This window comes from Ranitomeya variabilis, chromosome 4 (genome assembly GCF_051348905.1).
Source record: "Ranitomeya variabilis isolate aRanVar5 chromosome 4, aRanVar5.hap1, whole genome shotgun sequence".
In the NCBI taxonomy this organism is placed as follows: domain Eukaryota; kingdom Metazoa; phylum Chordata; class Amphibia; order Anura; family Dendrobatidae; genus Ranitomeya; species Ranitomeya variabilis.
The window spans coordinates 547,281,760-547,353,848 of NC_135235.1; the positions used below are offsets into that span (position 1 = coordinate 547,281,760).

Below are 72,089 nucleotides of genomic sequence, written 5' to 3' on the forward strand. Positions count from 1 at the left end.
GGTTTAGTTTCTCTGTAAATCTCCCAAGTGGTGCTGTCTTGGGGGAAACGAAAAGTCTAAATTACTTACCAGTTATGGGATTTTGGTGTACACTAAAAGATTTAGGTGTAGAGTTGAGTTTTGTAGTTAGTCTGGTGACAGTATGTGTATATATAACTGTCTTGGAGATCCTCTCATGCTCTGTAACCCAACTAATGCAAGGGAGAGGTTCTGCCCTTCTATTCAGCTTGTGTCGTCGATGGCCAGGTCTCCTCTCTCATGTGGTGCTGTCATGGTCTCTGGAAAATCCTATTACTGGTAAGTAATTGAGTCACTCACAAGTACCCATCTTCTGGCTCTCTGCACTCTGATGGCTGTATTATAGTAGCAATGCCTACAGTTTCCTGTGATCTATTGAAGCACCACTCCAGCAGGGTTTTTATTTCAGCACTAGAGTGGTGCTACTAATCTAAGTTTGCTGCCCCGAGTCTTATACTTACCAGCCACCGTCTTCATCTTGTCCCGTTCCACCATCTTGTCTGTAACTTCTGCCTGACCAGAAGTCGGAGGTAATGGTCACAAGCTCTCAATGTAAGGGCTCATTTCCACTTGCGAGAGAAAAAAACTGTCCGTAATTTGGACCGAAAAAAAGGGATGATAAGTATGCGTTTGTCATGCGAGTTCAATGCGTTTTTTTTTTTTTTTTTAATCGCACCATCCATTTTACATCCGTATGCAATCCGTTTTTTTTCTCTGCAACTATTTTTATACAGCCATTTACAGGACCATTTACAGTGTTCTATGCCACAGAATGGTAAGGTATCCGTAAAAAACGGACGGAATACGGATGGTCCGTATTCCATGCGGTTTTTTTCTCACACCCATTGACTTGCATTGGCGAGTCTTGTCCGAGAATCGTAGCAATACGCAGCATGCTGCGATTTTTTTCTCAGTTCGATTTCGGCTGAGAAAAAAATTGCAAATGAAAAGACACCTATTGAAAAACATTGGTCTGAGTGCAATCCGATTTTTTTTTTATTTTTTTTATCGGATTGCATTCGTCCATTTTCCTTGCAAGTGGAAATGAGCCCTAAGTTTGAGATCCTTGTTCTGGCTCTCATTTACTTGTGACTTTGGCTCACCCTGCAAACACTGGAGCGATCTAGCAGGTCACAACCTGCAGAAGACTACCGCTGCGGTGCCAAGAACAGACAAAGAAGGATGCGGCTGGTGAGTATAATACTGGGGACAGAGAACTTACATTACTGATACCACTCCAGCGCTACAATTAAAAAAAACAAAAAAAAACACTAGTAGTGGTTTAATACAGGCTGAGCAGACAGGAGACATTTGTATGGAAATGCTTATTAAAATCTAATAAAATTATTTTATTTAGCCACCACCCTGTGTAAAGGCTTATAATCCTCAACCAAAGAATTTTGCCATTTCCTGTCTGCTTTCCTGTTTATTGCCCATAGCAACCAATTGCAGCACAGCTTTCAGTTCATCAGAGGTACTTATAAAATGAAAGATGAGTTCTGATTGGTTTCTATGGCCAAGAAAGACTGTCTTTCATACAGAACCCACTTCTAGCTAAATTGTGTCTATGGGTAGAAGGTGTCATTGCAACAAATATGGGCATGAATATTAATGTATTTAACGGAAACCATTAGTGGTTTATTTCCTGGTACTTCTCTGATGCAGAAGAGGGTGTGCCAAATCTGTTCCTCCTTGACCGCAGCAGGAGCAGTGCCTAGGGTCACACTATACTGTGAGGATGGCACAACCATGCCTGTGTTGTCTCTCACCACAGTAAGACTGCTAAAAGAATAGAAAATAGCATTTAACTTAGGGGTCTGGGTGCCACTTTTGCCCACAGCAGTTCTTTTGCCATATACTGCCTATGGCAATGCTTATGTTGATGACTGCTGTAATGGCGCACCCCAGAATGTCTCATTCTGGTTGCACTTCACTTGTTGAAGGCTTCTCAATGGAACAACACTAAAAGTTGGCGTCTAATACGTTCCCACAATGGTTTGGTAAATCAAGGGTGGTTCAGCCAAGCCAAGGGTTGCCTCAATACACTTACAGCTGGGCATGGGCTTTTGCATGGGTTATATGCCAACTACAGGGTACGGTGACTTTCAGCTGCCTTGTAGCCCAAGTCTGTTACATTGTGCTAAATCTGAAGCCGGGTCTCTTGCCACTCGTTAACGGTCGGAGGACCACAGAATAAATACTGCTGAATTCTTTGTATTGAAATGTATTGGTAAGAGGCTGAGTAAATTTCTGTAGAGGTCTGCAGAAGGAAGAGAATGTTTCCTGAGAACGACAACAGATGCCCCCATCAAAAGTAATAGGATCATTGCACATGATCTGTCTGCAAAATGTCCCTGGTTCTGAGATTACTTACGAGATTATGACACTTGCCAATAAGTTTAACATTATCTGTGGTTGAAATCTGCAGCTTTTTATTCTACTCGAACACCATCTTCATTGGCACTTGGTTTTTATGGATGTTACAATGACAATAAAGCTATTCAGCAGAACAATATTGGAATCCCACCCATGGAACACACAAGGGAGAGACCTGTCAATCACCTGAAGTAATGGAGGGGGAATCCTGCAGGTGGTGGTGATGTCGGACTAGCCTCATATCCGGCTCTGGTCCTGGCCAGGAGAGCTTTAGAGAAAAATATACCTGATTAAACTCATGAAGTCAGCCTCCGATTTATGCAGCCCTCTGGCTTGTGCTGCAATAGGGTGACTGGTTTCCTTTAAACTTTTCACGCCGCAGCCCTTTTTCATTTTTGCGTTTTTGTTTTTCGCTCCCCTTCTTCCCAGAGCCATAGCTATTTTATTTTTAGGTCAAAATAGCCATGTGAAGACTTGTTTTTGGCAAGATGAGTTGTACTTTTGAACGACACCATTGGTTTCACTATGTCATGTACTGGAAAATTGGAAAAAATATTCCAAGTGCGGTGAAATAGCAAAACAGTAATTCCAGAGTGTTTTTTTTTGTTTGTTTAATTACGTTTACTAAATGCTAAAGACTGACCTGCCATTATGATTCTCCAGGTCATTATGAGTTTACAGACGTCAAACATGTCTAGATTCTTTTTTTTTTTTTATCTAAGTGGTGAAAAAAAATCCAAAATTTGTATAAAAAAAAAAAAAAAAGCCATTGTCCACTACCTGTAGCATCTCCATTTTTGTGATCTGGGTTTGGGTGAGGGCTTCTTTTTTTGCATGCCAAGCTGACGTTTTTAATACTCTTTTGGTGCAGATACGCCCGTTGTTCCATTTTAATGCAATGTTGTGGCGACCAAAAAAAAAAAACGTAATTCTGGCGTCTTTAGTTATTTTGTTTTTTGCGTTACGCCGTTTAGCGATCGCCTTAATTTTTTTTTTTTAAATATATATTGCTAGATCGGTTGATTCTGAACTCTGCGATAACAAATGTGTATTTCTGATTTTTTTTTTATTTTTTTTTTTAACTGTTTAGTTTGAAAGGGTGGTGAGAGACTTTGATCGCCTGTGGGTAGCAGAAATGCTCACTTGCAATGAGTGCTGACCACCGGGCGGCGCTCATAGCAATCTGGGGTCCGTTTTGCTCACATGTACAGTATAGTAATTATTTGGATGATACTTTTGCTTATTTGGAGTTTTGCATGCTGTAGAACTTTGTACAGTGGGGAAAATAAGTATTTGATACACTGATGATTTTGCAAGTTTTCCCACCTACAGAGAATGGAGAGGTCTGTAATTTTTGTATCATAGCTACACTTCAACAGTGTAAGTATTTGATCACCTACCAACTAGCAAGAATTCTGTCTCCCATAGACATGTTAATTTTTCTTTAAAAAGCCCTCCTACTCTGCACTCGTTCCCTGTATTAATTGCACCTGCTTGAACTTGTTAACTGTATAAAAGACACCTGTCAACACGCTCAATCAATCACACTTCAACCTCTCCACCATGGCCAAGACCAAAGAGCTGTCCAAGGATAAAGGGACAAAGTTATAGACCTGCGCAAGCCTAGGATAGGCTACAGAACAATAGGCAAGCAACTCGTGTGAGAAGGCAACAACTGTTGGCACAATTATTACAAAATGAAAGGAACACAAGATGACTATCAATTTTCCTCGGTCTCTGGCTCCATGCCGCATCTCCACATGTGGGGTAAGAATGATTCTGATAAAGGTCAGGAATCGGTCCAGAACTACCTGGGAGGACCTGATCAATGACCTGAAAAGGCTTGGGACTACAGTTTCAAACATTACCGTTAGTACACACTACGCTGTCATGGATTAAAGTCCTGCAGGGCACGCAAGGTGCCCCTGTTCATGCCAGCACATGTCCAGGCCCATTTGAAGTTCATCAATGACCATCCTGATGATCCAGAGGAGGCATTGGAGAAGGTCATGTGGTCTGATGAGACCAAAATGAAACTAATTGGCAATGACTCCTCTCGTTGTGTTTGGAGGAAGAAGGGTGAAAACAGCTACAAGAACACTGTCCCGACCGTGAAACATGGTGGGGGAAACAACACTTTGACAGTGCTTTTCTGCAAAGGGGACAGGACGACTGCACTGTATTTGAAAGCAGGATGGAACATGGCTGATGTGCACAAAACTCCCAGACTCATATTTATATCTTCATATCCGTATCCATCATGGACTGGGCTGAGAAATGAATCTGCTCACACAGAAAATAGCCATAAAGGAAATCTGGCAGTAGGACCAACCCTCCTATGCCGTCTGTATGGGCATATAAGTCATAGAAAGCTTAATAAAATGGTATTGTGATATCTGAGAGACGATGTCGAATTCCAGAGATATCCACATTTTTCTTAATATGTAAATGAGCTGCTAAGATCTATGGGCCGGACAGAGATCTCCCTGAGAATCTGCCTCCAGAGATTATTTGAAATTTAATGGGGTGTTACCAGCGTGAGACACGTAATGGCTGCTGGCTGCTCCTGATCTACAAGTCTCACAATGGTAGTGATCCCTTTCATTTAACCCCTTAACGACCGCCGATATGCCTTTTAACGGTGGCAGTTAAGGGCACTTAAACCACAGCGCCGTTAATTAACGGCGCTGTGGAAAAAGTGAATAGCGCCCCCCCAGAGTCGGATTTTCTCTGGGGTCTCGGTTACCGGGGGTAGCCGAGACCCCAGAGAACATGATTTGGGGGATTTTTACCGACCCCCCCGAGTTGCGATCGCCGGTAATTAACCGTTTACCGGCGTTCACAAAAAAAAACGCGATTTCCCATTTCATTTCTCTGTCCTCCGATGTGATCGCACATCAGAGGACTGAGAAATGGGGTCCCCGATCGCCCCCCGATACTCACCTGTCTCCCCCGGTGCTCCTCGTGGCTCCCGATGGGCGCCGCCATCTTGTTCCGGCCAAAAAATGGCGGGCGCATGCGCAGTGCGGAAGATATTTGTGGTCTCGGCTGCCGGGGGTAGCCGAGACCCCAAAGAACATGATCGGGGTCGGTTTTTACCGACCCCTGTTTTGCGATCGCCGGTAATTAACTGTTTACCGGCGACCACAAAAAAAAAAACCGATGTGTAATTCTCTGATGTGATCGCACATCAGAGGACAGAGAAATAGGGGGATTCGGGGACCCTGGGTCCTCCTGTGTCCTCTCCTGGCTGCTGGCTTCTTCCTCCGGTAAGAAAATGGCGGGCGCATGCGCAGTACGCCTGCCATGATCTGCCGGCCGGCAGCTAGAGGAGTTGGGGCTAAAATTAGGGTTAGGATTGGGGCTAAATTTAGGGTTAGGGCTAAATTTAGGGTTGGGGCTAAAGTTAGGGCTAAAGTTAGGGTTGGGGCTAAAGTTAGGGTTGGGGCTAAAGTTAGGGCTAGGGTTGCAGCTAAAGTTAGGGTTAGAGTTGGGATTAGGGTTGGCATTAGGGTTACGTTTGGGATTAGCGTTAGGTTTGGGATTAGGGTTAAGATTAGGGTTAGGGGTGTATTGGGATTAGGGTTAGGTTTGAGATTAGGATTAGGGGTGTGTTGGATTTAGGGTTCTGATTAGGGTTATGGTTGTTTTGGGGTTAAGGTACCTTCACACTAAACGATATCGCTAGCGATCCGTGACGTTGCAGTGTCCTGGCTAGCGATATCGTTTAGTTTGACACGCAGCAGCGATCAGGATCCTGCTGTGATATCGCTGGTCGTTGAACAAAGTTCAGAACTTTATTTGGTCGTCAGACCGGCGTGTATCGTCGTGTTTGACACCAAAAGCAACGATACCAGCGATGTTTTACACTGGTAACCAGGGTAAACATCGGTTTACTAAGCGCAGGGCCGCGCTTAGTAACCCGATGTTTACCCTGGTTACCAGTGTAAAATGTAAAAAAACAAACAGTACATGCTCACCTTCGTGTCCCCCGGCGTCCGCTTCCCACACTGACTGAGCGCCGTGAAAGTGAAAGTGAAAGTACAGCACAGCGGTGACGTCACCGCTCTGCTGTTAGGGCCGGCGCTCAGTCAGTGCAGGAAGCGGACGCCGGGGGACGCGAATGTAAGTATGTACTGTTTGTTTTTTTTACATTTTACGCTGGTAACCAGGGTAAACATCGGGTTACTAAGCGCGGCCCTGCGCTTAGTAACCCAATGTTTACCCTGGTTACCCGGGGACCTCGGCATCGTTGGTCGCTGGAGAGCGGTCTGTGTGACAGCTCTCCAGCGATCAAACAGCGACGCTGCAGCGTTCGGCATCGTTGTCGCTATCGCTGCAGCGTCGCTTAATGTGAAGGTACCTTTAGGGTTGTGATTATCGTTAGGGTTGTGATTAGGATTATAGATTGCGTTGGGATTAGGGTTAGGGGTGTGTTGGCATTAGGGTTGGAGTTAGAATTGGGGGGTTTCCACTGTTTAGGTACATCAGGGGCTCTCTAAACGCCACAGCCAATTTTGCGCTCAAAAAGTCAAATGGTGCTCCCTCCCTTCTGAGCTCTGCCATGTGCCCAAACAGTGGTTTACACCCACATATGGGGCATCAGCGTACTCGGGATAAATTAGACAACAACTTTTGGGGTCCAATTTCTCCTGTTGCCCTTGTGAAAATAAAAACTTGGGGGCTAAAAAAACTTTTTTGTGGAAAAAAAAATATTTTTTATTTTCACGACGCTGCATTATAAACTTCTGTGAAGCACTTGGGCATTCAAAGTTCTCACCACACATCTAGATAAGTTCCTTGGGGGTCTAGTTTCCAAAATGGGGTCACTTGTGGGGGGTTTCTACTGTTTAGGTACATCAGGGGCTCTGCAAACGCAACATAATGCCCGCAGACCATTCTATCAAAGTCTGCATTCCAAAACAGCGCTCCTTCCCTTCCGAGCTCTGCCATGTGCCCAAACAGTGGTTTACCCCCACATATGGGGTATCAGCCTACTCAGCATAAGCCGCACAATAAATTTTGGGGTCCAATTTCTCCTTTTACATTTGTGAAAGTAAAAATTTGGGGGTGAAAAGATCATTTTTGTGGAAAAAATATTTTTTTTTATTTTCATGGCTCTACATTATAAACTTCTGTGAAGCAGTTGGGGGTTCATAGTGCTCACCACACATCTAGATAAGCTCTTTGGGAGGTCTAGTTTCCAAAATGGTGTCACTTGTGGGGGGTTTCTACTGTTTAGGTACATCAGGAGCTCTGCAAATGCAACATGACGCCCGCAGACCATCCCATCAAAGTTTGCATTCCAAACGGCGCTCCTTCCCTTCCGAGCCCCGGTGGTTGCCCAAACAGTGCACCCCCCCACATATGGGATATATCAGCGTACTCAGGACAAACTGGTCAACAGATTTTGGGGTCCAATGTCTCCTGTTACCCTTGAGAAAATAAAAAAATGCAGGCTAAAAAATCATTTTTGAGGAAAAAAAAAGGATTTTTTATTTTCACGGCTCTACGTTATAAATTTCTGTGAAGCACTTGGGGGCTCAAAGTGCTCACCACACAACTAGATAAGTTCCTTAAGGGGTCTAGTTTCCAAAATGGTGTCACTTGTGGGGGGTTTCCACTGTTTAGGCACATCAGAGGCTCTCCAAACGCGACATGGCGTCCGATCTCAATTCCAGCCAATTCTGCATTGAAAAAGTCAAACGGCGCTCCTTCTCTTCCAAGCTCTGCGGTGCGCCCAAACAGTGGTTTACCCCCACATATGGTGTATTGGCGTATTCAGGAGAAATTGCACAACAAAATCTATGGTTAAATTTCTGTTTTTATACTTGTGAAAATAAAAAAAAATGGTTCTGAAGTAAAATGTTTGCAAAAAAGTTAAATGTTCATTTTTTCCTTCCACATTGTTTCAGTTCCTGTGAAGCACTTAAAGGGTTAATAAACTTCTTGAATGTGGTTTTGAGCACCTTGAGGGGTGCAGTTTTTAGAATGGTGTCACACTTGGTTATTTTCTATCATATAGACCCCCTCAAAATGACTTCAAATGTGATGTGGTCCCTAAAAAAAAAATGGTGTTGTAAAAATGAGAAATTGCTGGTCAACTTTTAACCCTTATAACTCCCTAACAAAAAAAAAATGTTGTTTCCAAAATTGTGCTGATTTAAAGTAGACATGTGGGAAATGCTATTTATTAACTATTTTTTTGTGACATATCTCTCTGATTTAAGGGAATAAAAATACAAAGTTTGAAAATTGCAAAATTTTAAATTTTTTTGCCATATTTACATTTTTTTCATAAATAATCGTAAGTAATATCGAAGAAATGTTACCACTAACATGAAGTACAATATGTCACGAAAAAAACAGTCTCAGAATCAGCAGGATCTGTTAAAGCAATCCAGAGTTATAACCTCATAAAGTGACAGTGGTCAGAATTGTAAAAATTGGCTCGGTCATTAAGTACCAAATTGGCTCTGTCACTAAGGGGTTAAAATAAACTCTGGAGGCCGATTCTCAAAGGAGCTTATTTCATACACATTTAGGGTATGTTTCCACGTTCAGGAAACGCTGCGTTGAGCCTAAGCGTCAAAAACGCAGCGTCCAGATGTTACAGTATAGTGGAGGGGATTTCATGAAATCCCGTCTCCACTATGCAGTAAAAGACGCATGCGGCACACCCGAGAAAACGCACATGCGGTGCGCCTTTTAAGAACGCAGCATGTCCTTGCATTGCTGAAACAACACAAGGACAACGCAGGTGACCTGCCAGTGACCTCAGGTGCAGATTTGGTCAGGATTTTACCTGCATAAAATCCTGACCAAATCCTGAGGCAATCCTGAACGTGGACACATACCCTAAAGCACCACAGCAACGTTTTTTATTTTACCCCTGGAGTGGTATCACTAATGTAAGTTTCCTGCCCATAACATTACACTCACCAGCCTCCACCTTCATCAGTTACTGGTTCCGCTTTGGTTGTCTCCTGCAGGTTGTGGCCTGCCGACTGGCTCTAGAGTTTGCTAGGCTTACATTGAGTTTTGACTTATGGCCTATGGGGGGATGCATTATACAATAGTCTGCCTATGGGGGATGCATTATACTATAGAGTATAAGCGGCATGTGTACCAACTCAAGTAAAGTTCAATTTTTGTGTTTTTTCTTTGTATTATTGCATTTTGTGCAAGCGAGGGTGTCGCCTCCCTTTTCTGAGCTAGAGATTGAATATAAGACTTTCCCAGGCTGGTGTTTCACTGGTTGGGCCCTGTTCTTTTGCCTGCCCTTATTCACACTTAGGTCAACATTGACACATGGTAAGATTTTAATATTAAACAGTGTAGGACAGTCCCGATCAGAGTTACCTTGTCGTGGTGGGATGGCTTTTATGCTATTTTTGATCAAAAACAGTGTTACTAAAAACTCTGTTATTTAAATGCACTTTTTGCTTTTTATTTACTTAGTTACAGCGGGGTTTTTGATCATTTTTTTTTTCTCTTGTAGGTTTTATACTATGGAGTCTGCCCATGGGGAGTGCATTATACGAAAGAGAATCTGCCCATGGGGAGTGCATTATACTATAGAGGTCAATGGGGAGTGTATTATACTATATTGAGAACTATTTGGTGCATTATACTATAAGGAGGCTATCTAGGGGGCCATCATACAGTTTGGGGGCTACTAAGCGGTCAGAATACTATGGGTGGTACTATACAGCAAGGGGTCATTATACTGTGAATAGGAGAGCTGTACACGGGGAGACTCGGGACATTATTAAATGTAAAGTGTGCACTTATTGTTAAAGGGGAACTCAGGTTACTGTGACTGTCAAAAGGGGATACAGGGCATTATTACTTTCTAGGTTTCTATGGGGCAAAATGTGGGCACTGTGTTCTAGGGCACTTGCACATGACTATATTCTAGAGGTTTGTTTTACTATCTAGAGGCACACTGTTCCACAGAGTAGGTGCAGTAAAAGGGACACATTTGGCAGCAGCGGCTCCACATTGGGGTATCAGCAGGATGAAGGAGTTAGTGCAAGTTGGGAATAGTCCCATTGGTGACAGTGCTGGAACTATGAGAAGTGAAATGTGTCTTTGTTGTAATCTCTGCAGCCAAATCTTGGCTGGAGAAGTTTTGTTGGTCTGGGCCACACAGAAAAAGTGATCGATTCCATCAGAAAGAACGTCAGCTGTAATTCAATATGTGTAACTTCTGTAGGACTGGTATCTACCCCTGACCATATGGCAGTAATATCAATATTGGTCTTTGTATAGAGATTTTCAGCAACAGCACAGTCGCTGAGGTTCTTCTACATCAATTATGAGGGGGCGCCTCCCAGTTGTAATCAAGGTTACCTGGTTAGGGGCCCACTCAGAAGTTTTGCCTCCCCCCCTGAACCAACCTTAGCTACACCTCTGCCATATATCATAGCAAGACTAAGCGCAGGAACAAGACACAAGGTATTGCATCAACAAGGTCTCTCCCTGGCAAAGATTTCAGAGCAGACTGGGGTTTCAAGATGTGCTGTTAAAGAGCTTTTGAAGTTGGACCAAGAAATGGGCAACGTTGTGGACCATTAACATAGTGGTTGGCCATGGAAATTTAGTGCAGCAGATGAAAGGCACATCATGCTTCCCTTCAAAATCAGGATATATCGAACAGCAACATCTGCTCAGATCGAGTAGCAACAAGTGGGACCCACCTACACCTATTTAGTGTTTGGAGAACACTCGCCGGAAGCCATACCTTTTTACATGGATACAAGGACCAGCGACTCAGCATAGGAACTGCGGCGCAGGAAAATGGCAGCTGGTGCACTGGACTGATGAGATAAAATGTGAAATATTTGGCTGTAACAGAAGGCAGTTTGTTTCCCTAAAGGGGCTAAAGAGCAATACAATGAGTGTCTGCAGACAATGGTGAAGCATGTTGAAGTCTCCTTACAAGTTTGAGCTGCATTTTAGCAAATGGAGTTGGAGATTTGGTCAGAACTAATGGTGTTGTAACATTTTTTAATAATGTTTGTTTGAAAAAGGAAAAAATGTAAAAAAATTTAATAAATGACTAATGGTGTCCTTAATGCTGAGAAATACAGGCAGATACTTATCCACTATACCAGTGATGGTGAACCTTTTAGAGATCGAGTGCCAAAACGGCAACCCAAAACCCACTTATTTATCAGAAAGTGCCAATACGGCAATTTAACATCACATCACAGAAGACCTGCAAAATACTCCCCCTTAAGGCCCGGATCACACTTACCGTATTGAAAATCGGTCCGAATCTCCCTGCCGAGAGTCGCACCAGTGTTCTCCGTATGGTCATCCATGTGTGATGCGTTTGCAATGCAATGATGTGATTTTCTTGCACCTATGTATCTGTATGACATGACATGCGTATGGCTTCATATTTCTCACTGCTTTTCACCATTGAATTTAATAGCTCAAAGGGCTGAAATTGGGAAAATGTGTGCGTATTTCTCGCAAGTCACACTGATGGTCTGTGTGGTGTCCGTTTTTTTTTTTTCTCGCACCCATAGACTTGCATTGGCGAGGCTCAGGCGATATACGCGTAAAATCGCAGCATGCTGAATACGCCCGAGAAAAAAAAAACGGTGATGTGAGCTGCCCCATAGATTAACAGTGTACCGAGTGTTATGCGATGTTTTAGCGCATAAGCACTCTTCCATATTCTACACTAGTGTGACCCCGGCCTTACACACACACTCTGCCCCTCTGCAAAATATATACAAACACACTTCCTCTGAATAAAGCAACCCCCCATTCCCATCTCTCTTAAAACTAAACTTAATAAATTTAAAGTCCAGCTCCTGCTGGAGCTCTAACCAGTGCACACCCACACTGTCTTTACGCCTCTTCGGCCCCGGCAGCAATGTTGGACCTGGGGCTGACAGCATCGCCGGGGAGGCACATAGATCACCGGGGGGTGGCACGAAGATCAGAGGTCACATGGGAGCACAAATATCATGGGGGTGTACATAGCAGCGGGACAAAGGGGGCACAAAGCTGTTAGCCACAGAGATCAAAGGGGTTCACATGTGGGTATATAGCTGGAGGGCACAGAAATCACACGGGCGCATATAGCTGGGAACAGAGAGATCACGGGGAACAGAGATCACAGGGCGGCACATAGATGGGGCCACAGAGATCACACCGGGGCACATAGCTGGGGGGCACAGTGATCCCAGGAGTGCATATAGCTGGGGGGCCGAGAAATCACAGGGGAGGCACATAGCTGGGGGGCACAGAGATCACGGGGCATATAGTTGGGGCGGCACAGAGATCATATTGGGGCACATAGCTGGGGAGCACAGAGATCGCAGGGGCACATAACTCAAGGGCACAGATCACCAGCAGAAAGGCACAGAGTTGCAGGAACAGAAACCACCAGCACTCAGGCACAGAGATCGCTCTGGACTCTCTGGCAGCAGCTCCTCTTCTGGGAAAGGAGGATGGGAGCGCATTGGGTGCTAACCCCAATGACGTAATCATTCATGTGCAGGCAGCGTTCTGTAATGAACGCTGCCTACCGTGCACATTGCAGACTCTGGGGACCTGCCCGCAGTTCTCTGCCCCCGGTTTAAATGTATTAGCGTCTAAAAGATGCAAATACATTTGAACATCGGAAGGGAGTGGAGTATTTGCGGCGGCAGGACTGGCATGCGTGCCCACAGAGAAGGCTCTGTGTGGCACGCGTGCCATAGGTTCGCCATCACTGCACTATACCATCAGTGAGGCATCTGGCTCCACTTTTTCAGTAAGTGTCAGTGACACTGTCAAGTGTCAATGACAAGTGACACTGTCATCTTCAGTGTTAGGCTACTTTCACACTAGCGTCGTTTGGCCTCCGTTGCAATGCGTCGTTTTGGAGAAAAAAGGCATCCTGCAAAAGTGCTTGCAGGATGCGTTTTTTCTCCATTGACTTGCATTAGCGAAGCATTGCGATGGATTGCCACACGTCGCACCCGTCGTGCGACGGATGCATCGTGTTTTGGCGGACCGTCGGCACAAAAAAACGCTACATGTAACTTTTTTTGTGCGTCGTGTCCGCCATTTCCGACCGCGCATGCGCGGCCGGAACTCCGCCCCCTCGTCCCCGGACCTTACAATGGGGCAGCGGATGCGTTGAAAAACTGCATCCGCTGCCCCCGTTGTGCGGCGCTTTCAACGCTAGCGTCGTTGCGTCGGCGTCGCATTGCGACATGCAGTGCACGACGCTAGTGTGAAAGTATGACATAACCACCATAGGTCTCAATATGCTTTTACCATGGCACTTCAACAATGAATTTAACCAAAAAGCGGACTTACATTCCTTTAGCCGCAAAAAGAGAACCATGCAACCATCAATTATTATATAATGATATCTTTATTAAAAAAAATTTTTAAAAATCACAGAAAGCAACCATATCAAAAGAACAGAGTGTTCCAGTGTGCGCACGAGGGAGGACACGCTGATACATACTCTGCACCACTCGGTCTGCGGTGACACTGTCTTTTCAGGTATATATCGGACTTAGTGCATGATGGATACTTATGTTGGCTACTAGTATGCTATTGTCAATGGCGTTTGTATGAGGCAGGCAAGCCCTTTGGGAGCTGCATAATTAGATATTTGCTATCAATTCGTGCTTTACACCATTGGTGAACGCTAGTCAGTGACTTTGTATTATTTGATTGTATACACTACCTAAGTAAATTACAGACAATCAGTGGTTTTTACTGTGGAGTTATTATCACTTGTCCCCCCTGGAACACTCTGTTCTTTTGATATGGTTGCTTTCTGTGATTTAAAATTTTTTTTTTTAATAAAGATATCATTATATAATAATTGATGGTTGCATGGTTCTCTTTTTGCAGCTAAAGGAATGTAAGTCCGCTTTTTGGTTAAACTAGTGTGAAAGTAGCCTAATGGAGAACAAGAAGCCCGGAAGTTATAATATGGCCCCAACAGAGCCCTGATCTCAAACATAGTCAAGACTATCTGGGATTACAAGAAGATACAGAATGATTTACGCAGACCTACATCCACAGAAGATTTGTGGTTCAGTTTTCAAAATGTTTTTGGCAACCTCCCTGCTGAGTTCCTTAAAAAAAAGTGAAAGTGGTTACATCAAACATTGATTTGATAACATTTCTCTTTTGTTCATTCTCTTAGCTTATTTTGTATTAATTAACAAAATGCAAATAACACTTCTATTTATGAAAACATTCTTTCTTTGCACCATTTTTTCCATCTACCTTGTTGCAGTATGATGCACGTATGACATTGTGGCAAGCCAATAAATCAGAAGAGACCTCGGAAATACTAACATGTAGGAGGAAGTTCACAGGGCTCTGGTCCAGAACTCAAACTATTATTGTGGCCAATGGGCCAGGATCCTGCATGTTTTTTTCTGACTAATCAATACCTGCATTCTTGAAAAGATGTACTTTGAAAACCGCACTTGATGTATTCAAATGAGTTTCTTGAAATGGTGAAGGTGCAGCAGCTTGAGTCAACAGATGACTGTTCCCTTATAACACCCATATTGACTTAAAGTGCCATGAGCTGGGACACAACATCATAAGCTGTTCTAAACTCCAAAAATGCAAAGTTGTCTTCTGGCTGGATGCTGTCATCCCAGCCTCATTGATTCACTGCACCGAATAGGACTCAGAATGGCTTGATGTCCAAAGTACAGATTTTTGAGGCCATGGGTAATTATCACACACTTGGGGGACAGATGTTCAGCAACTGTTACTAGATGCAGCTAAATGCAAACTGTATTATTCAATGTAAAACCATATTCTCTGTTACTTCTCGTGCCAGCTGCCTGCAGTCATCATACTATCTTTTAAAGCAGCATTACTACAAATTATTTTAGCACATGTAAGTCTCTAACTTCCTATGTATTACTGGATTACATCACCCATCAAATTCCTCCTAGTTAGTCTGAGACAGCTCCACCCTCCAGATTCCTCTGCTCTCTTACATAAAATAATATCAACAGCTGTCCAAGATTCAGACAGTAATATAGCGTAGAGGAGTCAATACAATAATTAGGTGTAGAGTACCCTGGTTCACACTGCCTGTCTATACTATGTGTAACTGGTGTGTGTAGAATCTCCAGTGTATCTAAGGAGATGTAGTTTCAGCCTGTCTCCTGCTTGTAATAGGTTACTCAATGTGAGTTCTTATCACAAGCAAATCATGCTGAAATTGTATCACATAAAATCCACTGAGACTGCGGATTTACCGCGTGTTTTTGTGCGGATTTCACCTGCGGTTTTACACATGCGAATTCCTATTATGGAGCAGGTGTAAACCGCTGCGGAATCTGCACAAAGAATTGACATGCTGCCAAATAAACAACGCTATGTTTCCGTGCGTTTTTTTCCACAGCATGTGCACTTTGGATTTTGTTTTCCATAGGTTTACATGGTACTGTAAACGCATGGAAAACTGCTGCGAATCTGCAGCGGCCAATCCGCTGCGAATTCGCAGCGTGTGCACATAACCTTACTGCTGCCTTTAAACAGGATTCCAGGCAAAGCAAGGGCATTGTGATGACACTATGCAAAGTCAGAGGTATCATGGGAAATGTAGTATGCTTTAGGGTAACCACATGGCAGGGAAGAAGGAATTTAAAATTGCAGACACCAGGGAAATTGTGCATCAACTAAAACAGGCACAAACGAGCCTCTACATTATTCTTTAAAGGGACTCTGTCAGCACAGAATAATTGTGCATCATGGCGGGGCCAATCATTTATATACTCCTTTCCACCTGCTTGTTTTCCCTCTATCTCCACCCCTCCTCTTCGTTAACTGAAAACTCTGCCTTGAGAGAGCCAGAGAAGGGCTGAGAGGGTGGGATGGTGTCGTTAAATGTTTAGCCACCCCACGATGTACCAAGTGCCTGTATTTGGTTTGAACAGAATTTTTGTGCTGACAAGAGTCCCTTTAATAATATTTTGTGCTGTACAATATGGATAAAAATTGCTGGAGTGCAACTTCAAAGTGTACCCCAACTTAGGAAAAAATCATAGCTTAGTACCTGCACAATAATAATTACTCTAAATCCCTTTCAATACAGATTTTGACCTGTACTGTCGCTTAGGCTCCATAGTACTGTAGATTTAAACTGCATTCTACAGCACTGGAGATGAAGACCTACGAGATGTCATGGACGACAAGTCGTTGTTGCTGCTCAGCTGAGAGCATGATCTGTAATATAAAGTGGTTTGGAGAAATCATTTCTGTGAGGTCTCCTAAACTATGTATGTTTTTCTGTATAATCAGAGATAGACCTTCCTACTACCACTACTATTCTGTCTCTAGGCCCGGGGTCACACTTACGAGAAACTTGCACGAGTCTCGCGACTCAATACTCGGCACTGCCGCCGGCACTCGGGACCGGAGCGTGTGGCTGCATGTATTTCTATGCAGCTGAGCGCTCCGGTTAGAGTGCCGGCGGCAGTGCCGAGTATTGAGTCGCGAGACTCGTGCTAATTTCTCGTAAGTGTGTCCCCGGTCTAGGTAAGGGATCTGGAGTTCTGTATCAGAAGTACTGAGTTCACACTGGTATCAGATGTGAGAGCTGCAGGCGTTGGGTCCTAGTCCCGAGATTCTGCACTAATCCCCATAGTCAGGACTTGAATGTTATAATTTCACTAATTTGCACTGAATTTTTTTTTACTTTCATGTTTTATTAGTAATGTTTGTAGGAAACGGCAGTAATAGTTCAACATGACAAATACACTTTTCTTGTGCTGTTCTCCTTGGGAAATTTCAAGGGATTGGCTTCTTGCAATACAAATCGCTTTCCTGTGAAGGAACGTAACCGCACGTGCCGGAATGGTTGATGAAATAAGTCTGAATACCCTTAGAAACATCTGGTTCCAAAGACCATAATGCATTGCAAAAAGGGAGGAACATGGTATTCCTATAATATATTAATACTATGTTGACCAGAATGCATTACACATTATCGGCTAATATTGAGATGTAGTGGGGTGGGGCAGGGTTACAATGAGTACAATGCATTGCCAGGCATGTTATAGGACTGAGATCTACAAGGATCTTAGTGCATCATGGTCGGTAGCCGTGGTACCCATGGTACGTGGGAAAATGGAACCACAATGCAATGAAGAGTGGAGCCACTGAAGTAGAAAAGAAAAATCTGTAGGATTTACATGGCTCCCTATATGAGAACTTGAAGGACCAGAATGCATTGCAAGCTATGATGTTTCACACACCTTACACAAACAAAACACTAGGACCACAATGTTCAAGCTACTGGGAGATGTCATGTTTCTACCGGATTATGCATACCCTGCTGCACAGGTGCTGAGACCATCTCCGCAGCAATGATGATAATGACTGAGCCAACGTCAATTCCGAACCGACCGAACCTGCACCTGCTGTCCTTGTATCACTATGTTAACAGGAATGGAGAGAAGAATCAAGAGTACATATCCAATCCAAAAATCTTGTCCCACCCAACATGAGGGGACTGGTCCCGCTGAGAGTCTCACTGTGCAGTGTCATAGACTCCCAGTTCACAGAGGGACTACTACGTTCGTATGCTGTATCTGAGTGTGTACTGCTTTCTTGTGTGTGTGTGTTTGTGTGTGTGCGTGTATGTGCGTATGCGTGCGTATATAATGTGTAAATGTGTATGTACATGGTGTCTGTAGGTATCATATCATGGTGCCTCTGGCCTTACACACAGGAGTCTCTCCAATGCTGGGGCTGTGCCTCGAAGATAGGGGAGAGTTGGGGGCAGGGTGTTGTCACTCTCCAAGCCCCAGGCTTCGGATTCAAGGGATATCCCTGCGTTTTCTCCCCGAAGTGCTTTGAGGGGTATATCCTATACACAGAATGAGAATTGAGAAATCCCTCATTATTTCACATTAAACACCATCAGTGGTCTCTCCTCTCTCTTTTGCCAGGGGCTCTTCTTATCTTGGTCATCCCCACCTTCAGATTGGTCATTAAGGTCCTCATCTGGGCTGGTCATAGAATCCCTTCTTAGCTCACTGGTGCTGCTGCGGGAACTGTCGCCTCTGCTGCGCCCTCTCCTGTTCATTACTGGGCAAGACTCAGAGGCCTCATCGAGAAGTGGTGTGAGTGAGCTGTCTTCTGGGGAGCAGCCACCAGCAGTCCGACTCTCACTTAGGCTCTGTTCTCCTTCTTCAGCAAAGACCAATTTGGAGTAGGTCAAGCTAGAAGGCTGATGCTGTGACCTCCCACCTCTCCCTTCCTCTGACCCAGGTTTTATTTTAATCTCATTGACATCCACACCCGAGTCCAGACTGGCATCATTGCTACGTGTCTTGTCTCCAGCCTGCAGGTCAATATAAGAATGACGCACCTGTGCATTAGAGCGTCCATCTAGTGACACAAACCATGCTCGTGGATGAGGCTTCACTCCAAGTTCTAAAAGCTTCTTCTCGGTCAATGCTTGAAGCTCTCCATTCAGTTGTGCCATCGTGGATTCATTGAAAACTACAGGAATGGTGACAGAACCGCTCATTTGTGAAGAGTGGTTGCCCCAGCTTTTGCCATCTTGGTCCTGTGAGGGTCCAGTAGATGCCCCTTGTTGGTAGTTATGAACTTGCTGAAGTAATTGCTGCCGTTGGGCATAATCTTGAGGTGCAAAATGATGAGCATGTGAAATCTGTGTGGATCCCAATTCACTTTCTGTCACCTCTTCACCTTGTCCACTGGGATTTTCTTCTGATAATCTCACATAATGAGCTGGAATGACCAGTGTAGGCATAGCATGTCTGTAGGCTCCTTCCTTCATGTGATCAATGGATCCGCAAAATATAAGTTGACCAGGCTGCGTCAAAGATGTAGGACGCGACAATGGATCTGCAGACTGCGTCATCAAATAATCAGGTGGCTTTGAGTCCCCAATAACATGCTTGAAAGGTGGCGGAAGCGGAGGAGGAGATGGAGGAGGATCCCTAGCTCCACCCCTTCCTCTTCTCCTCTGCCCCTTTCCACCAGTTCCATAGCTTCTTTTCATATCATCTGAATCCAGCAAGTCACCAGAGCGAGCCGATTTTAATGGATATTCATCTCGAGAACCTGGTCTTAATGGGAGCGTATCTGTAGAATGCTGAATAGAACGTCCACCAGACTTACAAAAGTCCTCTCGAGAAGAAAAGGCAGAGCGCAACACTGGAGTCCGAAGGTCACTGTCAGCTGTGGAGGTGGAGTCTAAGTGGCTGGTACTAATAAGGTTAAGGTGGGAGGTCGAGGTTGCCTGGTCTCGTTTGGGCTCGTTAAGGCCGGAGAGCTGCAGCTTGTGATGCTGTTGTCTTGGTTTTAGGCATCGCCTTCTGCCAAAAAAATAGATTGTAAGAAAACTGCAACAAGACTGAAGTCTATGTGATAGAAATAGTCAAAACTGTGGTTAGATTACAAAAGGAAACTCACAACCCTGCAATCATGCAAATCCAAGGCAAAGAGAAGGTTCAAGCAATGTTACACTGAAAAACCGTAATTGGCATAAAGAAGCTATTACCTGCAGTAATATATTAATAGGCACAGTAGGATGAGGACCAGGAGTGCAAGAGCGCCCAGAATAGAGAGCAGGAAGATAGTATGGTACCCAGCAATGTCGCTCATAAGTGACAGCATACCTGAGAACAGACCACAGTGTAAGTAATCTATTAGATCCAGTCCTACAAGTATGAAGCTTGTGAGAAAATACCAATAATTAAAGAAGTTAAATTATATATAAAAAATAAGTAAAATAAAAAAAACTAACCACGACCAGTAGATGGGATAGCTGCTGCCCAGTAACCCAGTTTGGGGTAGGAAAATGACCAATATAACTGTTGTCCATCTTTCCGCACTACCCCCATGCCAGCACGCAGCCACCGACCTTAAAGCACAAAAAGAGAAGAAGCCAGGCTAGTAAAGACAACAAGCGCCAGAGGATATGAAAAATATGCAAGTTTTCACCTAGCTGTTCACCTACCGGTCTTTGGCTCAAATTTCCAGGCAGGTATACTGCTAGAAGGTAGCAGACCACTGTCTGAGGGGAGGGGAAGATACAGCTGAGCAGGGCCCGTCAGATGGACTTCAGAGCCATTCCCTGTAAATAGATGGACGCTCACTGCGGCAATGGGCAGCAGCTCCAACCAGCTGGAGTTACCTGGTTATAAGCACAATAAAGAGAAGAAAACAAAGGCCAATTGAAGGAAGAATGTAGACCATAAGTAGCCAATAATAACAAAATTAGCATGTGTAACAATGTTGATCTCTGAAAATCTGAAGTTTAATCGAGTTTAGGAAGGGATATATGGCTGCCTGGCATCCAGATGAAAAGGACACTTGGGAGGAGGACAAGCAGCTGCTCTCAACCAACCAGAATTGCAGGGAGAAATCCTGTTTGGCTGAGTGCCATTGACAGGTAGTACACCAATATGTCATTTTAAGTTGGATACCAGACAACAGTATATGGTACTTCAATCTCCAATCCTGGGATCTGTATATGTATTATATATATATATATATATATATATATATATATATATATATATATATATATATATATATATATATATATATATATATATATATATATATATATCTGATACATCTATGTGGTTAATTTACTTCCTAAATGTATACGAACTCACTTTGACAAGGTGTAAAAGCCAAGTTCTAGACAATAGTCAAAGTTTTCTCTGAATGTATGGAGCTTACTTCAGATGTCAATTCTAATGACTTTCTATACTACTAGAAATGTATTTCCCGAATCCCTCTTGATATTTTCTTATAGTCTGTTTTTTCGATTCATTATTTCACTTATGTCAAAATTTTAATAAATACATAAAAAAACAAAAACAAATAATCTTTTATGTCAATGTAATGTCTATGTGAACCTGAATATATGGGCACAATAACTGGGGAGATAACCATTTCTGCTGCTTCCGAGACTCCCTGTAGACAGGAAGGTTTCGGCATGTGATTGGGATTATGCTGCAATTATTACTTTTTGACTGCAGAGTGCTGCACATTAGAAGACACCATAAATAATTGATAATGTGAACATTAAAGCATCTCCCTTGACTCAAAGTAGGTTTTTCATAAGCAGCATTGTAAATGTCTTTCCCAGGACAAGCTTCATAGGGGGAGAGGCTATACATAGCCATGTGCATGTGTAACACAACACAAGAAGGGACACAATCCTGGCAGAGTATGGGATTTCTATGAGGAGTGTAGAGAGGGATTCTACTAACCATAGTCTACTTTCATATACAGTGGGTACGGAAAGTATTCAGACCCCTTTACATTTTTCACTCTTTGTTTCATTGCAGCCATTTGGTACATTCAAAAAAGTTCATTTTTTTCACATTAATGTACACGTTGCACCCAATCTTGACTGAAAAAAACAAGAAATGTAGTCATTTTTGCAAATTTAATAAAAAGAAAAACTGAAATCTCACATGGTCATAAGTATTCAGACCCTTTGCTCAGACACTCATACTTAAGTCACATGCTGTCCATTTCCTTGTGATCCTCCTTGAGATGGAACTACTCCTTCATTGGAGTCCAGCTGTGTTTAATTAAATTGATAGGACTTTATTTGGAAAGGCACATACATGTCTATATAAGACCTCACAGCTCACAGTGCATGTCAGAACAAATGAGAATCATGAGGTCAAAGGAACTGGCCAAGGAGCTCACAGACAGAATTGTGGCAAGGCACAGATCTGGCCAAGGTTACAACAGAATTTCTGCAGTACTCAAGATTCCTAAGAACACAGTGGCCTCCATAATCCTTAAATGGAAGACGTTTGGGACCACCAGAAGTCTTCCTAGACCTGGCTGTCCAGCCAAACTGATCATTCGTGGGAGAAGAGCCTTGGTGAGAGAGGTAAAGAAGAACCCCAAGATCACTCTGGCTGAGCTCCAGAGATGCAGTAGGGAGATGGGAGAAAGTTCCATAAAGTCAACTATCACTGCAGCCCTCCACAAGAAGGCCTTTATGGCAGAGTGGCCTGATGGAAGTCTCTCCCTAGTGCAAGACATATGAAAGCCCGCATAGAATTTGCTAAAAAAAATAAGATTCTCTGGTCTGATGAGATGAAGATAGACCTTTTTGGTGATAATTCTAAGAGGTGTGTGTGGAGAAAACCAGGCACTGCTCATCACCTGCCCAATACAATCCCAACAGTGAAACATGGTGGTGACAGCATCATGCTATTGGGGTGTTTTTCAGCTGCAGGGAAAGACGACTGGTTGTCATTGAAGGAAACATGAATGCGGCCAAGTACAGAGATATCCTGCATGAAAACCTCTTCCAGAGTGCTCTGGACCTCAGACTTGGCCGAAGGTTCACCTTCCAACAAGACAATGACCCTAAGCACACAGCTAAAATAACAAAGGAGTGGCTTCAGAACAACTCTGTGACCATTCTTGACTGGCCCAGCCAGAGCCCTGACCTAAACACAATTGAGCATCTCTGGAGAGACGAGACCTGAAAATGGCTGTCCACCAACGTTCACCATCCAACCTAACGGAACTTTAGAGGATCTGCAAGGAAGAATGGCAGAGGATCCCCAAATCCAGGTGTGAAAAACTTGTTGCATCATTCCCAAGAAGACTCATGGCTGTACTAGCTCAAAAGGGTGCTTCTACTCAATACTGAGCAAAGGGTCTGAATACTTATGACCATGTGATATTTCAGTTTTTCTGTTTTAATAAATTTGCAAAAAATTACTACATTTCTGCTTTTTTTCAGTCAAGATGAGGTGCAGAGTGTATTAATGAGAAAAAAATGAACTTTTTTGAATTTACCAAATGGCTGCAATGAAAGAGTGAAAAATTTAAATGGGTCTGAATATTTTCCGTACCCACTGTATGTGTATATAAAGTATGTATTTGTGCAGAGCAGTGCACAGAAAACCCATACTCTACTAGTATTGCGTCCCTTCTTTTGTTGCGTTACATCTTGACATGTCTATGTATAGCTCCCCACCCTCCCCTACGAATAGATGAGCAAAATGATTCACCCTACCCTAGTCCAGCGTCCACTTTGGTACTCCATGGCAGCCGGACCAGGGTAGGTGGAACTTACTTGGCTGGTATTCGAATGCTGACATGTTGGGCACCACTTGTGATTGCTCAGCCTTTGCAACCTATTGAGGGTCTAAAGTGGATGGCAGTCCAGCAAATGTGTTTCGCTCATCTCTAATATAAATTTTTATTCAGCACAAAATGAATTAAAAATTTACCATTCTCAGTAATGGGTGACCTAGCAGATTTATAAGGATACTAGCTGAAGAGCCCGGCGTTGCCTGGGCATAGTAAATATCTGTGGTTATTTATAGCACCTCACTTCTCTTATTTTCCCATCACGCCTCTCATTTTCCCCCTCACATCTCTCATTTTCTCCCTTACACCTCTCATTTTCCCCCTCACTCCTCTCATTCCCCCCTCACTCCTCTCATTCCCCCCTCACTCCTCTCATTCCCCCCTAACACTTGTCATTTCGACCTCACATCTGTCATTTTCCCTCACTCCTCTCATTTTGCACTCACACCTTTTCATTTTCACCTCACACCCCTCATTTTCACCTCACACCTCTCATTTTCCCCTCAGTATATACATGTTTGTCATCTCCCTTATATATAGTATACACCTGTATGTCATCTCCTGTATATAGTATATACCTGTATGTCATCTCCCCTGTAAATAGTATACCTGCTGTATGTCATCTCCTCCTGTATATTGTATATACCTATGTGTCATCTACTCCTGTATATAGTATATACCTGTATGTCATCTCTTCTGTATATACTATATACCTGTATGTCATCTCCACCTATATATAGTATATACCTGTATGCCATCTCCTGTATATAGTATATACCTGTATGTCATCTCCCCTGTATATAGTATATACCTGCTGTATGTCATTTCCTCCTCTATATACCTATGTGTCATCTCCTCTTTTATATAGTATATACCTGTGTGTCATCTCCTCCTGTATATAGTATATACCTGTAAGTCATCTCCTCCTGTATATAGTATATACCTGTGTGTCATCTCCCCTATATATAGTATATACCAGTGTGTCATCTCCTCCTGTATATAGTATATACCTGTGTGTCATCTCCCCTGTATATAGTATATATGTGTGTGTCATCTCCTCCTGTATATAGTATATACCTGTATGTCATCTCCTCCTGTATATAGTATATACCTGTGTGTCATCTCCCCTGTATATAGTATATACCTGTGTGTCATCTCCTCCTGTATATAGTATATACCTGTGTGTCATCTCCTGTATATAGTATATACCTGTGTGTCATCTCTCCTGTATATAGTATATATCTGTGTGTCATCTCCCCTGTATATAGTATATATCTGTATGTCATCGCCTCCTGTATTAGACCGCATTCACACGTTATTTGGTCAGTATTTTTACCTCAGTATTTGTAAGCTAAATTGGCAGCCTGATAAATCCCCAGCCAACAGGAAGCCCTCCCCCCTGGCAGTATATATTAGCTCGCACATACACATAATAGACAGGTCATGTGACTGACAGCTGCCGTATTTCCTATATGGTACATTTGTTGCTCTTGTAGTTTGTCTGCTTATTAATCAGATTTTTATTTTTGAAGGATAATACCAGACTTGTGTGTGTTTTAAGGCTGTGTGTTGTGCTGAGGGTGGTATATGTGTTCGAGCACGTGGTAGTGTGTGGTGCATTTTGTGTGTGTGTTCATATTCCCGTGTGTGGTGAGTATCCCATGTCGGGGCCCCACCTTAGCAACTGTACAGTATATACTCTTTGGCGCCATCGCTCTCTTTCTTTAAGTCCCCCTTGTTCACATCTGGCAGCTGTCAATTTGCCTCCAACACTTTTCCTATCACTTTTTCCCCATTATGTAGATGGGGCAAAATTGTTTGGCGAATTGGAAAGCGCGGGGTTAAAATTTCGTCTCACAACATAGCCTATGACGCTCTCGGGGTCCAGACGTGTGACTGTGCAAAATTTTGTGGCTGTAGCTGCGACGGTGCAGATGTCAATCACGGACATACACACATACATACATACACACATTCAGCTTTATATATTAGATTCCCATCTCCCAGATCCTATCCCAATATGTAATAGGTGTAATATTAATAATATTAGCAAATACCTCCAATTAGAAATGTAGTATAGTTCTCCTGATTTGCTATATAGTTTACCCCATGTGCAGGACATTGCAGTAGCTTAGGTATCCATGGTTCTGAAAACTCATATAGTGACAGTTAGTTAGTTAGACAGCTCTTAGTGGTTGTAACCATGGTTACCTAAGCTAATGCAATGCCCTGCACATGGGGTAAGCGACATAAAAAATATGAAGATCTACACTGCATTTCTAATTTGAGGTATTTGCTAATATTATCATTATTACACTCAATGTCAGACTGGGGTGCCAAGGGCCCACCAGCAACATCAACTCCAGGACGCCATTTTTCAGCAAATATGACTTTATCCTCATTCACAAATTTATATAGCAATAAATGAGTGTTGAATAAAAAAGATGCTGCCTTTGTCTGTACATAGTGAAACAATTGTACTGTGCAGCGCACAGCTCATATAGGAGGGTGGTGGCCCACCGGAGGATTCTCCTGTTCTCCTGTGGACCAGTCCGAGCCTGATTACACCTACTACATATTGGCATAGGATCTTGGAGATGGGAACACCCTTTTAACTTAAATCTTCAAGAATATTATACAGCAGATTGATGTATAGCTTTGCAGGGAAATTTTTAGTATTACATTCATTTATAACTCTACCGATTCACAGGGTCGGAGTCCAGGGGGCTATTTAGTGATTGACAGCTATTTCTGTATAACACGTTTACACAGGGAAGGCTGTCAATCACCTACAACTGCACAGCAATATGGCAGCTGCCCCCAAAATATCAGCTGTTCTCAACAATAGGAAGCCCCCACTATTTATAGCATGGTGACAAGAGAACTCATGTCCAGACATCAAGTTTCCCAAAGTAGAAAACATTGTTGAAAATGACCCTTTATATCATGGTTTAGGCAACCTGAAAGCTAATATTTTAGCATCATAGCAGCACCCATACACCCCCTGTCCCTACCCCCATTGCTGGAATCCGGGTCGGCTCCAATAAATGCTGGGAATCCTCTCATTTGATGGAGATTGTTAGCAGTGGTGAGTGAAGAGGACATTTGGTTATAAGTGGAAGACCGGGGTAAGCGGGCAGACTTTCTCAGGAACTGAACCAAGGGCTGACTGCGGACGCCTGTAAAACCAGATAGGGAAAAAGATGAGTACACAATATATTCACATGATATATCACACTATATACTCACATTATATTAAACATCACATACATACGAGGTTCTTTGTCGGAGTGTCGGAGGCAGAGCTTTTTATGTGATTACCCTATCTCCATGTTCTCGCATTGGTTTAGGTTGGGTTTGCACCAACAATAGTATCGCATAGTGTATTTTACCACTAAAACACGGTATGAGCTATGCATGTCATGCATATATGGGGTTGTCCATTTAAAAATAAAATATATATTTTTTTTTTAGATCTATTCCTAAATATATAGAATTACTAACACATTTTTATTTGAGCCATCATCCTTGGTCCAGAAGCTCCATATCAGGTTTGAATGAAGGGGGCTGGCTGACTGCTCTTTTCAACAATGAATCAAGCCCTTTATAAATCAAGAATGATAGAGAAATGGGGCTGGCTTAGCTAATGAAATGTGCAGACCCCTTTACTTACAGCATTGCTGAAATGATCATAAAGCAAAAACTGGAAGCACAGCTGCCATGATAGAGGAATCAGGATGATACCTGAAGATGTTAGCACCAAAAGTATTTGTAAATTCTATGAATTCAGATTAGGGAAGCATCTAAATATGATTTTTTTTTAAGCTTGACACTGCTTTGGTTCCTTTTAAATGTTTTATAGAGAATTATGTGAAATTTCTGAGATCGGTGTACACAGTGTGTGTAAAAAGTCTACACACCTCTGTTAAACTACCAGGTTTTGGTCATGTAAAATTATCATACAGTACCAATAGACATCATTTCAGAACTTTTTTCATCTCAAACATCACGATCTGTACATCTGTCCATTGAAAAACAAACTGAAATTATTTTGAGAAGGGAAATATATGGTAAATAACATAACTAAAATAATGTGGTTGCATAAGTGTGAACACCCTCATATAATTGGGGACGTGATTGTGTTCAGAATTAGCCAATCGCATTGAATGCCATGTGAAATAGTAGTCAGTACACAGCTGCCGTCATTTACAGTGATTCTAATTAACCCCATGTAAAGTTTAGCTGTCCTAGTTGGATTTTCCAGATATTTTCTCAGCATTATGTTACAGCAAAAGTCAAGGTCTGTAAACAGCTTATAACACAGCAAAGGGAAATCACTGTTGAAAGTTATCAGGAGAAAGGTACAACATTTTACAAGGCATTAGTCATACCATGGAACACTGTGAAGATAGTCACCAACAATTGGCTATGTGTTGCCCGAACCTTCATCAGGTATGACAAAAGGTTTTGGCCACAATTCCAAAAGGTATGTTTGTCTCAAAGCCAACAATGAGCATCACTAAACACCAGACCCACAGTGAAGCATGGTGTAGGCAGTATTATGCTTTAGGGCTGTTTTTCAACAGCTGGAACTTGAGTTATAGTCGTCAAGGTGAAGGGAATTATGAACAGTTCTAAATACCAGTCAATTCTACAACAAAACCTTCAGGCCTCTCCTAAAAAGCTGTAGATGAAGAAGAATTTCAGGACTTCAACAACATTAAGCATACCTCCAAATCAACAAAAGAATGGCTTCCCCAGAAGAAGATCAAAGTTTTGGAATGGCTAAGCCAGAGCCCAGACTTGACTCCAATTGAAAATCTGTGTTGACCTAAAGAAGGCGATGTACCCAGGAGATGCCCTCACAATCTGACAGATTTGGAGCTACTGCAAGGAAGAGTGAGCAAAGGTTGCCAATTCTAGATATACCATGCTGAGAGACTTTTACCCATTTACCTAAAAAGACTGAATGCTCTCATAAATTCAAAAGGGTACTTCAACAAAGTATTAGTTTAAGGGTGTGCATATTTATGCAACCACATTGTTTTAGTTCTTTTTTTTATTTTTCCACCCAAAAATATTTCAGTATATTTTTTTAGTAAATTATACAAATTATGGGTGCCATTAAAAGTGGAGAAAGGTCTGAAATGATTCTTGTTATGATTTTTTTTTTAATTGACAAAAATTGGTGTTTTTAACCGGCGAGTATAGACTTTGTTATCCACTGTACATGGACTTATTAATGTGCATGAAGTCTTGTATAAAGGAGCAGAAGTTCACTGAGATCTGTCTGCTGCCCTGGTGTCCCATTTCTGAACTCAGGACCAGGGGTGCACAACCTGTGATGTCATTCTGTTTGGCCCCCAGCACCACCATATTTGGGACTCCTCTCTGTTCAGTACTCCCAAAGAAGAGAAGGTTGTGCATAAATGTGTGAATATGTCTCTCTCCGTCATTTTGTATGAGGGATGTGCTATGTTTTGCTGTTTCCTTAAAGGGAAAGTGCCATAAAAAATGTTTTAAAGAATTTAAAAACTGTAATGTATTAATATTCTAATTTACAAAAAAAATGATCAATTGTTTTTAATGGAGTAAAATCTGAAAAATAATTTTAAAAAGTTTGATGCTTTCCACTTTTAAACACTAGGGGGAGCAGTTACTGAAATTTGCCATGAAAACCTAGTGTACTGCTAGCTCACATTGTGATTGCTGTAAATGGGGGCGGGATCTGCTCAGATATGTGTGACATCACTCCTCTCCGTGCAAAAAGATAACAGAGGATGAAGTTTAGGATCACAGTGCGGAGCCATTTTGTTGGTGACTGCCATTGATACTGACAAGTAGACTGTGTCACTGAGGACGGCCGGCAGCACCGATTCTGTTAGTTTGTGCTGCTTGCTGTATTATAAGTTGGGGTTAGATACGGGGAGTGTAAAACGTGCTGTGATTAGATATACTTAGGATTAGATACAGGGCTCAGGGTAGTGTATCCCATGATGGGATTAGATATAGGGCTCAGTGGAGTGTATCACACTTGGTGGGATTAGATACACAGTTTATAATGTATGTAATGTGTGACCCCACTGTCTACTTCTATGGGAGCAGTGGTGTAATGTGTGGACCCCGCTGTCTACTTCTATGGGAGCAGTGGTGTAATGTGTTACCCCACTCTGTCTACTTCTATGGGAGCAGTGGTGTAATGTGTGACCCCGCTCTGTCTACTTCTATGGGAGCAGTGGTGTAATGTATGACCCCGCTCTGTCTACTTCTATGGCAGCAGTGGTGTAATGTGTGACCTCGCTCTGCCCACTGCTATGGGAGCAGTAGTGTAATGTGTGACCCCGCTCTGTCTACTTCTATGGGAGCAGTGGCGTAATGTATGACCTCGCTCTGTCCACTGCTATGGGAGCAGTGGTATAATGTGTGACCCCGCTCTATTTACTTCTATGGGAGCAGTGGTGTAATGTGTGACCCCGCTCTGTCCACTTCTATGGGAGCAGTGGTGTAATGTGTGACCCCGCTCTGTCTACTTCTATGGGAGCAGTGGTGTAATGTGTGACCCCGCTCTGTCTACTTCTATGGGAGCAGTGGTGTAATGTATGACCCCGCTCTGTCTACTTCTATGGCAGCAGTGGTGTAATGTGTGACCTCGCTCTGCCCACTGCTATGGGAGCAGTAGTGTAATGTGTGACCCCGCTCTGTCTACTTCTATGGGAGCAGTGGCGTAATGTATGACCTCGCTCTGTCCACTGCTATGGGAGCAGTGGTATAATGTGTGACCCCGCTCTATTTACTTCTATGGGAGCAGTGGTGTAATGTGTGACCCCGCTCTGTCCACTTCTATGGGAGCAGTGGTGTAATGTGTGACCCCGCTCTGTCTACTTCTATGGGAGCAGTGGTGTAATGTATGACCCCGCTCTGTCTACTTCTATGGGAGTAGTGGTGTAATGCGTGACCCCGCTCTGTTTACTTCTATGGGAGCAGTGGTGTAATGTGTGACCCCGCTCTGTCCACTTCTATGGGAGCAGTGGTGTAATCTGTGACCCCTGCTCCGCGAGGGTGTGCCCAGGTCACAGCAGGATACAGCCACACTGTAGGAGATGCAGTCGGACAGCAACCGCCAACTCCTATGTACAGGGGCTGCCGTATTAGAGGAGTATAAGTGTTGTTACAAACCAGCAAATGCAAATGGCAGCCCCCAGTGGCTGCAGAAAAAATAATTTAAAAAACCTGTCAAAACAGTGAATTTAATTTAGCATTAAAAATATTTGATTATAAAATCAATAATTATTAATACAAAAATAAAAATTTCAACCCCTTCCCTTTGACGTTTGTAGTCTTCAGTGGGAGTTACCCGTGCTTATGTGAAGCTGCCTCAGCTTCTTTTCTCTGGACTGAAGCAGTGTAGAGCCATTTTCTACAATGTGGAGGTTACACTAGGGGACCCCTATGCTTATGGCATATTTTGATATGTTGAGGTTGGAAAGACCCTTTTTGTGAGTCTTGGGAGTAATACAATCCAACAACGTGGCCCTCCAGCAGTGTGTGTACAAAGAGGGCAGATTTTCATGTAGAAGGAGGGAAAACACATCAAAGGTGCAACCTGTGCAGCCACACAGGGACCCTAGAGGTAAGGGGGCCCATTTCCACCCCCAAAACATGAGTTATTGGACTGCAAAGAAGCATATATTGTTCTTGCTCTTCTGTTTGTGTCCGCCAGTTGTGCCATTTAGTCCAGTTTACCTCAAAACTACCGATTTTTGGAAGGCCCGAGCCAAGTGCAGCTCATGTCAGCTCCAAAACAGTCCCTTCATTAGTGTCTGGTGACAAAATGTATTGCAAAATGTGAACAGGGCCACATTGGGTCTATAGACAAGAAAAGCTCTCACTGCAGACTGTAATGATAGTGCCGTAAAGGGAAGAGGCCATAAGCCGGTTTGTACAGTGTTTAGGCCGCTCTCTATACATCCTCACAAGCCCCGGCACTACGTGGGCGGACAGGACAGTGTAAGCCACAATTTATAGACACAGGGATTACAGTTGTGCTCTTGGTACAGGCTTTCCAAGTTCTGTCTCACTAAATCAGGCAGGTCACAAGGTCATGTATGGATGGTCACCAGGGCAGGAGGGACACACCATGTAAGCTGCTTCTGCTTCTTATGCAATTCTTCCTGATATGTAAGAAGTAGTACCTGGCGATCCCAGCAGGATCTGCACAACGTCTTCATAGAGGATGAGTGTGGCCGGCCGCTCAGGAACCAGGTACAGGCTAACAGAGGCATACACTGCAAGGAAATAAAAAAAACATTATGTGAGTCAGAGAGTGAAAAGGAAAGATACGAATGGGACCCAATGGCTTCTTGTAAGGGTCTAATGGGAAACTCTTCTCTTAAAGGGAACTTGTCATGTTGTACATGGAGTCCAATCTCTGGACTGCATCGTAAAGAGGAGAAGCTGAGAAGAATGCTAGATAGATTTTTGGAAAATATTCAGTATAACTTGTATTTTATTCATTGAAATTAGAGGCGTTTGTATGTATAGGAGTCCAGTGGGCGGTCCTACTAGTGATTGATAGCTATTCTGCTTGCACAGACTAACAAGTTTTAGGCTAAAAGTACATGGAAATTTTGTCATACTACATTGCAGGACAACACATGGGACCACATTGTGACATGTAGGTACTGAAACAAGCAAGTCTCAATAAGTCCAACCACATCAGATAAGTTAAGACTTGCTTGTCACAGTTGCAGTATCCTCTAGGTAGCAGTGGGTTGTATTGCGCAGGGACACAGTGAACTTTGGCTGAGCTAATGTTGTTGTTTGCCCCTGCCTTACTGAAAAATTTCTCACAAAAATAAATATCAATCTGGTCAGCTCCTCCTCTTCTATAACATCCTGCCTGCAGATCCGACACCATTCTCACCTTCAGAGGCTCCCTTTAAAGTTTTAGCCTAGGGTCAGTCATGTTCTTCAAACCTAAAAAGACATTTTTATGTACCTCGTTCTCTATGTAGTAGGCATCCTGCTGAAAAAGGAAGCATTTCACAAGGTGTTTCCTCTAAATTAGAAATTATATATATATATATATATATATATATATATATATATATATATATATACATGCAAGCATAGCCTCCCTTGCCTTATTGATGGAATTCCACTAAGAACTCTATCATCTCAGGATACGAGTGCTGGGTTTAGAAGTGCCAGAAGTACCAGACGCAGCCATTAAACAACTACATGCAAGGTGGTCGTTTAATAGCCTTTTTAGACATGTTAACCACAACCTCATGGGTACAGAAAAATTGTTTAAACTTTAAAGGGTTATTTAGGACTATATAAACTTTTTACTATGGGCCTAAAAACTAACAGGCAGGTAGTTGCTAACCACCTGCCTGTTCTGCCCAGCGCAGATTTCTACTGGCATAAAGCGGTCACTGATTCTGCAGCTTCCACTGATGTTATTTTGACAGAGCAGCAGCTTCTCTTCCGCTCTGCTCTGTTGACGAGACGTGTCTGCTGACGTAATGCTGATTGACAGCCGGCTCACTGTGACATTGACAGTACCACCCCACTGACAGAACTGCCCAGAAGAAGAAAAGCTCCTATGCTGAGGAGAAGCAGTTAAATTGCCGGCAGGAGCGGACAGTCACCACTCTGAGCTGGCACCGGATTGAACAGACAGGTAGTTGATAACTAGTTAGAAACTATCAGTCTGTCAGTTTTATTGGCTCATAGGAAAAAAATAATTTCGTCCTGGATAAACCCTTGGTGTGCTGACAAAAACGATGATTTTAACCCTTGTTAAAAATTATCAAGCATTTGTTCAATTGTCAGGCTATGCTGGCCAGTTTAGAAGGGCTGATAGCCAGGATAGTCATTCCTATGAACACTCGTTCCCAAATTATTTGACCAAATGCAAAGTCTTTTTTGTCTCAAAGCTGTGATGTTGTGCCATTTATCTGTGGATATTTGGAGAGGAAAGATAATGAAGGACACATGTACAGTACATGGTATTAACATTTCTCCTGAATGAAAGCACAGGGCCCTGTCTACACCACAATATGGTGTAGCTGCTACCAGGCACTAATAAGGAATATTTCTCCTGTCATCTATTAAAACCAGCTTCATCAATCAGACTACCAAAAGGTAAATGCACTTTTTCTGTAATGTGGTATGCTTGAGAGCCCCCCGGCTTCCAGCTGGCATTGCACATGGTGGGCTTGTGTGCAGGTTTTCAGTCATGGAAAGCATAGATACAACGTTCATGGAGACCTGTAATGTGCTTCTAGGAGCAGACAGGACCCCTGAGAACGTGTGTGATCGGTGGTCTCATTCTGTGGCATTTCCTGTCAGTGGGGTTCTCCCTTCGCAATACTGACTTGTGGGACCGGTGGCATCCAGTGACAAAAGTGACTGAATTCCTCCATATGTTGGCGTTAATGTTTGTCTATAGAGACTGAATTTGAGGAATCTACTTAGAGGAATTGACCACAATCTTCGCCACCGGATGTATTTCCATTATTCCGAGATGTTATGGAGAATGCGGTGTACAGAAAGACGAGGAGAACTTTCTGAAAACCAGGGAGGTGGATGAAAGAAAACTGTGACAAAAATGATAATTTCTTTCTTTTTGTGACCTTGGATAGAAGACAGGAAACAAGATACATCCTGCCAGACCCGGGGAGGAAAAGAAAGCAGCACACAATGCGACCCTGACAATATTCAACATAAAAGTGTCCTAAAAGGGCCTTCTCAGCAAGACAGAAGGAAATAGATGACTACGTGGCTATGATGGAGGAACTGGGCAACATTCGCAGTTCACTGGACTACCTGCACACAGGAGAAGCAGCCATGTGCAAAGAATGAATTTACTCATAAGGAATTACTATATTACTGAGGCACAATAAACCTCAGTGAATCGAGAGGTTTCATGCTGCCTCCGCTGTAATTGGCAGTTCTACAATAAGGCTGAACTATACAACAGCCAAGAAGCAAGAGCATAACATTGTGACCACTCCCGGGGACAGCTGTGCCGCGGCGTGCCAGGAATGTTGGTGCATCTGACCCGTGTGGACAGGTGGCAAAATAAGCTTTCCTAGATCAAAATAACAGCAGATGCCATCATGTAACCCCAGCTACATCCAGGATGATGGAGAAAGTCCACAAGAACTAAAAGGGTCATGGTGTGAATTCAGAGGACAGCTTTATGTGTGAGTGGAGAAAGTAGGAAACGGAATAACGTCTGACAATGGCATGGTCCAGTTTCACATATCCAGCTTTCAAGGTCTGAATATGGACCTCTGGAGTGTCTGGACCATCTGCGGGTCACCTGACCCAAACTCAGCAGCCCCATATGGTCTTGTATATGATTGAGTGTTGAGTTCAGGCCAGGAGCCTGTGTTCACTTCCGACATGGGCTAATACCTTTCATTACTGTGTTCCTTCTAATGACTGGCTCAATATAACCCATATATGAGATTATGAGTATTTTCTCCAAAAACGTATTTACATCTCACGTGTGAGACAATACAGTATCTGTGGCCATCTCCTACTATAAAGAAAGCAGCGGTATGTGATCTCTCACGGCTTGCAATATCTTTATCCATCTGCTATATTATCTATCATCTATTATCTATCTATATCTATCATCTTCTATCTTTCTACAGTATCTATCTAAATATCTATCTATCTATCTATCTATCTATCTATCTATCTATCTATCTATCCATTATCTATCTATTCATTATCTATCTATCTATTATATCCACAAAAATGGAAGCAGCACACCATGGTAAACTCAATCTACCTGCAGTTTAATTGCTCAAATGGCGATGTTTTGGTCCCAAAAAAAAGTGTGTACCTTTTTCATCTATCTATTATCTATCTATCTATCTATCTATCTATCTATCTATCTATCTATCTATCTATCTATCTATCTATCTACTTATCTATCTATCTACTTATCTATCTATCTATCTATCTATCTATATTCTATCTATTATCTATCTAGCTATTATCTAACTATCTATCTCCCTATCTATTATCTATCTATCTTTCGTATATATAAATACATATGTCTATATCAGATGTTACTGGTTTGGAGCCTCCAGTGTATGGGACTTGGCCATACCAATCTGCAGATGTCACTGGGTGTTGGCTCAGTACAATAAATATTGCTCCCATATGTTCAATGTTAGCTTAAAGGGAATGTCTGGTCATTTGATAAAAGTCTGCAGTTGCTTTATGTGACTGCAGACTTCTGAATCCTTACAGCATGTAGTGCACACGCTGTTAGGATTCTCCAGTATTGTCAGAGAGAATCGGGCAATCATGTGCCGTGCCGACTAACCGTGCTCAGCCTCTCTAAATTTAATTGTATAGAAAGAGGTCAAGCACGACTAGTCAGAATGTGGCCGGAAGTATACAAAACGCAGACTTGCGGTCACGTAACTGACTGTTCTCGCTGGCAATACCTGAGAATCCTGACAGTGTATGCACCACACACTGAAATTATTCAGAAGTCGTCAGTCACATAGAGTGACTGCAAAGTTTTATCAGAAGACGGGACAACCGACAATTAATAAATTCATGCATAAATAGCTGTCTTTAGTGGTGGTTTCAAGCAGTCAGTATTTTGTGATTTATCAAGTCACACAAATAGAACGCCTCTATACATTATATGTTGTATTATAGAATTAAAGGTGTTTTCTGTAAAATAAAAATGAAAGGGTCCAAAGTGGTTAAAAAAAAAATCAAACATATCCTTACTGATCCCCTGCAGCAGCTATTACAACTAGTGATGAGAGAGTATACTCGTTGCTCGGGTGGTCTCCAAGTATTTGTTAGTGCTCGGAGATTTAGTTTTTGTTGACGCAGCTGAATGATTTACAGCTGATAGACAGGCTGAATACATGTGGGGGTTGCCTGGTTGCTAGGGAATCCCCACATGTATTCAAGCTGTCTAGCAGCCGTAAATCATGCAGCTGAGGCAACGAAAACTAAATCTCCGAGCACTAACAAATACTCGGAGACCACCCGAGCGTGCTCGGGAAAACCCGAGCAACAAGTACCCTCGCTCATCACTAATTACAATGCTTCCCTTGTCCTTGCTGTTCTCCTGGTCCCATCTCAATACACTAAAAATGGACAGAAATGCCCACTCAGCAAATAACTAGCCTCAAGGGTGACCTACCTCAGCAAGAGACTGGCTGAGCAGCCATTTCTGCGGTGTCAAGACGGGACCAGGAACAAGAGGACCAGATCACATCCATAAAGCAGCTTCAGGGGTTCAGTGAAAGTAAGCAATGTTTTTTGTTATGTTTTTTTTAACCAGTTGGAACCCTGTGAAAATAATTGTATATCCTGGAAACCACATCAATCAGCACCGAACTTTGGCCATATCTTTAATATATGAGTAGTTAATTTTTACGGGTTCTTTAATTATGGAATATAGTTTTAAAGGGACTGTCAGTATAGAATGACTGTTCAAACTAAGTACCACCACTCGGTTCATCACAGCGCGGCCAATCATTTAAAAATACCTTCCCATGGCCTTGTTTTCCCTTTATCTCCACCTCTCCTCTCCTCTTCTTTTACTGACAGCTCTGGTCTCATAGAGCCAGAGAAGGGCAGAGATAGAAGGGGAAACAAGGTGTAAATGATTGACCCTGCCATGAAACATCACCTTAAGCCCACACTCAAAATGCTAATTTTTACCTGGACCACCCTCGTAACTTACTTAATGCTGCATTCTAATTTAATTAATCAAATGACTGTGAAAACAGAATGATCCCAACATTTACCATTCTGAACCCAAGCGAGAGTTAGATAAGGCTACCAGCCAAAATTATCTGCAAAGGGTTTGTTTTTTCAACAGTATGTGTCCCAGTGACATATTACCCATTGGATTTGCACCGGAGCAACATTACATACAGATCTATAGTATGTTTCACAAGCCTTACGTGGAAGTTTGTCCACATGCCAGGGCACAGAGTTGGTCACGTAACCTCTCTTGCTAGCAGTTACAAGAACCCAGGTCCCCAGTCTGTAGCTGATGCCCAGCACTGCCATGCCATCCTGGTCGGTTACTCCAGAAGCCAGACCACTGTGATTTCCGAATATCTCCACCACAGCCGATGCCAGAGGCGACAGGTCTCCATTCTCGTATACCTGGACTTTTATGTTGACATCTGCAAAAGACACAGATATGGGCTCAGTTGAGTGCAAAAAGGGAAACATGGTGATATATATTACAATATTTTCATGAAATGGGGATGGATAGAATAAGGCAGAACTTGGTATCAGATGATAGTTAGATATTTCAATTATATTACACCTTCGGCCTGGGACAGCTAATAGAATCTCACGGCTTTCAGTATCACCTCTATGCTGATGGCACTCAAATCTACATCTTTGGACCAGATATCACCTCCCTGCTAACCAGAATCCAACAATGTCTGTCTGCTAATTCATCCTTCTTCTAGGCTAGATTTCTAAAACTTAGTATGGACAACACAGAATTCATCATCTTTCCCCCATCTCACTCGACACCCCCAATGGACCTATCCAACCTGTGTCCTCCATACATCTGTGACCTCGTCTCCCGTTACTTACCTGCACGCAACCTCCGATCCACACAAGATCTCCTTCTCTACTTCCCTCTTATCTCCTCTTCCCATAATCGCATACAAGCTTTCTCCCGCGCATTCCCCATACTCTGGAACTCTCTACCCCAATACATCAGACTCTCGCCTACTGTGGAAACCTTAAAAAAGAACCTGAAGACCTACCTCTTCCGAAAAGCCTACAACCTGAAGTAACCACCGATCCACCAAACCACTGCACAACCAGCTCTGCCCATCACTTATTGTAACCTCACCCATCTCTTGTAGATGGTGAGCCCTCGCGGGCAGGGTCGTGACTTGTATTGTTTAAAATTACTTTACTTGTTTTTATTATGTATACCCCTCCTCAAATGTAAAGCCCTGTGGAATAAATAGCGCTATAATAATAAATAATAATTTTCTCAATGCAGAGCAATGGTGGGCACAGCGGCCCTCTAGTGACTGGCATATTGATAGGTTGGCGGAGCAGTGTAATGTCTATGTACTAAAATACAGTTGTGCTCAAAAGTTTACATACCCCGGAAGAACTTTTGCTTTCTTTGCCTTTTTTCAGAGAATATGAATGATAAACTTTTTCTCCAAAAAACTATTGATCAGGGTCATTTGGATGTTTTGGGTTGTCATTATAATTTAAAAAGAGAAAACGCAGAAGTTTGACAATAAATGGCTTCATCCAATCACTAACCATGAGTGGAGAAAAAGTTTTGGTGTTATCATTCATATTCTATGTAAAAGGGCAAAGAAAGCAAAAATTCTGCAGGGGTATGTAAACTTTTGAGCACAACTGTACATCAACTTCAAGCTATTGACTCTCCATTTTTTATCAAACCGTCACCTTTTCTTGGTGTGGGTATCAACATCTTATTGAAGTGGATTTCTGTCACTGCAAATTCTGCAATGACCATACAGTGGCATGTAAAAGTTTGAGCACCCCTGGTCAAAATTACTGTTATTGTGAACAGTTAAGCAAGCTGAAGATGAAATGATCTCTAAAAGGGCTAAAGTTAACACATTTCCTTTGTATTTTAGGCAAAAAAAAATTTTATTTTTTACATTTTAAAAATTACAAATAGGAAACTGGCCCGATGCAAAAGTTTGGAGATCCTGCAAACTTTCCCAGCTTTATAAAAACTCAACCTCCTATAACCTTGTGCCATAAAACAATGAAAATGGTGGAAGCAACAAAGCAGGAGAAGGCTATAAGAAATATGCAAAGCATTTTCAGGTTGCCCTTTCCTAATTTCGAAAGGGCAATGACCAATGTAGTTAAAATAGAACGATTTGGCCACAATGATCAAAAGTATGTGTGTGGAGAAAAAATGGCACAGAATTTCAGGAAAAGAACATCTCGTCGACCATTAAGCATGGGGGTGGATCAATCATGCTTTGGGGTTCTGTTTCATCCAATGGCATGGGGAACATTTCACAGGTAGAGGGAAGAATGGATTCAATTAAATTTCAACAATTTCTTGATGCAAACATAACACCATCTTTAAAAAAGCTGAGTTGATTAGAAGATGGCTTCTACAAATGGATAATGATCCTAAACACACAACAAAATCCACAATAGGCTACCTCTAAAGGCACAAGCTGAAGGTTTTACAATGGCCCTCACAGTCCCCTGATCTGAACATCATTGAAAATCTGTGCCATTAAAAATACCAGTGCATGCAAGACGACCCAGGAATCTCACAGAACAGGAAGAGTTTTCCAAGGAAGAATGGATGAAAATCCCTCAAACAAGAATTGAAAGATTCTTGACTTGCTACAAAAGCGTTTACAAGCTGTGATACTTTCAAAAGGGGGTGCTACTAGGTACTAACTCAAACTTTTGCACTGTACCATTTTCTTTTTTGTAATTTTTGAAATGTAAAAAATGCAAAAAAAATATATTTTTTGCCTAAACTACAAAGGAAATGTATAATTTTTAATTTTAGTCCTGTTAGAGATCATTTCATCTTCAACTTGCTTTAACTGTTCACAATATCAGTAATTTTGACCAGGGGGGCCCAAACTTTTTACATGCCACTGTATGTGGCCCTTAACGGAGAGGTCTATAAAAGTGCTAGGTTAACTACCACTGTTAGCGAAGAAAAAAAGGGAATAAGAAAGTCTTTCAGTCATTTCCCTGCCACGCCATGTCTACCAGTTAGTTTTGTCTCAAGTTCTCCCATCTTCAGCCATCTATGTACAATCAAATAGCTGATGGAGGGATAAATTACCTTATATCTCTACACTGTGTTCCAAATTATTATGCACAAAGAGTTTAGGAGTGATAAGGTTAGAATTTTTTTGTTTGTCATTTAAACTCATTGATGGTGATGTGTGTCAGGGCTCTTTATATCACTGAAAGCAATTGCAGATACCTGTGCAAATTAGTTTGGCAGATGTGTCCAAATAAAGGCAAGACTACTTAAGAAGGCTGTTCCACATTATTAAGCAGCCTACATTTTTTGCCAAAATGGGAAAGAAAAAGGATGTGTCGGCTGCTGAGAAGCAACAAATTGTGGAGTATTTAGGTCAAGGCATGACTACAATCAACATTGCCAAGACACTTCATCGTGATCATCGCACAATCAAGAAGTATGTAGCTGATTCCCAGCACACACGTGTGCGTGCTGATAAGGAAAAATTGAGGACTCTTTCCAACAGGCAATTGCGGAAGGTTAAAAGAGCAGCTGCAAAAATGCTTTGTCATGGCAGCAGACAAGTTTTTGAAGCTGCTGGTGCCTCCAACGTCCCCAGAACAACAAGATGCAGGGTCCTTCAGAGGTTTGCAGCTGTGCGTTAACCATCCTGTCGACCACCTCTATCCACTGCACACAAGCAGAAACGGCTCCAGTGGGCCAAACGATACATGAAGACTGACTTCCAAACTGTTTTGTTCACCGATGAGTGCCGTGCAACGCTCGATGGTCCAGATGGATGGAGTGGAGGATGGCTGGTTGATGGACACCCCATGAAAACACGGCTAAGGCGCCAACAAGGAGGAGGTGGAGTAATGTTTTGGGCTGGAATCATGGGGAGAGAGATTGTCGGCCCCTTTATGATCCCTGAAGGGGTAAAGATGAACTCCATAATCTATGTGGAGTTTCTAAATCAACACTTCCTGCCATGGTTCAAGAGGAAGAACCGTGCTTTCCGCAGCAAGATCATTTTCATGCATGATAGTGCACCGTCTCATGCTGCAAAAAACACATCTGCATCTCTGGCTGCTATGGGCATAAAAGAGGACAAACTTATGGTGTGGCCACCATCTTCCCCTGACCTCAATCCCATTGAGAACCTCTGGAGCATCATCAAAAGGAGTGTCTATGATGGCGGGAGGCAGTTCACATCTATGCAACAGCTCTGGGAGGGTATTCTGTCCATATGCAAAACAATTGAAGCAGAAACCATCCAAAAACTGACAAATTCAATGGACGAGAGAGTTCAGAAGCTTCTTTCGAACAAGGGGTCCTATGTGCAAATGTAACAAGCAAGGGGCGGACACCGGGACTCTGCAGCTGCCTGACACAAGACCTCCAGGGTGATGTATTTATCTGCTATCTTTCTGCCCTATTAAAGCCTCGTTATGTGTTCATATTAATGTTACACTGACTGATACGTTATATTGTGATATTTTTCCATGGCTGTGGGTTACTTTGTAGATGGGCCTTTGAGCCATTGGTCATTTAACCCTGTTGGTAATAATTGACCCTTAAATGTACACGGTGTTACTAAACATCTATTTGCTTTGGGTCAGCAGCTGCCCTCTCCAGGTGTCTTCATCTGTTACTTGTTTTTAAGATATTATTTGGGTGACTATGTTGTCACCATTGCCTCCTGATATTTGCACTTTAATAAAGCAATTTTATATAAAGACACAAAGTTATCTTTTTGGATTTTTTCCTCTCCTTTCGCTCCCATGTTGTTTATGATAACTGTCTTGAATCCAATACTAAGGCAGAAAATAGTGTTTTCTGGGAAGTACTACTAATTAGTGTATGATTGGAATAATATCTTCCCAGATGTTATATTACAGTTATATTCTGCCGTTGGCTACCCCCTTCTTTTTTCAAAATGTAACATCACCTAGAATAAAGTTTTCACTTGAAAACTGTTTGATTTCATTTTGTAATAAGCTGATAATGCTTATAACTTCACAATTGACCATTTTTTTGTTCAAAATAAAAAAAAAAAAGTTGAAAACTCTGCTGTGCATAATAATTTGGAACATGCATTTTGAGTGTTAATTTTTTTTAAAAAGATACTGTTTTCATAGGCAGTTTGTTCCAAAATTTTGCAATTGTACTAGAATAGTAGATGACTGGAAAATAACAATGACTGCAATTCAGATAGGTAATTTAGAGAAAATATGAGGAAATATTATTTGCATAATAATTTGGAACACAGTGTAAATACTACCCGACATGTAAACTTTTCTCTACCCATGATCTATCTCTTACCTTGTCAAATGTAATTTTTGCGACACCCCAACCTTCCTAGAATTCCCTTTTTGATGTCGTCCACCATTCATCAGACCTACAGTTATATAACCCGTTCTACATTCTTCGCAATCAGGCTGATGGACCAATGCAGCCTTCCTTCCATACAGATTGTAAGCACCTATGAGCAGTATCTACGTTACATCGTATCTGAATTGCGAGTTGTCTGTACATATTCATTTGTATAGTGTATTTTCCATCTATCAGTTTGTTAAAAATAAGTATTATACAGGGAGATTCACTTGAAAGAGACCCCGAATATTCTGTAAAGGACGAAGCAATCTGAACCAAACAATGTGTAATGTGCTCCTCAGTACATGGAGCTTCGAACAAGCCAGCAAGTCTTCACGTTGGAGTGACGAGGTAACAGAAGGATGGAGTAATGTGTCAGACATCTGCAACAGGCTAATGTCAAAGGGGCTTTGGCCATGATGGTCCACAGATCTCTCACCACCAGGCTTCAAAGGAAAAGTCTATCGGAACAAGCCTCACATTGTGTTCGATTTGAAGGAAAACCTCCAACGTGAGATTACCGCTATCCCCACTGATAGGCCTGACGATATGTTCAGAAACATGAAGTGCTGCATGGAAATGTGTCTGTGAGGAAACAGAGGTCACTTCCAGCATCGCATGTAATGTACCGGTAATCGAATACAGATATGTCAAGGTGTTTAGTGTATTTCTTTGATTCAGATTTCGTGACCCTAAGGGCATGTTCACACTTTGCAGATTTTGCTGCGGATTTTTCCGCAGCAGATTTGGAAAAACCGCATTGAAAAACCGCTGCGGATTTTCCTGCGGTTTCTTCTGCGGATTCCTCTGCGGGTTTTCAACAGCACTTTCCTATTGGTGCATGTTGAAAACCGCTGCGGAATCCGCAGAAAGAAGTGACATGCTCCTTCTTTTTTTCCGCAGCAATTCCGCGCGGTTTTTAACCCCTTCACCCCCAAGGGTGGTTTGCACGTTAATGACCGGGCCAATTTTTACAATTCTGACCACTGTCCCTTTATGAGGCTATAACTCTGGAACGCTTTGACGGATCTTGGCGATTCTGACATTGTTTTCTCGTGACATATTGTACTTCATGTTAGTGGTAAAATTTATTCGATATAACTTGCGTTTATTTGTGAAAAAAATGGAAATTTGGCGAAAATTTTGAAAATTTTGCAATTTTCCAACTTTGAATTTTTATGCCCTTAAATCACAGAGATATGTCACGCAAAATACTTAAAAAGTAACATTTCCCACATGTCTACTTTACATCAGTACAATTTTGGAACCAAAATTTTTTTTTGTGAGGGAGTTATAAGGGTTAAAAGTTGACCAGCAATTTCTCATTTTTACAACACCATTTTTTTTTAGGGACCACATCTCATTTGAAGTCATTTTGAGGGGTCTATATGATAGAAAATACTCAAGTGTGACACCATTCTAAAAACTGCACCCCTCAAGGTGCTCAAAACCACATTCAAGAAGTTTATTAACCCTTCAGGTGTTTCACAGGAATTTTTGGAATGTTTAAATAAAAATGAACATTTAACTTTTTTTCACACAAAATTTATTTCAGCTCCAATTTGTTTTATTTTACCAAGGGTAACAGGAGAAAATGGACCCCCAAAGTTGTTGTACAATTTGTCCTGAGTACGCTGATACCCCATATGTGGGGGTAAACCACTGTTTGGGCGTATGGCAGAGCTCGGAAGGAAAGGAGCGCCATTTGACTTTTCAATGCAAAATTGACTGGAATTGAGATGGGACGCCATGTTGCGTTTGGAGAGCCCCTGATGTGCCTAAACACTGAAACCCCCTACAAGTGACACCATTTTGGAAAGTAGACCCCCTAAGGAACTTATCTTGATGTGTGGTGAGCACTTTGACCCACCAAGTGCTTCACAGAAGTTTATAATGCAGAGCCGTAAAAATAAAAAATCATATTTTTTCACAAAAATGATCTTTTCGCCCCCAATTTTTTATTTTCCCAAGGGTAAGAGAAGAAATTGGACCCCAAAAAATGTTGTGCAATTTGTCCTGAGTACGCTGATACCCCATATGTGGGTGTAAACCATTGTTTGGGCGCATGGCAGAGCTTGGAAGGGAAGGAGCGCCATTTGACTTTTCAATGCAAAATTGACTGGAATTGAGATGGGACGCCATGTTGCGTTTGGAGAGCCCCTGATGTGCCTAAACACTGAAACCCCCTACAAGTGACACCATTTTGGAAAGTAGACCCCCTAAGGAACTTATCTTGATGTGTGGTGAGCACTTTGACCCACCAAGTGCTTCACAGAAGTTTATAATGCAGAGCCGTAAAAATAAAAAATCATATTTTTTCACAAAAATGATCTTTTCGCCCCCAATTTTTTATTTTCCCAAGGGTAAGAGAAGAAATTGGACCCCAAAAAATGTTGTGCAATTTGTCCTGAGTACGCTGATACCCCATATGTGGGTGTAAACCATTGTTTGGGCGCATGGCAGAGCTTGGAAGGGAAGGAGCGCCATTTGACTTTTCAATGCAAAATTGACTGGAATTGAGATGGGACGCCATGTTGCGTTTGGAGAGCCCCTGATGTGCCTAAACATTGAAACTCCCTACAAGTGACACCATTTTGGAAAGTAGACCCCCTAAGGAACTTATCTAGATGTGTTTTGAGAGCTTTGAACCCCCAAGTGTTTCACTACAGATTATAACGCAGAGCCGTGAAAATAATTTTTTTTTTTTTCTCAAAAATGATTTTTTAGCCCCCAGCTTTGTATTTTTACAAGGGTAACAGAATAAATTGGACCCCAAAATTTGTTTTCCAATTTGTCCTGAGTACGCTGATACCCCATATGTGGGGGGGAACCACTGTTTGGGCGCATGACAGAGCTCAGAAGGGAAGGAGCGCCATTTGGAATGCAGACTTAAATGGATTGGTCAGCAGCCGTCACGTTGCATTTGCAGAGCCCCTGATGTACCCAAACAGTACAAACCCCCCACAAGTGACCCCATATTGGAAACTAGACCTCCCAAGGAACTTATCTAGATGTGTTTTGAGAACTTTGAACCCCCAAGTGTTTCAATAAAGTTTATAGCGCAAATCCGTGAAAATAAAAATTCTTTTTTTTTTTTCACAAAAATGATTTTTTAGCCCCCAGTTTTGTATTTTCACAAGGGTAACAGGATAAATTGGACCCCAAAAGTTGTTGTCCAATTTGTCCTGAGTACGCTGATACCCCATATGTGGGGGGGAACCACTGTTTGGGTGCATGACAGAGCTCGGAAGGGAAGGAGCGCCATTTGGAATGCAGCCTTAAATGGATTGGTCTGCAGGCGTCACGTTGCATTTGCAGAGCCCCTGATGTACCCAAACAGTACAAACCCCCCACAAGTGACCCCATATTGGAAACTAGACCTCCCAAGGAACTTATCTAGATGTGTTGTGAGAACTTTGAACCCCCAAGTGTTTCACTACAGTTTATAACGCAGAGCCGTGAAAATAAAACATCTTTTTTTTCCCACAAAAATGATTTTTAGCCCCCCAAATTTTTATTTTCCTAAGGATAACAAGAGAGCTTGGACCCCAGAAGTTGTTGTTCAATTTGTCCCGAGTACGCTGATAACACATATGTTGGGGTAAACCCCTTTTTGGGCGCACGGGAGAGCTCGGAAGGGAAGGAGCACTGTTTTACTTTTTCAACGCAGAATTGGCTGGAATTGAGATTGGACGCCATGTCGCGCTTGGAGAGCCCCTGATGTGCCTGGACAGTGGAAACTCCCCAATTCTACCTGAAACCCTAACCCAAACACACCCCTAACCCTAATCCCAACGGTAACCCTAACCACACCCCTAGCCCTGACACACCCATAATTCTAATCCCAACCCTAATCCAAACGTAAATGTAATCCAAACCCTAACTTTAGCCCCAACCCTAACTTTAGCCCCAACCCTAACTTTACCTCCAACCCTAGCCCTAACCCTAACCCTAACCCTAACCCTAAACGTGACTGAAATACGTGGCACTGAAATACGTGGCACTGAAATACGTGGCACTGAAATACGTGGCACTGAAATACGTGGCACTTAAATACGTGGCACTTAAATACGTGGCACTTAAATACGTGGCACTTAAATACGTGGCACTTAAATACGTGGCACTGAAATATGTGATACGTGGCACTTAAATACGTGGCACTGAAACACGTGGCACTGAAATACGTGATACGTGGCACTGAAATACGTGGCACTGAAATACGTGGCACTTAAATACGTGGCACTGAAATATGTGATACGTGGCACTTAAATACGTGGCACTGAAATACGTGATACGTGGCACTGAAATACGTGGCACTGAAATACGTGGCACTGAAATACGTGGCACTGAAATACGTGGCACTGAAATACGTGGTACTAAAATATGTGGCACTGAAATACGTGATACGTGGCACTGAAATACGTGATACGTGGCACTGAAATACGTGGCACTGAAACACGTGGCACTGAAATACGTGATACGTTGCCCTGAAATACATGGCACTGAAATACGTGGCACTGAAATACGTGGCACTGAAATACGTGGCACTGAAATACGTGGCACTATGACTGTCAGAAAATGTTCATTAAACGGTTAGGGGTGAGGTTAGGGGTAGAGTTAGGGTTAGGGTTTGGATCCCTTTATCACCTTGATGGTGGTGGGTGGCTTTTCAGTGTGTTTTCTGTTTTTTTTCGATTAAAAATGCATGCGTTTTTAACGCAAACAAACGCATGTGCTTAAAAACACCAAGAAAATACTGCAGGTTGTATTTCTGAAAATTAACGCATGCAGAAAAAAACCGCATGCGTTTGAAAACGCGACCAAACGTGTACAAAAAAAACGCATGCGTTTTCAATGTTAAATATAGGGAAAAAACGCATGCGTTTTTTTGTGCAAAAAACGCTGCAGACAAAAACGCAAGTGTGAAACCAGCTACGCTTTTTATAGCAAAAAAGTTTTTGCGTCTCCACATTTTGAGAGCTATAATTTTTCCACATTTTGCTCCACAGAGTCATGTGAGGTCTTGTTTTTTGCGGGACGAGTTGACGTTTTTATTGGTAACATTTTCGGACACGTGACCGTTTTTGATCGCTTTTTATTCCGATTTTTGTGAGGCAGAATGACCAAAAACCAGCAATTCCTGAATTTCTTTTGGGAGAGGCGTTTATACCGTTCCGCGTTTGGTAAAATTGATAAAGCAGTTTTATTCTTCGGGTCAGTACGATTACAGCGATATCTCATTTATATCATTTTTTTATGTTTTGGCGCTTTTATACGATAAAAACTATTTTATAGAAAAAATAATTATTTTGGTATCGCTTTTTTCTCAGGACTATAACTTTTTTATTTTTTTGCTGATGATGCTGTATGGCGGCTTGTTTTTTGCGGGACAAGATGACGTTTTCAGCGGTACCATGGATATTTATATCAGTCTTTTTGATCGCGTGTTATTCCACTTTTTGTTCGGCGGTATGGTAATAAAGCGTTGTTTTTTGCCTCGTTTTTTTTTTTTTTTTCTTACGGTGTTTACTGAAGGGGTTAACTAGTGGGGCAGTTTTATAGGTGGGGTCGTTACGGACGCGGCGATACTAAATATGTGTACTTTTATTGTTTTTTTTTTTATTTAGATAAAGAAATGTATTTATGGGAATAATATTTATTTTTTTCTTTCATTATTTTGGAATATTTTTTTTTACACATTTGGAAATTTTTTTTTTTACTTTTTTACTTTGCCCCAGGGGGGGACAATACAGATCGGTGATCTGCCAGTTTGCATAGCACTCTGACAGATCACCGATCTGGGAGAAGTGCAGGCTGCTTCACAGTGCCTGCTCTGAGCAGGCGTCTGTGAAGCCACCTCCCTCCCTGCAGGACCCGGATCCGCGGCCATCTTGGATCCGGGTCTGGAGCAGGCAGGGAGGGAGGTAAGACCCTCGCAGCAACGCGATCACATCGCGTTGCTGCGGGGGGCTCAGGGAAGCCCGCAGGGAGCCCCCTCCCTGCGCGATGCTTCCCTGCACCGCCGGCACATCGCGATCATGTTTGATCGCGGTGTGCCGGGGGTTAATGTGCCGGGAGCGGTCCGTGACCGCTCCTGGCACATAGTGCCGGATGTCAGCTGCGATATGCAGCCGACACCCGGCCGCGATCGGCCGCGCTCCCCCCGTGAGCGCGGCCGATCGGCTATGACGTACTATCCCGTCGGCGGTCATACGGGCCCACCCCACCTCGACGGGATAGTACGTCGGATGTCAGGAAGGGGTTAAAGGGATTTTCCGCAAGGTGGGAACAGCGGTTTTTGTTTTCCATAGGGTAACATTGTACTGTACCCTGCATGGAAAACTGCTGCGGATCCGCAGCGGCAAATCCGCAGCGGATCCGCAGCAAAAACCGCAAAGTGTGAACATAGCCTAACAGGAAATGATGTAGGAAGGTTATACAGATTATTTAGGGATTCTTTCCAGTGAAACTATTGCCACAAAAGATGATGTTACTGTAGAAAATAGCTGGCAATGCTACATTGTTCATCTAATAGTATCTTTAATAGACATTAAAAAGCTTTTTGTTTATAACAAAATGAAAAAAGAAGGTTTAAAAAAGAATGAACAATGAAAGCCAGTATTTGAACACAAAGAGGTGTTTTTTTCTTTTGCTGTTCTTCATGACTAAATGCTCCATACATATTGGATCGCTGTCAGCCAAACAACTAGATCTCTTGACCCCCCATTCACAAGTGTGGTTAGCTGAAAGTTCATGTGTCTGAAGAGGAGAGCGGAGAAAGCCTCTGCCACACACTTGTGGCAGCGGCTTATCTCCTGAATAACAAAAGGGTTGACCTTAAAAAATGCAAACTGCTGGATCATTATCACCCCCAACATCATCTGTCAAGGAACAGTTAGGATGCCCCTACACACAAGACTGTTAACCCCATCCCAGCAATATCGGCAGGGTCGGCCCACTTTAGTCCATGGGGGGACTTAAGGGGGTTGTCCAGTCATAAACTACAAGTCTGCAGTCATTTTATGTGACTGTAGACTTGTGAATCCTCATCAGGTACACTGCATGCTGTTAGGATTCGCTGGCATCAGTGCCAGGATATCCTGGCCACATTTCGACTAAATTGTGTCCAGCCTCGCTCAAAACAGTTCCATTGAGCGAGGCCGGGATTGTGGCAGGGAGTATGCATATTGCATACATGAGGTCACATGACCATCCACACTTGACGCTGACACCAGAGAATCCTCACAGTGCGCACTGGGTGCGATGTCAGGATTCACAAGTCTACAATCACATAGAGTGACTGCAGACTTGTAGTTTAAGACTAGACTACTTCTTTAAGAAATAAATGTTTTAAAGTAGTGAGTAATATGAACAGCACATAAAAAAGAACACAATGACTGTCAGTCTATCAAATTGCCATGCTGGAGAAAATAGTTACAATCACATCAGTGACAGGCTCATAATTATGATTTTTTTCTGTATTGAAATGTCAGCAAGAAAGGGAGGAAACGGCTGTACTAACAGTCAGGCTCAGATAGTCACCTCCAGAGGTCCCAGCACATGAGCAGTGACTGAGGTTCAGAGATCATCCAGGTTTTCATCTAGGATATCTCTGTACTTGTTCGCTTTCATGTTTCCTTCAATTGCAACCAGTCGTTCTGTCCCTGCAGCTGAAAAACACCCCCATAGCATGATGCTGCCACCACGTTTCACTGTTGGTATTGTATTGGGCATGTGATGAGTAGTGCCAGGTTTTCTCCACACATACCGCTTAGAATTATCACCAACAAGGTCTACAGTATCTTCATCTCATCAGACCAGAGAATCTTATTTCTCATAGTCTGGGAGTCCATCATGTTTTTTTATCAAACCCTATACAGGCTTTCAGATGTCTTGCACTGAGGAGAGGCGTCCGTCAGGCTACTCTGCCATACAGGTCTGACTGGTGGAGGGCTGCAGTGATAGTTGACTTTGTGGAACTTCTTTCCATCTCCCTATTGCATCTCTGGAGCTCAGCCACAGTGATCTTGGGGTTCTTCTTTACCTCCCTCACCAAGGCTCTTTTCCCACGATTGCTCAGTTTGGCTGAATGGCCAGGTCTAGGAAGACTTCTGGTGGTCCCAAACTTGTTCCTTTTAAGGATTATGGAGGCGACTGTGCTCTTAGGAACCTTGAGTACTGCAGAAATTCTGTTGTCACCTTGGCCAGATCTGTGCCTTGCCACAATTCTGTCTCTGAGCTCCTTGGCCAGTTCCTTTGACCTCATGATTCTCATTTGGTCTGACATGCACTGTGAGCTGTGAGGTCTTATATAGACAGGTGTGTGCCTTTCCAAATCAAGTCATATCATGATTTAAACACAGCAGGACTCCAATGAAGTAGAACCATCTCAAGGAGGATCACAAGGAAATGGACAGCATGTGACTTAAATATGAGTGTCTGACCAAAGGGTCTGAATACTTATGACCATGTGATATTTGAGTTTTTCTTTTTTAATAAATATGCAAAAATGTCTACATTTATGTGTTTTTTTTCAGTCAAGATGAGATACACAGTGTACATTAATGAGAAAAAAATGAAATTTTTTGAATTTACCAAATGGCTGCAATGAAACAAAGAGTGAACATTTTAAAGGGGTCTGAATACCTTCCATACCCACTGTATACTACATTTTGCCTGATGCTTTCTAGCTGTTTGTATTCCTTTTTACATCTCTTTTTTTGCTTGGCACATGACTGTGCAGGAAAAAGTATATTGTGGAAGCCAGAAAAATTTATGTATAAGTGAAGTGTGACAAGATGACAGGTCCTGGGACAGTCTCTCAGTATTCAATGGCTGTGAATGGGATGGCAGACATTTCCTGTTGTCCTGGTAACGACCTCATTCACATCCACTAGGCTTACAAATTGGTAGAGAAATGAAGGAGGGGGAGATTAGGAACAAGAAGAGACACAACATCACCGAGAACCAGGAGTACCAAACCAAAGGAGAGCTCTGACACTGATGTACAGACAAGGCTGGTCTGTCCACGCACTCAGCGCAGGCAAGAATCTATGACAAACTCTATCCTTGCTGCATCTGTATAGAAATGATGCAGAACTTCCATTGGCAAAACTAGAGTCCGATGGGCCCTGATGCAAAATCTGGGCCTGGGCCCCCTACACACGCACAACCACCCCCACCCCCCCGCGTGTTGGTCAGATGTATGGGCCCTTGTAGCATTCTAAATCCTAAAAGAACATATACGTCCACCCCATTATGTAGTAATGTCCCCCATCCTGGGCCCATCCTATATATTTCCCCGATCCTGGTATATATGTACTCCAACCTGTTATATATGTCCCCCATCCTAGCATATATGTCCTCCATCCTGGTGTATATGTTCCCCATCCTGGTGTACACAGTGGGTGCAGAAAGTATTCAGACTCCTTTAAATGTTTCACTCTTTGTTTCATTGCGGCCATTTGGTAAATTCAAAAAAGTTATTTTTTTCTCATTTATGTACACTCTGCACCCAATCTTGACTGAAAAAAAACATAAATGTAGACATTTTTGCACATTTATTAAAAAAGAAAAAATGATATATCACATGGTCATAAGTATTCAGTCCCTTTGCTCAGACACTCATATTTATGTCACATGCTGTCCATTTCCTTGTGATCCTCCTTGAGATGGTTCTACTCCTTCATTGGAGTCCAGCTGTGTTTAATTAAACTGATAGGACATGATTTGCAAAGGCACACACCTGTCTACACAAGACTTCACAGCTCACAGTGCATGTCAGACCAAATGAGAATCCTGAGGTCAAAGGAACTGGCCAAGGAGCCCAGAGACAGAATTGTGGCAAGGCACAGATCTGGCCAAGGTTACAAAAGAATTTCTGCAGTACTCAAGGTTCCTAAGAGCACAGTCGCCTCCAAAATCCTTAAATGGAAGAAGTTTGGGACCACCAGAAGTCTTCCTAGACCAGGCCATCCGGCCAACTGAGCAATCGTGGGAAAAGAGCCTTGGTGAGAGAGGTAAAGAAGAACCCCAAGATCACTGGGGCTGAGCTCCAGAGATGCAGTAGAGTGATGGGAGAAAGTTCCACAAAGTCAACTATCACTGCAGCCCTCCACCAGTCGGGCCTTTATGGCAGAGTGGCCCGACAGATGCCTCTCCTCAGTGCAAGACATATGAAAGCCCCCACAGAGTTTGCTAAAAAACACATGAAGGACTCCCAGACTATGAGAAATAAGATTCTCTGGTCTGATGAAACGAAGATAGACCTTTTTGGTGATAATTAGTGATGAGCGAGTGTACTCGTTGCTCGGGTTTTCCTGAGCACCCTCGGGTGGTCTACGAGTATTTGTAACTAGTGATGAGCGAATATACTCGTTACTCGAGATTTCCCAAGCACGCTCGGGTGTCCTCCGAGTATTTGTAAGGCTATGTGCACACGTTCAGGATTTCTTGCAGAAATTTCCTGAGCAAAACTGGACATTTTCTGCAAGAAATCCACAAGCATTTTTTTACACTTTTGACGCATTTTTTGCACGTTTTTGACGCATTTTTTTCTGGAGCTTCCCAATGCATTAAATAGCGGGAAAAACGCGAAAAATCTGCAAAATTAATGAACATGCTGCGTTTTTTACCGCAATGCGCTTTTTTCGCGGAAAAAAACGCATCATGTGCACAAAAAGTGCGGAATGCATTCTAAATGATGGGATGCATAATATATGTGTTTTTTATAGCGTTTTTATAGCGAAAAACCCCAAAAAATCCGCAACGTGTGCACACAGCCTAAGTGCTCGGAGATTTACTTTTCATCACCGCAGCTGAATGATTTACAGCTACTAGCCAGCATAAGTACATGTGGGGGTTGCCTGGTTGCTAGGGAATCCCCACGTGTAATCAAGCTGGCTAACAGATGTAAATCATTCAGCTGCGGCGAAGAAAGCTAAATCTCCGAACACTAAAAAATACTCGGAGGACACCCGAGCGTGCTCGGGAAATCTCGAGTAATGAGTATATTCGCTCATCACTATTTGTAACTGCTCAGAGATTTAGTTTTCGTTGCCTCAGCTGCATGATTTACAGCTGATAGACAGCTTGAATACACGTGGGGATTCCCTAGCAACTAGGCAACCCCCACATGTACTTAGGCTGGCTAGCAGCTGTAAATCATGCAGCTGTGTCAACAAAAACTAAATCTCCGAGCAGTTACAAATACTCAGGAAAACCCGAGCAACGAGTATACTTGCTCATCACTAGTGATAATTCTAAGCGGTATGTGTAGAGAAAACCAGGCACTGCTCATCACCTGCCCAATACAATCCCAACAGTGAAACATTGTGGTGGGAGCATCATGCTATGGGGGTGTTTTTCAGCTGCAGGGACAGGATGACTGGGTGCCATTAAAGGAAACATGAATGCGGTCAAGTACAGAGATATCCTGAATGAAAACCTCTTCCAGAGTGCTCTGGACCTCAGACTTGGCCGAAGGTTCACCTTCCAACAAGACAATGACCCTAAGCACACAGCTAAAATAACAAAGGAGTGGCTACAGAACAAATCTGTGACCATTCTTGACTGGTCCAGCCAGAGCCCTGACCTAAACCCAATTGAGGATCTCTGGAGAGACCTGAAAATGGCTGTCCACCAATGTTCACCATCCAACCTGACGGAACTGGAGAGGATCTGCAAGCAAGAATGGCAGAGGATCCCCAAATCCAGGTGTGAAAAACTTGTTGCATCATTCCCAAGAAGACTCATGGCTGTTCTAGCTCAAAAAGGTGCTTCTACTGAATACTGAGCAAAGGGTCTGAATACTTATGACCATGTGATATTTCAGTCTTTCTTTTTTAATAAATTTGCAAAAATTTCTACATTTCTGTTTTTTTTCAGTCAAGATTGGGTGCACAGTGTACATTAATGAGAAAAAAATGAACTTTTTTGAATTTACCAAATGGCTGCAATGAAACAAAGAGTGAAAAAATGTAAAGGGGTCTGAATACTTTCCATATCCACTGTATGTTCTTTATCCTGGTATATATATGTCCCCCATCCTGATACACATGTTCTCCATCCTAGTACCGTATATTTGTCCCTTATGCTCGGCCATATCCAGGTGTAAATATATCCCCGGATCCTGGTAAATGTCACCCATTCTGCTGCTATTCTTTAGAAAAAATATATATATATTCTACTCACATCCCATCCACTGTCCTTTTCTGATGCTGGCAGCTGACTTCAGAGTGCAAGCAACAGGAACACATGACGTCACTGCCATGTATCTCCAGTATAAGAATTATACTAGCGATGTACCTGGTACAGTGACGGAGATCATATGCACATGAGGAGGCTGCGGTGCACCCGTAGTGTGGCTAAGAGTTTGGTGAACCGTTATGCCTCCTCAATTGCAAATTAGGGCCCTTCCCCTTCTTCTGGTTGACAGTGCTTGCTTACCAGAGCAAGAACTGTGTGAATGTTGCCGGCATGTGTGCGATGTGTTCTCTTCCCTATCCCCTTTTTTCTAACACAGCTCGCTAAACTAATACCCCCGGAAGCGCAATGAGTGGCATCAGAAGAAAAGAGAGAGGGCCAAGAACGCACGTGGCAACTACGTGCGAGCACATCTGTATACGCGCCAGCAGAATTTAGTGAGTGGTCTAGGTAGCAAGCACTGTTAATCAGAAACAGGGGAAGGGCTCCAGTATGCGAATGAGGAGGCATAACGGTGCACTAAACTATTGGCCATGCCATGGGTGCACTGAAGTCTCCTAATTTGCATATAAATTAAAAGTTACACAGTACCAGTAACAGGTATAGTGCTAGTATGGTTGTCCCCTATAAAACCGTATATCCCATTTAAAATGCATTTTGGGACTCCATATAAAGATACAAATGTCTCCTGTGGAAAACTATACTGTAGACATCACGGTAAGTTTTCAGCAGTCCTGTGCATACATCTATTACTATACAAAAAGGAGACAACAAAAGGGGGAAAGAACATAAAAGAATAAGGAAATAATAAGGTAGGCGATAAATACACTGAGCAATTAGCCTGGGAGCTGGCCAGAAACACTAGACACAATATATACTTTGTATGTTAGAAGCGGAAATCTTACAGAAATAATGCAGTAGAGCCCAGACATCTCTTACACATGAAACATAGCTGGTTGTGAACTTGAGTAGATCCCCAGATGCCAACTAACACAAAGCAGAAGGCCCGGGAGACTTCCTGCAATGCACACATAGAAAATACAACATGTCCCCTCCTACCAGTCATCCTACCTGAGCACATTAGTGTGTCAGGTCCGTCCGCAGGTCAAACATAGCAAAGTCCAGCAGGTCCCTAGTCGCTCCCAAGATGGTACTCCACTGTAGTGAGGATTTGAACCCCCTTGGCCTTTGCTAATTCTGTACAATCATAGGCATAATGCCTCATTTAGCATTTAGAGCTAGTAGATGTTTGGGTGGGTAGGCTCACCGCACTACCATGGCACAGATCTCTGATGATAAAGATGGTGGCTTAGAGGCGAGGACGTATACAGCCATCAAAGCAAACCACACAGCAGCTAGATTGTAGATTGTGAGCCCTCGCGGGCAGGGTCCTCCCTCCTCCTGTACCAGTTGTGACTTGTATTGTTCAAGATTATTGTACTTGTTTTTATTATGTATACCCCTCCTCACATGTAAAGCGCCATGGAATAAATGGCGCTATAATAATAAATAATAATAGCTATGGGGCACATAAAAAAGAGGCCCATCACCGGTTGTCAATGCCCTTTGCTAACGTGTGAGGAGTGCAGTGCAGAAGTCTCCTCCCCTGAGGAACTTCAATGGCAGCGGGGAAGAACTCCACAAGTAGAAGGGTACAGAGGGAGAACAAACACTAGGCCTTTCTGCTTGGGGTGTAAAAACCTGGCACTTACATAAGCAGCCAAAACTAACATTATAAATGCAAGTACAAGTACAAATGCAAGCACCTACAAGTAATTCTTTGCTGATCACTGGGGATTTTACCACTGGGACCCCACCAATCCTGTGATCGGGGCTCTGGAGTGCCCCAGTTGAATACCTGGATGACTGCAGGCGATAACCATGAGCAGACAATGGTTCTGTGTGGGTCCGGGATCAGGATGAGTAGGTGATAACTTTCATTTATGGTGCAATTGCCTTAAAGTTTTCCTAGGGTTCCCTTTTATGTACAACAAAATCTAGGATAGGTCTTATCTGTCGTCACATACGGTCCTAGAGGCATATGGTTCACAGTGATCAGTGGCAATAACTCGCTATATGTAAAATTCTGGATTGGCATTCACTTGCTTAACCATCGGCTCTTGGGATTTCTAAGCGTTCTGGACATTGGCCCCTATTACTTATACAGCGTGCGGAGCTGCCCAGTGCACATGTATCATCCCCACATTGGAATACATCTGCAAACTATTACCATCCTCACTTGTCAGTGAGTGAACATAGAGCATAGCAACCGCCGGGCCCCCGCGCTCATTAATGCCGAGTGGCACTGGAGTGGTAGAAGCTGCGTCCTGATTGGTTGCTAGGATGCCTAGCAGATTTGTACCATTGCACCATGGCACCCCATATTTAGGAGGGGAGGTCTCCACTGCATTTATAATGTCTATTCTTTTATTTAGGTTTTTTTTTTTCATATACTATTATTATTATCACTGCTTTAATCCTATGAATAACTAAAATGATGACCCCCCCTAATTTCACCAGCCACAGATGCCCCTTGGAGAGAATTGGAAGCAGACGATGTCTGCCAGGAGGACAGCTGGGAGCTGGGACAGCTGATATCACTACAAATAGAGAGGAGGACTGCTAATATACACTGGTCCCTGGAGAATCACATCCACCAGCATTCCCCACACATGTGATCGTGCCAGGGGGGCGCATAGCCCCTACAGGAGGGGACATCATGTGATATTAAGGCTATTAACCCCTCAGCTACTTTTAGAATGAATTACCTCATCAATATGTCACTACGCTGTGAGTCACTGTGCAAAAGATGCCCGATTGGTAAAATGTTGCCCCTTCTGTGCCCACCTTCCTGCTATATCCAGAGCGGCGCCTTCTGTATCACAATGTAACAATTTTCTCTCCTTAGAACACAATGTATCATCAATCATAAACATTCCTTCATCCAAGGGCAGCAGAGCCGCTTCTACACCCCAAATCCATCCCCACCCATTACATCACACGTTCCAATTACCCCGGAGACTGTAACCCCCTCCCTAACTGGTCCTACAGTATGCCACCTAACCCAGCACTTCTCCAGCCCCATCCACATGACCGATCCAGCAGGGACTGCACCCCAACAAAATGAATGAATGGACCCTAATCTACAGCCACAGAATAGGGTCACCCTAATTTATCTGTCTGAGCCAATCAAAAATCAGGAGTAGGCTCTCCTATCAGAGATCAGATCCACCCTCTCCAATCAAAGACCAGGCTCCCTGAATTCTGTAATGTCCTCACCCCAGAAATGCTAACAATGGAGCCCGCAATCACCGCCTGATTCAGGGGGCACCATACATGCAGACATGCTGGGATCACAACATGCATCAATGTTCATAGCTGAGCTCCATGCACATCCTCTGACCCTGCTACCACCCATCTCATTGTCTTCCCATCCTGCAGACTTACCCTGAGGCATTGGGGGCTCCACCAGTGATTTTGCATGGCAGCCTATGCAGCATATCACCATCAGGCCCAGCCAAGGATTCCTGAGCCCCCCAGAAGACATCCCTAAATCCACAGCTCGCCCCATGCCTCCCACTCATCACCCCTCCATTCTTCCTTCTCCTCTACATACACAGACAGCTTATAATTCCCTGCTTCTCCCTCCCTCCCTCTGTCTTTCTGTCTCTCCTGGTGCCACACCTCCCCCTTCATTTTCCACTGGAAAACCAGCACCATCTGCTGGCCAGATGTGGATTTACATGGATAAACACACTGAGGCGAGAATAATGCTTCACTGGCAAAACCTCATAGATACAACTCAGCCCCAGAGAAGACTGTGCCCTCCCTTCCTACATTGGCTTTTGTCCTATTATGTGCCAAACCTCATGCGCTTCTTGGACAGACAAGATGTATCTCATACCTTGATGGCTTTTCTATACTCAAACCCTAACATTTACGCTGAAAAAATGTAAAAAGTATTAACAGGTACAGCATCCTACTACTGGGATGACCAACAAAATCTCTATTTCATAAAGACTTCTATGTGGGAAAAGCAGATTAAAAACCGTAATAGGGCACATGGTTTTAGAGCCTTCTGATTCTTATTAACCCCTTCGTTTAACCTTTTTGTAGTTCAAGATTGTAACAAGATTATGACTTTCTGTCTGATGGCTGTAAAACTCGGGCGAGGATTGCAGCGCCATGCTGGCCGTCAGCTCTCCTGACCTGAGCGTGACATCATGTATTTCTATGTAGTTGTCATGCTCGGGTTCGGGGAGTTGTGATCCTCGACCAACTTAGGCTACGTTCACATTTGCGTTGTTGTGTGCTGCGTCAAAAAAAGCAAAAAAAATGCAACATGCTGCGTCCTCTGCGCCCTGACGCTTGCGCCAAAAAAACGCATGCGTCACAAAACGCAACACAACGCATGTCCATGCGCCCCCCATGTTAAATATAGGGGCGCATGACGCATGCGTCGCCGCGGCTGCGCCCGACGCAACGCAAATGTGAACGTAGCCTTATACGGCCGTCTGACTCACAAAGTTGTATATCGTCATTTTTGTTTTTGCAGCAGGAGTTGTGCCCTTTTAGCTGCCATTTTTGGTACGTATACAGGACAGTTAAAAAGTTTCACCTGTTCATGCAATGAAAAGTTCATGCAACGGTTGTCCTAGTTCTTATTGGAGCGTGCACATTGTAGATTCAGGATGAAGGCAGAAAAAACACAAAAAGACACAAACGGAAAAAAGGAGTAAAGAAGCATGAGTCAAGTAAGCCAGAATATGTGATAAACTCAAAATTCCAACCATTTTCTCTGATGACTGCTTTACATACCCTTGGAATCTTCTCAAGTGGCTTCATCAGGTAATTACCATGAATTGCTAAAATTGCTAGAACCTTGAAGGTGTCCTCAAGTGCTGTCAAGAAGCCATCAATCGCTGTGATAAAACTGGCTCTCTTGAGGACCGCCCCAGGAAAAGAAAACCTAGAGCTACTTCTGCTGCAAAGGATAAGTTCATCAGAGTTACCAGCCTCAGAAACAGAAATTGACAGCACCTCAAATAACAGCCCTCATAAATGATGCACAGATATCAAGTGGCAGACACCCCTCAACATCAAATGTCCAAAGGAGACAGAGAAACAAGCTTTTATGATCAAATTGCTGTTCATAAGAAGCCACTACTGAGGACCGTAAACAACAAAAAGAGACTTGTTTGGTCCAAGCAATACAATGACTGGACATTATATCAGTGGAAGTCTGTACTGTGGTCTGATAATTCAAAATTTGAAAAAAAATTTCTGTACCAGCCAACATGTCTTTTTCAGACTCAGAAAACATGAGCATGAGCGGATGGTTTTCTTATGTGAAGTGCCCACCTTGATGCTTTGATGGGGAGGTGTGATGGTGTTTTGCTGATGACACTGTTGGTGATTTGTTTCTTATTCAAGGTGCACTTACCTGGCATGGCTATCAAAGCATTCTGGAAAAACAGCATCCCATCTGGTTTCGTACATATTAGGACCATCATTGGTGTTTCAACAAGACAATGACCAAAACACACCTCCAGGCTATGTAAGGGGTTCGAGATCACGAAGGGTGATAGATGGAGTTCTGCACAATCACCGATCTCAACCAACTGAGATGATTTGGAATGAGTTGAACTTAGTGTGAAGTCAAAGCAGCAAATAAATGCTCAGAACATCTGGAAAATCTTTTAACACTGTTGGAAAGTCAGTCAAGGTGACAACCTGATGAAGCTGCTTGAGAGAATGCCAAGGAGGTGTAATGCTGTCATTAGACTGAGAGGGGAGTACTTTGAGGAATCTAAGGATTAAACAATAACCACAAGAAGATTTTCATCATCCAAGTTATCATTTTAATCAGTATAACGGTGCCAACCTGACACTGTCTGTAGGTTACTCAGGACAATCCTGCTGACAGGTTCCCTTTAAATTAAGTATGATGAAAGATTGCTGTCTGACTGGGAGTGCCCTAGGTGCAGGAATGACAATGCTGGACTGCTTCACATGCTCTGGACCTGTCCGAGGTTGGCTGCTTTCTGGTTGGTGATTATCAGTCGAATAGAGGGGGCTTAAGGTACCTTCACACGAAGCGACGCTGCAGCGATAGCGACAACGATGCCGATCGCTGCAGCGTCGCTGTTTGATCGCTGGGGAGCTGTCACACAGACCGCTCTCCAGCGACCAACGATGCCGAGGTCCCCGCGTAACCAGGGTAAACATCGGGTTGCTAAGCGCAGGGCCGCGCTTAGTAACCCGATGTTTACCCTGGTTACCAGCGTAAAAGTAAAAAAAACAAACAGTACATACTCACCTGCGCGTCCCCCAGCGTCTGCTTCCTGACACTGACTGAGCTCCGGCCCTAACAGCACAGCGGTGGCGTCACCGCTGTGCTTTCACTTTCACTTTAGGGCCGGCGCTCAGTAAGTGTCAGGAAGCAGACGCTGGGGGACGCGCAGGTGAGTATGTACTGTTTGTTTTTTTTACTTTTACGCTGGTAACCAGGGTAAACATCGGGTTACTAAGCGCGGCCCTGCGCTTGGTAACCCGATGTTTACCCTGGTTACCAGTGTAAAACATTGCTGGTATCGTTGCTTTTGCTTTCAAACACAACGATACACGGCGATCGGACGACCAAATAAAGTTCTGGATTTTATTCAGCGACCAGCGACATCACAGCAGGATCCTGATCGCTGCTGCGTGTCAAACTAAACGATATCGCTAGCGAGGACGCTGCAACGTCACGGATCGCTAGCGATATCGTTACAAAGTTGTTTCGTGTGAAGGTACCTTTATAGATGCGTGGTCCCAAGGGAACCGGTGGTTTGTTTGTTGGGATATGTACAGGAGATAAGAGTAGATAACAATTTGAAGATAGCAATTGCTAGACTATCAGGGTATGTGCACACGTCAGGATTTCTTGCAGAAATTTCCTGAAGAAAACCGGAAATTTTCTGCAAGAAATCCGCATTTTTTTTTTGCGTTTTTTTCGCGTTTTTTTTAGCATTTTGCAAGCGAAATTAGCTTGCAGAATGCTAAAGTTTTCCAAGCGATCTGTAGCATCGCTTGGAAAACTGACTGACAGGTTGGTCATACTTGTCAAACATAGTGTTTGACAAGTGTGACCAACTTTTTACTATAGATGCAGCTTATGCAGCATCAATAGTAAAAGATAGAATGTTTAAAAATAATAAAAAAAATAAAAAAATGGTTATACTCACCTGCAGACAGCCGATCTCCTCAGCGGCGTCCGTTCCTATAGATGGTGTGTGTGTGCAGGACCTTCGATGACGTCGCGGTCACGTGAGTGGTCACATGAGCGGTCTCGCGACCAATCACAAGACCGCGACGTCATCGCAGGTCCTTCACACACACCATCTTTAGGAACGGAAGCGGCAGCATGCACCGCTGACAGTCGGGAAGACTCTGGGGCCATCGAAGGTGAGTATATCACTATTTTTTATTTTAATTCTTTTTTTTTTTACCAATTATATGGTGCCCAGTCCGTGGAGGAGAGTCTCCTCTCCTCCACCCTGGGTACCAACCGCACATGATCTGCTTACTTCCCGCATGGTGTGCACAGCCACATGCAGAAAGTAAGCAGATCAATGCATTCCTAGGTGTGCGGAATCCCCGCAATTCCGCAAATTTAATGAACATGTTGCTTTTTTTTCCGCGATGCGATTTTTTCGCGGAAAAAAATGCAACATTTGCACAAGAAATGCGGAATACACTGTAAATAATAGGAGGCATATGTTAGCGTTTTTTTCGCATTTTTATCATGTTTTTATAGCGAAAAAACGCGAAAAATACTGAACGTGTGCACATGGCCTCATACATGGCTCGGAAGGTCATAGCAAGAAAATGGATAAAAGAGGATCCACCTTTGAGAGGAGAATACCTTCAATATGTGAAACATGTTATTACGCTAGAAAAGGGAGTTTACAGGAAAAGAGGGAAAGTGGAGTTTTATGATAAACTGTGGACGCCTTGGCTGGAATTGGGGTAGGGGAGGGATGGGGGAAAAACATTCTGGGAAGTTTTTTCCTGTTGGGATGTTTGTTTATAAGGGGACAGTAGGAGTCATGACATAATACTAAAGTAAATGCCGGTATACGATATGCTAAGGGAAGAGCATGAGCTGTCTAAATGGGGAGAAGGGGGGGGAAGTTTCGCAATGTTGGGATATATTGCGGGAGGGGGAGATCTTTTCAAAATCCCTGTATTGTTGTAAAATGTTTATTGTGATTTTATACTTAATAAAAATCTATTTGAGCTAAAAAAAAAAGTGTGATGAAAGGTTTGCAGGGAGAGTGACCTCGTGTGCTGGACTGGACCCACAGGGTAGTCTTTCCTGCTATAAAAGCCCTACGCGCCTAACCATGGGGATATTTGGCGCCAGGGAAGTGAGCAGGGCAGACGTGCTTCAGAGACACTGCTAAGACCAACATGATAGGCCCCAGTGGAGAGTCTACAACACATAGGTGCCAGTCCAAGGTCCGGATTCCTCAGAAGGTATCCCTAAGAACGACTTACACTAGTCAAATCCAGAAGCTGCACCTTGCGCTGGTCAAGCCTCTGAGGCCTGACTACGCCTGTCAGAAGCTGAGGCCCAGTTCTCTCCGCCCTGAGCCTGAGAGACTTGCATCGACGATCAAGCTGAGAAGAGCAGCGTGGAGATTGCGACAGGAAAGGTACGCTTGCGATTGTGGAGGAACGGTGAGAGCGAGCAAGGTCGTCACTTCCAGCTGCTATCATCTGGGCTCAGCTGGGACTAGGAGTACAGGTTGGGAGGGGGCCAGTTGGTGCATGGGAGGCTCATTGGGCTTTAGTAGACTACGCCAGGAAGAGGCTTGCGGTCTAGCGGGAAATCCCGATGACCCCCCTGCTAGGACCAGACCTTCGAGTGAGAACTCACGTGGTCATACCTCCCAACTTTTGAAGATGGGAAAGAGGGACAAAGTTTGCGGCGCGCAACGCGCGCCATGGCAAATTTTAGGCCACGCCTCTGACCACACCCATTCATAATTAGTCACACCCATATCCACTTCCCAACCACACCCATTTAGCACTGCTGATCACACTATTTCTTATACAATAATTATAAACAAGAAAATATGGCCACACAGTGCTCCATACCGTATAATGGCCACACATGATGCTCCATATTGTATAATGACCGCACATGATGCTCCATACTGTATAATGGCCACACATGATGCTCCATACTGTATAATGACCGCACATGATGCTCTATACTGTATAATGACTGCACATGATGCTCCATATTGTATAATGGCCGCACATGATGCTCCATACTGTATAATGGCCACACATGATGCTCCATACTGTATAATGACTGCACATGATGCTCCATATTGTATAATGACCGCACATGATGCTCCATACTGTATAATGGCCACACATGATGCTCCATACTGTATAATGACTGCACATGATGCTCCATATTGTATAATGACCGCATATGATGCTCCATACTGCATAATGTCCACACATGATGCTCCATACTGTATAATGACCGCACATGATGCTCCATACTGTATAATGACCGCACATGATGCTCCATACTGTATAATGGCCACACATGATGCTCCATACTGTATAATGACCGCACATGATGCTCTATACTGTATAATGACCACACATGATGTTCCATACTGTATAATGACTGCACATGATGCTCCATACTGTATAATGACTGCACATGATGCTCCATACTGTATAACAACCGCACATGATGCTCCATACAGTATAATGACCGCACATGATGCTCCATACTGTATAATGACCCCACATGATGCTCAATACTGTATAATGACCGTACATGATGCTCCATACGGTATAATGGCCCCACATGATGCTCCATTCTGTATAATGACCACTGTTATGGCTGGACCTGGTGGTTAGGAGCACCGGGAATGACCTGATAGTCAAAACTGCAAAACAGAGCGAGCTCTGGGAAGTGGGAGCTCTGCTGACTGCAGCCCTAATCTATTATCACACACACTAGAATTAGCCGTGGATCGTACCTGACTCTGCCTAGACGACTCTTCACAGCCTGAGAGGTAACTTCCCCTAAAGAGAAATATAGCCTCACCTTGCCTCAGAGAAATTCCCCAAAGGAACAGAGCAGCCCCCCACATATATTGACTGTGAGTTAAGAGGAAGGCACAAACATAGGAATGAGACAGGTTTCAGCAAAGGAGGCCCGACTTACTAAATAGACAGAAGATAGATAAAGGGATCTTTGCGGTCAGCACAAAAAACTACAAAAAGCCACGCAGAGTGAGCAAGAAACCCCCCGCGCCGACTCACGGCGCGGTAGGTGCCACCCTGCAACCCAGAGCTTCCAGCTAGCGAGACAATATCATGATAACCAGCTGGACAAAACTTAGCTGGTACTCGGAAATATATTCAGCACACAAATGAACAACAAATGAGCTTAACAGGGACTTAGCTTCTGCTGAAGTAGACAGGTCATCAGGAGATCCAAGTGAGATCTGAACCAGTACAGATACATTGACAACTGGCATCAGGTAACGATCTGAGCAGAGTTAAATAGAGGAACCAGCCCAGTCTTTAAACAATGCAGCTGAGGAAGCCACCTCCAGACCAGCAGCTCCACTTTCAGCCACCAGAGGGAACCCACGGACAGAACTCACAGAAATACCATTCCTGACCACAGGAGGGAGTTCCAGAACAGAGTTCACAACAGACCACACATGATGCTCCATACTGTATAATGACCGCACATGATGCTCCATACTGTATATTGGCCGCACATGATACTTCGTACCATATAATGGCCACACATAGCTACTCCTACACACGCGGCTGCGCTCCGTATACTTTGCACACACGGCTCCACTCCGTACACACGCGCTCCGCTCCATACACCTCATACACACGCGGCTCCACTCCATACACACGCGCTCCGCTCCATACACCTCATACACACGCGGCTCCACTCCGTACACCTCGTACACGCACAGCTCCGCTCCATACACCTCGTACACATTCAGCTCCGCTCCATACACCTCATACAGAAGGCTCCGCTCCATACACCTCATACACACATGGCTCCACTCCGTACACCTCATACACACACGGCTCTGCTCCATACACCTCGTACACACACGGCTCCACTCCATACACCTCGTACACATTTAGTTCCGCTCCATACACCTCATACACACACGGCTCCGCTCCATACACCTCGTGCACATTCAGCTCCGCTCCATACACCTCGTACACACACGGCTCCACTCCATACACCTCGTACACATTTAGTTCCGCTCCATACACCTCATACACACACGGCTCCGCTCCATACACCTCGTGCATATTCAGCTCCGCTCCATACACCTCATACACACACGGCTCCGCTCCATACACCTCGTACACACACGGCTCCGCTCCATACACCTCGTACACACACGGCTCCGCTCCATACACCTCGTACACACTCGGCTCCGCTCCATACACCTCGTACACATTCAGCTTTGCTCCATACACCTCATACACACACGGCTCTGCTCCATACACCTCGTACACACACGGCTCCGCTCCATACACCTCGTACACACACGGCTCCGCTCCATACACCTCGTACACACTCAGCTCCGCTCCATACACCTCGTACACATTCAGCTTTGCTCCATACACCTCATACACACACGGCTCCGCTCCATACACCTCGTACACACACGGCTCCGCTCCATACACCTCGTACACACACGGCTCCGCTCCATACACCTCGTACACACTCGGCTCCGCTCCATACACCTCGTACACATTCAGCTTTGCTCCATACACCTCATACACACACGGCTCCGCTCCATACACCTCGTACACACACGGCTCCGCTCCATACACCTCGTACACACACGGCTCCACTCCATACACCTCATACACATTCAGCTCCGCTCCATACACCTCATACACACACGGCTCCACTCCGTACACCTCATACACACACGGCTCCGCTCCATACACCTCGTACACACACGGCTCCACTCCATACACCTCGTACACATTTAGTTCCGCTCCATACACCTCATACACACACGGCTCCGCTCCATACACCTCGTGCACATTCAGCTCCGCTCCATACACCTCATACACACACGGCTCCGCTCCATACACCTCGTACACACACGGCTCCGCTCCATACACCTCGTACACACACGGCTCCGCTCCATACACCTCGTACACACTCGGCTCCGCTCCATACACCTCGTACACATTCAGCTTTGCTCCATACACCTCATACACACACGGCTCCGCTCCATACACCTCGTACACACACGGCTCCGCTCCATACACCTCGTACACACACGGCTCCGCTCCATACACCTCGTACACATTCAGCTCCGCTCCATACACCTCATACACACACGGCTCCACTCCGTACACCTCATACACACACGGCTCCGCTCCATACACCTCGTACACACACGGCTCCGCTCCATACACCTCGTACACATTCAGCTCCGCTCCATACACCTCATACACACACGGCTCCACTCCGTACACCTCATACACACACGGCTCCGCTCCATACACCTCGTACACACACGGCTCCGCTCCATACACCTCATACACACATGGCTCCGCTCTGTACACCTCGTACACATTCAGCTCCGCTCCATACACCTCATACACACATGGCTCCGCTCCGTACACCTCGTACACATTCAGCTCCGTTCCATACACCTCATACACACACGGCTCCACTCTGTACACCTCGTACACACACCGGTCCGCTCCGTACACCTCATACACACACGGCTAACTGCACAGACTTCTCCATACCTGATACGTCGATCTGCAATCACAGCAGCAGAGGCCAGTAACAGAGGAGGCTGTCAGTGTCCATCCCATTGCATTGATTAAGATCTGACACGATCGAAATGCATCGCATATTTCTTGTACCTAAGCATTTGCATGTGTGCAAGGAGTTATGGATTTGAAGGAATTTTAAGGAATGAATAAAGAAACATTGTTTTATGGAGCCGGAACGCTTTTCTTTTGTTGCTGCAGTGTCCATCCCACCCTGCTCAGCCCCACTCATTCCTCGCACGATTAGTTTACTAGCCAGGCATGATTAGCTCAGCAGTCCACTGGTCTGCTGCTTATTGCAGCACCTAGGGCTGTGTTCGGCAGATAAGCCCTGGAGGTGGTGACTGACTGTGTTGTAACTTATGTACCTCAAAGAACAGAAGTGTCCCCTCTCAGTGTCTCCCTCTCTGAAGTTCTGTACCGCACGCACACTGGAGACTCACTCAGGAACATACCCGAAGGGGAAGGGGCGTGGCCTAACACAAGGGGGCGTGACACGTACCTCAAAAATGTCCCCTCTCTCTCCCTCTGAGCTGTACCGCGCACACTGGAAGAAAAACAGACTGCAGGGGAAGGGGTGTGGCCTCATGCAAGGGGGCGTGTCGGATGCTTCTCCTGCTGTCTGCGGGATCAGAGCATCCCGTGCTGGACAGCGGGGCAAAGCATCAAAACCGGGACAGTCCCGCACAATGAGGGACGGTTGGGAGCTATGCACATGGTGACTCCCAAGACTGGGGGCACTACCTTTGTGAAAAGGACACTAATGATAAGTAGTAAAAGACTTTCTTATTTATTCTAAACTTGTTTTTATTTCCTCTACATTTAAATTGCATAGCTACTAACATTAATTGCTTAAAGTTACTTATGTATATAAATAGCATTATATCAACCTCTGGATGTATCCATCTTGTGATCTCTGCTTGTTGCATCCAGACACCTGCATTAGAAATGTCCTTTTGGAAGACCCATATGTGCCCAAGTTTTAGCTTCCTGGCTGATGTCTTCAGATGTTACTTCAATATGTCCATATATTCTTCATTATAATTTCATCTACTTGATCCAGTTCCTCCTGCAACAAAGTGCTCAAAAACATGCTGCTGCCACCCCCATACTGGACGGTTCAGATGGTGTTCTTTGGTATGCTGAACATTAGATGAGATGGAGCAGCATTAGTGGTGGAATGTGGCGTGTTGCGGTAATTGCGCATGAATTTGTATAGTGACTGATTCAGTGGGGTGTGCTCCAGAGTAGCTGCCTTGATTCGTTTCCCCATGGTACGCATGAAACGTTCTACGATTCCATTAGCTTGCAGCCAGCAAGGTGTGATCTTTATGTGGCTGAACCCCAAGTATTCAGAAAACTATGCAAACACATGTCCATTGAATGGAGGTCCATTATCTGTTTTGACCACTCTCGGAATGCCATATGCAGAGAATATGTCGTCCAGTTCTGGTATGACACTATTAGCAGACGTTGAAGAAATGAATGAAATGACAGGGTATCTAGAATATTCATCAATTGTTACTAGAATGTATTGGCCATTTGGTAATGGTCCATACATGTCGACTGCCACTTCCTCCCATACAGCAGTGGGTAACCAAGACATTTGTAATGGCTCTAGAGTTGACGATGGAGTAATTACTTGACAAGTGGAGCAATGTTTAATCTTCTCTTCCACCAATTTATCCATATTTGGGAACCACACTTTTTCTCTGAGTAACTTTTTTGTGCCAACAATTCCTAGATGACCTTCGTGTGCTATCTGTATGACTAGGTTGCGCAAGGCCTTAGGTACAACCAGTTTGGTACTACGAAGGATGAGTTGGTCTTCAGTGACTGATAATTCCTCACGTACATTTGAAAATAGTTTTAACTCCTTCAGATCAATCCCATCTTCAGGAATTTTTTTCTTTTGAATTTCATGCCACCTCCTATTTTGGATAATTTGTATTAAGGCACAGAGTGTCTTGTCACTTGTTGTTGTATTCACAAACTGATCTACAGAAAGTGCTTTTGGCACAGCGTGAGCTGCAACAAAGTGGATGTATTCAATGGAGGAATGCACAGGTAAATCATCATTCGTAGGATGTCTTGAGAGATAATCAGCCGGATTGCTGTATTTTCCAGGTTTGTGAACAATTTTGTAATTATAGTCCTGTAGATGTAGACCCCATCGTTCAATCCGTGCCGGCATTTTAGCTCTGGGATTTCCAAAAATTGTAAGGAGAGCTTGATGATCTGTGACAATTGTGAAGGGAGCGTGTTGTGAATTAGACTTTTTTGGCTCCCTCTTGTGGTCACTAGTGATATGACTCTGGGATTGTCTTTCCTCAGTTTGGCACCCACCTGGGTCGTTAGTCCAGGGGTGTTGCTATATAAACTTCCTGAATTCTCAGTCTGGTGCCTGGCATCGTTGTAATCAGTTCCTTTCTGTTTGCTCCTGTCTGCTGGTCCTGGATCTTGCAAAATTAAGCTAAGTCCTGCTTCTTTGTTTTTTGGTTTTTTGCTTTGCTCTTATTTTTTGTCCAGCTTGTACTAAATGTGATTCCTGATTTTGCTGGAAGCTCTAGGGGGCTGGTATTCTCCCCCCGGGCCGTTAGACGGTTCGGGGGTTCTTGAATATCCAGCGTGGAAATTTTGATAGGGTTTTTGCTGACCGTATAAGTCATCTTACTATATTCTGCTATTAGTCAGTGGGCCTCTCTTTGCTAAATATCTAGTTCATTCTTACGTTTGTCTTTTCTTCTTACCTCACCGTTATTATTTGTTGGGGGCTTGTATCCAACTTTTGGGGTCTTTTCTCTGGAGGCAAGAAAGGTTTATCTTTTCCCTTCTAGGGTTAGTTAGTTCTCCGGCTGGCGCGAGACGTCTAGAACCAACGTAGGCACGTTCCCCGGCTGCTGCTATTTGTGGTGCTAGGATTACATATACGGTCAGCCCAGTTACCACTGCCCTATGAGCTGGTTTTTTGTGTTTGCAGACTTGGTATTTACTTTTGAGACCCTCTGCCATTGGGGTCAGAACAGTATGCCAGGCCAAAGTTGAATGTTTAATGCATTGCAGAAGTGGGATAATAAGAAAGGAAATTCTGAGTTTTTTTTTTTTTTCTTTCCTCTCTTTCTTCCTCCCCTTTACCTCTGAGTGGCTTGAGCTTGCTGCAGACATGAATGTCCAGACCTTGATTACAAGTGTAGATCAGCTTGCTGCTCGTGTGCAGGGCATACAAGATTTTGTTACCAGTAGTCCTATGTCTGAACCTAAAATACCTATTCCTGAACTGTTCTCTGGAGACCGATTTAAGTTTAGGAATTTCAGGAATAATTGTAAATTGTTTCTATCTCTGAGACCCCGTTCATCTGGAGACTCAGCTCAGCAAGTTAAAATTGTTATCTCTTTCTTACGGGGCGACCCTCAGGATTGGGCTTTCTCGCTAGCGCCAGGAGATCCAGCATTGGCAAATATTGATGCGTTTTTTCTGGCGCTCGGATTGCTTTACGAGGAACCCAATCTTGAAATTCAGGCAGAAAAAGCCTTGCTGGCTATTTCTCAGGGCCAGGATGAAGCTGAAGTGTACTGCCAAAAATTTCGGAAATGGTCCGTGCTTACTCAGTGGAATGAGTGTGCTCTGGCCGCAAATTTCAGAAATGGCCTTTCTGAAGCCATTAAGAATGTGATGGTGGGTTTCTCCGTTCCTACAAGTCTGAATGATTCCATGGCGCTGGCTATTCAAATTGACCGGCGTTTGCGGGAGCGCAAAGCCGCTAATCCTCTGGTGGTGTTGTCTGAACAAACACCTGATTTAATGCAATGTGGTAAAATTCAGACTAGAAATGAACGGAAAAATCATAGACGTCAGAATGGGTTGTGTGTTTACTGTGGTGATTCTACACATGTTATATCAGCATGCTCTAAACGCTTAACAAGGGTTGTTAGTCCTGTCGCCATTGGTAATTTGCAACCTAAATTTATTTTGTCTGTGACTTTAATTTGCTTATTGTCCTCCTACCCTGTTATGGCGTTTGTGGATTCAGGTGCTGCCCTGAGTCTTATGCATCTGTCATTTGCCAAGCGCTGTGGTTTTGTTCTTGAGCCGTTGGTAAATCCTATCCCTCTTAGAGGTATCGATGCTACGCCATTGGCGGAAAATAAACCGCAGTTTTGGACACAGGTAACCATGTGCATGACTCCTGAACATCGGGAGGTGATTCGTTTTCTTGTTCTGCATAAAATGCATGATTTGGTCGTTTTGGGTCTGCCATGGTTACAGACCCATAATCCAGTCTTGGATTGGAAGGCAATGTCTGTGTCAAGTTGGGGCTGTCAGGGAATTCATGGTGATTCCCCGCCGGTGTCTATTGCTACCTCTACTCCTTCGGAA

The 72,089-nt window shown here is 43.6% G+C and overlaps 1 protein-coding gene across 2 annotated transcripts; it reads right to left on the bottom strand.

Moving 5' to 3' along the window:
• Positions 1–17,081: 17,081 nt before the first annotated feature.
• FAM171A2 (family with sequence similarity 171 member A2) lies at positions 17,082–58,503 on the bottom strand. 2 transcript variants are annotated; one of them, XM_077252589.1, is made up of 9 exons: positions 58,292–58,503; positions 37,479–37,706; positions 31,707–31,799; positions 26,529–26,693; positions 20,390–20,566; positions 20,177–20,293; positions 19,931–20,048; positions 18,376–19,745; positions 17,082–18,265 (listed from the first exon to the last, which is right to left on the bottom strand). In XM_077252589.1, the coding sequence occupies exons 1-9, from the start codon at positions 58,413–58,415 to the stop codon at positions 18,216–18,218; spliced, it is 2,442 nt and encodes an 813-aa protein (XP_077108704.1). In that variant the 5' UTR covers positions 58,416–58,503; the 3' UTR covers positions 17,082–18,215. The 2 variants fall into 2 exon arrangements, with proteins under 2 accessions (XP_077108704.1, XP_077108703.1); XM_077252588.1 differs by having other exon boundaries at positions 18,166–19,745.
• Positions 58,504–72,089: the final 13,586 nt, after the last annotated feature.

Excerpts from the sequence above, each read along its gene's own strand:
- FAM171A2 (XM_077252588.1), bottom strand. The coding sequence starts at position 58,415 with ATGGGGCGAGCTGTGGATTTAGGGATGTCTTCTGGGGGGCTCAGGAAT. Across the intron at positions 37,707-58,291 it reads GGAGCCCCCAATGCCTCAGG|ATGTCAACATAAAAGTCCAG; the intron begins GTAAGTCTGCAG and ends TGTCTTTTGCAG. Across the intron at positions 20,049-20,176 it reads TATCCCATCTACTGGTCGTG|GTATGCTGTCACTTATGAGC; the intron begins GTTAGTTTTTTT and ends GTCTGTTCTCAG.